General features: G+C 45.2%; 2 protein-coding genes and 1 pseudogene across 2 annotated transcripts; all 3 read left to right on the top strand.

Annotated features, from left to right (window-relative positions):
* Positions 1-30,721: 30,721 nt before the first annotated feature.
* Positions 30,722-50,718, top strand: LOC147857801 (uncharacterized; annotated as a pseudogene).
* A 5,965-nt stretch (positions 50,719-56,683) lies between these two features.
* LOC147857800 (Endoplasmic reticulum vesicle transporter protein) lies at positions 56,684-61,245 on the top strand. The gene is made up of 12 exons (XM_087327801.1): positions 56,684-56,794; positions 58,018-58,117; positions 58,384-58,466; positions 58,552-58,627; positions 58,706-58,773; positions 58,876-58,957; positions 59,279-59,412; positions 59,564-59,647; positions 60,055-60,201; positions 60,409-60,517; positions 60,643-60,762; positions 60,884-61,245. Exons 2-12 carry the CDS (start codon positions 58,027-58,029, stop codon positions 60,952-60,954), a joined length of 1,065 nt encoding a protein of 354 aa, XP_087183927.1. The 5' UTR covers positions 56,684-56,794; positions 58,018-58,026; the 3' UTR covers positions 60,955-61,245.
* Positions 61,246-66,911: 5,666 nt separating this feature from the next.
* Positions 66,912-68,013, top strand: LOC147857799 (uncharacterized). The gene is made up of 3 exons (XM_087327846.1): positions 66,912-67,108; positions 67,276-67,379; positions 67,641-68,013. The coding sequence occupies exons 1-3, from the start codon at positions 66,958-66,960 to the stop codon at positions 67,929-67,931; spliced, it is 546 nt and encodes a 181-aa protein (XP_087183972.1). The 5' UTR covers positions 66,912-66,957; the 3' UTR covers positions 67,932-68,013.
* The last annotated feature ends 4,076 nt before the right edge of the window (positions 68,014-72,089 follow it).

Below are 72,089 nucleotides of genomic sequence, written 5' to 3'. Positions count from 1 at the left end.
AAATGGATGGTAGATCTGGTGACGATGCCGATGGGCGTCGGACAGATGCGGTATCTGGTCCTGGCTCGGGAAGATCTGACGAACCAGGTGGAAGGCTGAGCCCTTCAGAACAAAACGACCGCGGCCGTATGTCGGTTCCTGATCGAAGACGTGATATGCCGGTACGGGTGCGTCGGGAAGATTGTGCGTCGGGAAGATTGTGCGTTGGACGCCGAAGAGGCCGAGGAGCTGTTCGACCGGCTAGGAGTCAAGCTCTCGCTTACCACTACGTACAATCCGGAGGCGAATGGGAAGGTGGAGCGCGGACACGGACCGATCGTAAAGGCGTTAGTTCGGGCATGCGGAGGTCAAGTCGGGAACTGGCCGCGGCTGTTGCCTTACGCGTTGTGGGCGGACCGAACTACGCACAGTTCCGTAACCGGATTCATGCCGGCGGAACTCATGTTTGGGCAGAAGCCGATCATGCCAATGGAACGTACGATCTCCTCGTGGGCAACCGTGGACTGGAGAGACGAGATGAGCCGGGAGGAGCTGCTGGCGGCACGTATACGACAGCTCGAGCGAAGACCGGAGGACGTGGAGCAGGATGCGGAAAAGCTTCGGGAAGCAAGGATGAGGAACAAAGCCCGGTTCGACCGAACGCACCGGCTCCGACCGAAGAAGATCGAGGAAGGCGACTGGGTGCTAGTCTACGACAGCAGCCTTGACAACCAGCACCGAGCGACACGGAAGTTCGCAAGAAGGTGGTTCGGGCCTTACGTGGTACAAAGCGCCAACGACAACGGGACGTACCATTTGGCGGAACTCGACGGTACGAGAATGGCGATACCGGTAGCTGGGAAGCGGATCAAAGCGTTCAAGAAGCGTCACGACGACGAGCCGGATCTGGTTGACCTGGACCGCAATGACGAGCGATCCGAAACCGAGGAAGAACCGACGGACGGAGAATGAAGGCTGGACTGGTTTTCTTCGTCCCAACACAATTTGGCGCATGCCGGTGGATGCGCGGTTAGGTGGGGGCGGATGTCGTGAAGAAAACCGTCCACAAGCGGAATCGGTGCACTAGAGTGTAGAAACCGACTCTTCATGCACGTGCCCCTTAAGTTGTACATAGGAGATCCTAGGTAGATTCGGTAGGTAGGGAGTAAGGGGGAAACGGCTCCTTCCTTGCCTATAAAAGGAGGGGCGAAGGATCGGGGGAGAGGGGAGGACGAAGTGCTGTCGGTTTGCGCGCGAAGGCTCTCTCTCTCTCTCTCTCTCTGGCTCGCAAACTCCATAGCTTCCTTCTGTGCAGGCTTCGGGAGGCTCGCGCTGCTCTGAGGAATGCCCGAGTGCTTCCGGCAGCACCTCCAACCTGCTCCTGTCTTTTTGTACGTTTACGAACAGGCATCGACATCTGTTCGCCGGCCTGTTCGGTTGTAACCGACTTCGAGGTTTTGTTATCTTCGTGTTCTTGTTGTTTGTCCTTGTTAATACATACATACATTCGTGTCTTTCTGTGTCGCTGTCCCACTTGTGTCTTTGCGTCGAAGGGCCGTGTCCCTGTGGATCTACGCACGCACGTAGAGGGTCTCTACTCCTTCCTCTCTTGCTCTTTGGTACAGGACCCCAGAGGTTCCGCCTCACCCCACGCATCCGCGAGGAATACCTCGACAACGTCCCGTTGTCGTTGGAGGTTGTTACCACGTAAGGCCCGAACCACCGCTTTGCAAACTTCCTTGTTACTCGGTGCTGGTTGTCAAGGTTGTTGTCGTAGACTAGCACCCAGTCGCCTTCCTCGATTTTCTTTGGTCGAAGCTGGTGCGTTCGGTCGAACCGGGCTTTGTTCCTCATCCTCGCCGCCCGAAGTCTCTCCGCCGCTCGTTCCACGTCCTCTAGCCTCCGCTCGAGCTGCCGTATACGCGTCGCTAGCAGTTCTTCTCGGCTCATCTCGTCTCTCCAGTCCAAGAGGAGATCGTCCGTTCCATTGGCATGATCGGCTTCTGTCCGAACATGAGCTCTGACAGCATGGACCCGGTTACCGAACTGTGCGTTGTCCGGTCCGCCCACAAGGCATAGGGTAACAGTCGTGGCCAGTTCCCGACCTGGCCTTCGCACGCCCAGACTAGCACTTTGATGATCGGTCTGTGTCTGCGCTCCACCTTCCCGTTCGCCTCCGAATTGTACGCTGTGGTGAGCGAGAGCTTGACCCCTAACCGGTTGAACAGTTCCTCGGCCTCTTTGGCGTCCAACTCCCCGCGGTCAGCCACGATCTTCTCGACGCACCCGTACCGGCATATCACATCCTCGATCAGGAACCGACACACGACCGCGGTCATTTTGTTCTGCAGGGCTCGGCCTTCCACATGGTTCGTCAGGTCCTCCCTGGCCAGCACCAAATATCGCATCTGCCCTACGCCCATTGGCATCGTCACCAAATCTACCATCCATTTGAAGTGGATGGCCGGAGGGTATGTAGGGTGAAGCTCGTCTCGATGTCAGACTATGGAGTGTATCTGATAGCTCTCACAAGTTGTCACGAACCGATGCATGTCCCGGTACAGTCCCGGCCACCAGTACTTCCCCTTCAGTTTCTCGAACGTGGCCCACGTCCCACGATGTCCAGCCCAGGGGTTGTCGTGGTAGGCCTTCAACAACTCCTTATGTTCCTCCTCCATCGCCACCACTCGGAGCGGGATGCCGTTTCTCTTCTTCGGGTGCTTCCATAAGTATCCGTCCCGGAGAAAGAATCGGTATGCTTTCTTCCGGATCCGGTTGGCCTCGTTCTTTGTCCATGACGCATCCGGCGTCATCGTCCTCAAGAATCCCCTAATCTGCAGCCACTCCCCGTTGTACTTGCTCTCATCGAAATCGTTAAGCGCTGGAGTGCTCCCCCCCTCGGTTGTTACGTTAGCCGCCTCGAAGAAGTCTACGCCGACTTCCTCATCTTCCGAAACCATGCTGCCCTCGTCGTCGAATCGTGCCCTCGAAAGCATGTCGGCCATGGCATTGTCTTTCCCGGAAATGTGTCGTATTTCCGGATCCAGGGACTTGATGTACGCTATCCACTTGAGCATTGCCAGGTCCGGGGTTGCGCACCCGGAAACCATGCCGAGAATCGGCAGGCAATCTGTCTCGATAATCACCTCTGTTCCGATCAGATAGTCTTTATCGGCCTTCACCGCCGAAACGATACCCCAGAGTTCGCGTTTAACCTGGGCGTATCCTCGTTGTCGCTCGCTGAGGACCTTCGCGCCGAACCGGATTGGGAACCGAATGCCGTCCTCATCTTCTTGGTTGACGACCCATCCAATCCCGGTCGGACTCATATCTACCGTTATGTAGATGGGAGTGCCTTTCTCGTAGACAGCCTTCCGGAGTGCCGGAGCTGCAGCAAGAGCCTCCTTCATCTTCCGGACTGACTCCGCATACTCGTCTCGCCACTCGAATTTTTGCCCCTTTTTCAGCAACCCGTATAGCGGCTCGGCAACGTGGGCGTAATGCGGGATCCATATGTGGTAGAACACGCATGCTCCCAAGAACCTCCGTACCTCCGTGACCGAGTTACAATCGGGCTTCATTGCGGATATGGCTTCTACCTTAGCCGGAGACGGTTTCCGGCCATACGGTCCGCATAGATGTCCGACGACCATGACCTCTGATTGCCCGAAGGCCGATTTCTCCCCGGAGAAGGTGAGCCTTGCGTCCTGTAGCCTCTGCAGCACCCTCTCGCAGTCGTCAATGTGTGTCGCCACGAATCTCCGGCATCTGTCCGGTCCGATCATTTCGTCCCTTTCCTCCACCGGACATCCCTTGATCGGGTTGTCGTCCAAGAATGGCATGGTGATGTCCGGGATACAATCCCTCAGCACGTTGTTCATCGAATTCACCATGTGGGCCACCGAGTTCGTCCCTCCTTGTGGCAGGGTACACATCCGCACTAGGCCGAGAGGAGTCTGCATCGTCGTAATGTCTCTGCTCTCTACGGCTAGTTGGAACTGATCGTACCCTGAGTACAGATCACCGACCGAGTAGATCGACCTTTCGGCGAAGGCCTCCGCGAACTCGTCTATCGTTGGTCCGATTCCTGCGTTCGGAATGGTCACTCTGTTGACTAGTTGCAGGTCTTGAATGAAGCGCAACGTTCCGTTCTTCTTTGGTACGGTAAACCACCGGTTCGAGTACGGGGCACTCGACGGTTCGAGGATGCCCATATCGACTTTCTGCCTCAACAGCTCCATCAGCTCCGGGATGTGAGCTCTCGGTACCGGAATTGGTTTGAGATTCCACGGTACATGCGGTACCGTGAATATCACCATCAGCTTCACGATTGTCGGGTCTACGCACCCGATCTCTTCCGGTGAGAATGCGAAGGCTTTCCCGTGCCTTCCGAGCATTCTCCGAAACCGGTCTTCTTCCGCCGGCAGTAGGAACCCGCCCCCACCGATTTTGAGCTCCCGTAGCGTTCTGTCGGTGAAGGTGTGTCCTATGCAGGCCGGATCTTGTAAACTGGGGTCCGACGCGACCCTCTTGATTCGCAACTCGCTGCCCTCCGGTAAGGGTGCCGCGACTGGCCTTACCTTCCGGTCCACAATCTTGTACTTCGTGGTAACCCGGGCCGTCCGATCCGACTCGAGCCCTCGACTGAAGTCCGCGATGACTTCGTACATCGCTTCTGAACAAACCGATATCGTCCGGTCCTCTTTAAGGCCCTTTCCGACCACCTCTCGCAGTATTCCCAAGGTGTTGTCAAAGGAGACCGCCTCCACGGCACCGTTGATTTCCTCGTTGGGCCCGAGAACTCCGCACGCCCGAAGTCGCTCTTCCGCCCTTGTCTTTTCTCGGCCAACGATGCCGACTATCGTACACCCTCCGTTGTCGGAGAAACAAAACTTCCTACTTATGGTACAAGGTTTCTTCGGTTTCGCCTCTATTGTACATTTGTGGGGTTTTCCCGGAGTGTCCGGACTGTCGCGGCCCCACGCCTTGGCAGCCCTCTCTAAAAATCCTCTCGGTTCTCGCCACGGAGGGACTCGCGGTTTTGCTCGTGGTTCGGTCGCACCGTTAGGAACTGGACCGAATGACGCCCGTCCTGACTCTTGACCCTCACGTAAGCCGACCCGTTGTCCAGCACCTTGGTTTCCATTTGCGCTGCCGTAATGTACGGTTCTCCCAGTATGACCGGGTGCGATGACGTCTCCTGCACAAGAAGTGTTGGTCTATCTCGACGTCGCCGATCTTGACTTGCACGTTTGGGTAGGCCCCGTGTAGTTCCTCGGTGGCGCGCGTCGCCGCCCGTTGTCGGGGTTTTTTACGCCCTTGCGTGTAGAAAGGAGGAGGGACCACGGGGGTCTCGAACCGAAGAGCAAGAGAGAGAGGAGTAAGAGAGAGAGACCCGATTACACAGGACCGAAGATCCGATTGCGCAGAACCGACGATTGCACAGGGACACGGCCCAACAAACAGAGATCACAAATAAACGCCGACGCAGATGGACGCAACAACGAGAGATATGTACTTATGAATGCAAGAAAATAACAGACTAAAGTATTACAACCCACGGTGGGGCACAAAATAGATACTAACGGAAACGAACAGGGCGGCGAACAGCTGCCGACCCCTGTATGTCGCGACGCACAGAAAGGGAAAACAGGTCGGAGGTGCTGCAGGACGCACTCGGGGCGTTCCACGGAACAGCGCAAGCCTCCTCGAAACCTGCACAGGTACGCGATGGAGCAGAAGACAGAGAGAGCAGGAGTGAGAGAGAAGCTCCGAAATCGGTTCAGCAGCACTTTGTCCTCTCCGCGGGAGATGTCCGACTTCTATTCTTCCTCTTCCTTTTATAGCCCGTCAAGAGGCCGTTTGGCATTAACTGCATACCAACCGAATCTGTCCACCTAGGATCCTCGTATGTACCTACTTCGTCCTTAGGTACTTCTTGGCGCGCGCGTGTGTGTAGAGCCGTTTCCCACGCCTTGTTCCTCCGATTCCTCTTGTGGGCGGTTTTCTTCACGACATCCGCCCCCACCTAACCGCGCATCCGCCGGCATGCGCCAAATTGAGTTGGCACGGAGAAAACCGGCCCGCCTTTACTCTTCGCCTGCCGGCCCTTCCTCGGCCTCGGATCGGTCGTCGCTGCTATCCAGGAGAATCGGGTCAGGTTCGTCGTCGTGCCGCTTCTTGAAAGCTTTGATCCTCTTCCCGGCCACGGGTATCGCTATTCTCGTTCCGTCGAGTTCCGCCAGATGATACGTCCCGTTGTCGTTGGCGCTCTGTACCGTGTACGGCCCGAACCATCTCCGTGCGAACTTCCGCGTTGCTCGGTGCTGGTTGTCGAGGCTGCTGTCGTAGACGAGCACCCAGTCACCTTCGTCGATTTTCTTCGGTCGTAGCCGGTGCGTTCGGTCGAACCGGGCTTTGTTCTTTGTCCTCGCCACCCGGAGCTTCTCCGTAGCCAGTGCCACGTCCTCCGGTCTCCGCTCGAGCTGTCGTATACGTGCGGCCAACAACTCCTCCCGGCTCATCTCGTCCCTCCAGTCGACCGTTGCCCACGAGGAGATCGTCCGTTCAATCGGCATGATCGGCTTCTGGCCGAACATGAGCTCCGTCGGCATGTACCCGGTTACCGAACTGTGCGTGGTCCGGTCTGCCCACAAAGCATAAGGTAGCAACCGCGGCCAGTTACCGACTCGGCCCCCGCATGCCCGAATCAACGCCTTGACGATCGGTCCGTGTCCGCGCTCCACCTTGCCATTCGCCTCCGGATTGTACGCAGTGGTGAGCGAGAGCTTGACTCCAAGCCGGTCGAACAGCTCCGCGGCCTCTTCGGCGTCCAACTCCCCTCGGTCAGCCACGATCTTCCCGACGCACCCGTACCGGCATATCACGTCCTCGACTAGGAACCGACACACGGCCGCGGTCGTCTTGTTCTGAAGGGCTCGGCCTTCCACCTGGTTCGTCAGGTCTTCCCGCGCTAGGACCAGATACCGCATCTGTCCTACCCCCATCGGCATCGTCACCAGATCTACCATCCATTTGAAGTGGATAGTCGGAGGGTACGTAGGGTGAAGCCCGTCCCGGTGTCGGACTATCGAGTGCATCTGACAACTCTCGCAAGTTGACACGAACCGATGCACGTCCCGGTACAATCCCGGCCACCAGTACTTCCCCTTCAGCTTCTCAAACGTCGCCCACGTTCCACGGTGCCCAGCCCAAGGGCTGTCGTGGTAGGCCGCCAGTAGCTCCTCCTGTTCTTCCTTCATCGCCACCACCCGGAGCGGGACGCCGTTCCTCTTCTTCGGGTGCTTCCACAAATGCCCATCTCGGAGAAGGAATCGATATGCTTTCTTCCGGATCCGGTTGGCCTCGTCCTTCGTCCATGACGCATCGGGCGTCATTGTCTTCAAAAACCCGCCGATCTGCAGCCACTCCCCGTCGTACTTGCTCGCGTCGAACTCGTTAAGCGCCGGAGTGCTCATCCCGTCGGTCGTTATGTATGCCGCCTCGAAGAAATCCACGCCGACTTCTTCGTCTTCCGAAACCATGCCGCCCTCGTCGTCGAACCTCGCCCTCGAAAGCATGTCGGCCATGGCGTTGTCTTTCCCGGAAAGGTGTCGTATTTCCGGGTCCAGGGACTTGATGTACGCTATCCACCTGAGCATCGCCAGGTCCGGAGTCGCGCATCCGGAAACCATTCCGAGAATCGGCAGGCAATCCGTCTCGATGATCACTTCTGTCCCTATCAGGTAGTCTTTGTCGGCCTTAACCGCCGAAACAATACCCCAGAGTTCGCGTTTAACCTGGGCGTATCCTCGCTGCCGTTCACTGAGGACCTTCGCGCCGAATCGGATCGGAAACCGATTGCCGTCCTCGTCTTCCTGGTTCACGACCCATCCGATCCCGGTCGGACTGGTATCCACCGTTATGAATACCGGGGTACCCTTCCCGTATACCGCCTTCCGGAGTGCCGGTGCCGCTGCAAGGGCCTCTTTCAGCTTCCGGACCGATTCCGCGTGCTCGTCTAGCCATTCGAACCTTCGCCCCTTTTTCAGCAACCCGTACAGTGGCTCCGCGACGTGTGCGTAATGCGGGATCCATATGTGATAGAACGCGCATGCCCCCAGGAATCTCCGTACTTCCGTGACCGAGCTGCAGTCGGGCTTCATCGCGGAGATGGCTTCTACCTTTGCCGGAGACGGTTTCCGGCCATATGGTCCGCACAGGTGTCCGACCACCATGATTTCTGACTGCCCGAAGGCCGACTTCTCCCCGGAGAAGGTGAGTCTCGCATCCTCTAGCCTTTGCAGTACCTTCTCGCAGTCGTCGATGTGCGTCGCCACGAATCGCCGGCATCCGTCCGGCCCGATCGTCTCGTCCTTTTCTTCCACCGGGCATCCCTTGATCGGGATGTCGTCCAGAAATGGCATGGTGATGTCCGGGATGCAGTCCCTCAGAACCTTGTTCATCGCATTCACCATGTGGGCCACCGAGTTGGTCCCTCCTTGCGGCAGTGTACACATCCGAACTAGGCCGAGGGGAGTTCGCATCGTCGTAATGTCTCTGCTCTCCACGGCAAGCTGGAACTGGTCGTACCCTGAGTATAGATCCCCGACCGAGTAAATTGACCTTCCGGCGAAGGCCTCCGCGAACTCGTCTATGGTCGGCCCGATCCCTGCGTTCCGAATGGTCACTCGATTGACCGGCTGCAGGTCCTGGATGAAGCGCAACGAACCGTTTTTCTTCGGTACGGTAAACCATCGATTCGAATATGGGGCGCTCGACGGCTCGAGAATTCCCATATCAACTTTCTGCCTCAGCAGCTCCATCAACTTCGGGATGTGAGCTCTCGGAACCGGGATTGGCTTGAGATTCCATGGTACATGCGGTACCGTGAATATCACCATCGGCTCCACGATCGTCGGGTCAACGCACCCGATTTCCTCCGGCGAGAATGCGAAGGCTTTCCCGTGCCTTCCGAGCATTCTCCGAAACCGGTCTTCCTCCGCCGGCAGTAGGAACCCGCCCCCACCGATTTTGAGCTCTCGGAGCGTCTCGTCGGTGAAGGTGTGCCCTATGCAGGCCGGATCTCGTAGACTAGGGTCCGATGCAACCCCTTTGATTCTCGACGCGCTGTCCTCCGGTAAGGGTGCCGCGACTGGCCTTACCTTCCGGTCCACAGTCTTGTACTTGGTGCTTACGTGGGCCGTCCGAACTGACCCGAGCCCTCGACCGAAGTTCGCGATGACTTCGTACATCTCCTCGGAACACACCGGTATCGTCCGGTCTTCGTTAAGGCCTTCTTCGACTACCTTTCCCAGCATTCCCAAGGTGTCGTCGAATGAGACCGCCTCCACGGCTCCGTTGATTTCCTCGTCAGGGCCGAGAACTCCGCACGCTCGAAGTCTCCCCTCCGCCTTTGTCTTCTCTCGGCCGCCGATGCCGACTATCGTACACGCTCCGCTGTCGGAGAACAAAAATTCCCTACCTATGGTACAAGGTTTCTTCGGTTTTATCGTACAGGTGTGGGGTTTTCCCGGGGTGTCCGGACTGTCGCGGCCCCACGCCTTGGCAGCCCTCTCTAAAAATCCTCTCGGTTATCGGAACCGAGGGAGTCGCGGTTACGCTCGTGGTTCGGCCTAACCGTCAAAAACTGGACCGAATGGCGCCCGTCCTGGCTCTTGACCCGCGCATAGGCCGAACCGTTGTCCAGCACCTTGGTCTCCATTCGAGCCGCCGTGATGTACGGCTCTCCCAGTATGACGGGGTGCGATGACGACTCCTGCACGAAGAAGTGCTGGTCTATCTCGACATCGCCGATCTTGACCCGTACATTCGGGCAGGCCCCGTGAAGTTCCTCGGTGGCGCGCGTCGCCGCCCTTATCTTCCACCCGTGCTTGGTGTTGATCGGCCATTTGCCCTTCTTATAGAAGTCCATGGACATCAGGTTGATTTCCGATCCGTGGTCCACCAAAGCTACTACCGGTTCCTGGACATCGCCGATCTTTACCGGGGTTTCCGTGGTCGCTCGGGCCCAGTGTGGCCGCGAATAGTGGCTCTCCGCCCACTCGTCTTTCAGCGCCATGTCGTCCAGGTGCGTCGTCCGCACCTCTACCGGTCTTTCCGGTTCTGTCTCCGTTGACAGCCTCTTCCGTTTCACCAAGTCCACGATGGAGTCGTGGAACTCCTTCTTGGCGATTCCCAGCACCTCCCGTAGCGACAACTCCACCTTGCTGTCGAGGATCCGTTCCTCCAGGACCTTTCGTAAGTCCGTGGTTCTTTCTATCTCCGTCCCCAGACGGTACCCGCCCTTCTGGGGTTTATCTTGCGTACCGGCCCCGCCGGCTTCGTCCCGTCGTGGCCCGGACCGGGTCTCGTATCGTTGTGAGGGCCCGGTCGTCCCGGGTTTCCCCACCCGCTTCTCTTCTACCAGAGCCTCGTAGTTCCGGCAAGCGGCTTCCACGAAGCCCGTCTTTTCCTCGACCGGGTCGCTCCACCCGGTCATCTCCCGTACCCGTTTCTCCGCACGGTCCGATTCCTCCCTTTTAAGCCCTGCACCGGCAAGGCCTCCCAGCATCGTCGGCCAGAATCCGGCTTTGCTTTCCTTTCGGGCCTCGCCGCCCCCGACTCGAATACCGGCCGACGCCGAGTAGTGGACGGTTTCCGCATGTCGGGCCGCCGCCTCTTCCATCAACCTCTTCATTCCGCCTCGCCCGTCGTTTCGGTTTAGGGCCCTTCTCGTGTCGTTGGCGTGAACCCGGCCTTCCCATAGGTACACCACCCGGTTCCTCAGCGCCTCTGCGAAATCGCCGCAGTCTTTTCGGATGTGGCCGACCCCGTCGCACCACATGCACCTGTTCCCTGCCGCCGGCCGTCGGTCACGAGCAGGTCCTCCGTCTTCTCTGCGGGCCTGTGCGATTTGGAGGTCTTTTATCGCCCTCGTCAGTTCCTCCAACGCAGCTCCTCCAGTCGAGCCTCTGATCACGCCGGTCGGAGCTGAACCGGATTCCAGCCACTCCCGAGTCTCTTCCCTTCGCACCGGCTGCGCCGGCTCGAGTTTCCTCGCCGCGACTGAGCCCGACCCGGTTGCTCTGTCATCCTCCCATTCTCGCCGTTTGTCGAAACGGCCGCAGGCTCTCTTGACCGCCGCCCAGTCGGCTGTCAGCCCGTCTTCGGTTTCTAGCAGGGCGCCCACGTGACTCCGATCCCTCTCGTCAACCGATTTGACGAACAGCAGGACCCGGCTTGTATCCAGGACCATCCTGTCAAGCGCCGAAAGGCGCGCGAAGTTCTCCTCGAACTCCCGGAGGAGTGCCGACGCATTCCTTCCTTTCCCGGGAGACTCCACCCACTCCATGAAGCTTCGCTTCGAAAGCCGGAGCGCGTCGTCCAGTCCGTATTTCTCCAGGAGCCGACCTTCGAACTCCTCCCAGGTACGGCTCTCCGCCCGCACCTCGAGCACCTCCGCGTGAATGCTCGGCATCGCCACTCGGGGAAAACCGGCAAGACGCCTGTCTTCCGGAATGTCCCGCATTAACATTTCCGCACCGTAGGACGCCAGGTACTTCGTGGCATCTTTTCCGGTGAATCGACCGATCGTTCCGACGACCGCCTCAATAGCTCTATCGAGGGCGCCGGTGCCCTCGCGCGCGCTTACTATCCGATCCACGGCCGAAGCCATGGCCTCTGCAAGATCCGCCCCCTTCATTTCCTACTTTTCTGCCGCCTCTTTCACGTCGGGTTCACCAAGATGTCGGGGTTTTTTACGCCCTTGCGTGTAGAAAGGAGGAGGGACCACGGGGGTCTCGAACCGAAGAGCAAGAGAGAGAGGAGTAAGAGAGAGAGACCCGATTACACAGGACCGAAGATCCGATTGCGCAGAACCGACGATTGCACAGGGACACGGCCCAACAAACAGAGATCACAAATAAACGCCGACGCAGATGGACGCAACAACGAGAGATATGTACTTATGAATGCAAGAAAATAACAGACTAAAGTATTACAACCCACGGTGGGGCACAAAATAGATACTAACGGAAACGAACAGGGCGGCGAACAGCTGCCGACCCCTGTATGTCGCGACGCACAGAAAGGGAAAACAGGTCGGAGGTGCTGCAGGACGCACTCGGGGCGTTCCACGGAACAGCGCAAGCCTCCTCGAAACCTGCACAGGTACGCGATGGAGCAGAAGACAGAGAGAGCAGGAGTGAGAGAGAAGCTCCGAAATCGGTTCGGCAGCACTTTGTCCTCTCCGCGGGAGATGTCCGACTTCTATTCTTCCTCTTCCTTTTATAGCCCGTCAAGAGGCCGTTTGGCATTAACTGCATACCAACCGAATCTGTCCACCTAGGATCCTCGTATGTACCTACTTCGTCCTTAGGTACTTCTTGGCGCGCGTGTGTGTGTAGAGCCGTTTCCCACGCCTTGTTCCTCCGATTCCTCTTGTGGGCGGTTTTCTTCACGACACCGTATCTTCCACCCGTGCTTAGTGTTGATCGGCCATTTCCCCTTCTTGTAGAAGTCCATGGACATCAGGTTTATTTCCGAACCGTGGTCCACCAACGCCACCACCGGTTCCTGAACATTTCCGATCTTCACTGGGGTTTCTGTGGTTGCTCGGGCCCAGTGTGGCCTCGAATAGTTGCTCTCCGCCCACTCGTCTTCCAGTGCCATGTCCTCTATGTGCGCCGTCCGCACCTCCACCGGCCTTTCCGGTTCTGTCTCTGTCAACAACCCCTTCCTCTTCACCAAGTCCATGATGGAGTCGTGGAACTCCTTCTTGGCAATTCCGAGCACCTCCTGCAATGACAGTTCCACTTTGTTGTCGAGGATTCATTCTTCCAGGACCTTTCGTAGGTCCGTGGTCCTTTCGATCTCCGTGCCCAAACGGTATCCGCCCTTCTTGTGGTTATCCCGGGCGCTGGACTCACCGGCCTCGTTCGGTTTCGGCTCGAATCGGGTTTCTATCTCTGTGAGGGTCCGGTCCCTCCGGGTTTACCTACTCGTTTGTCTTCAACCAGAGCCTCGTAGTTCTGGCAAGCTGCTTTGACGAAACCCGTCTTTTCTTCGATCGGGTCACTCCACCCGGTTACCTCCTAGACCCGCTTCTCCGCGCGGTCCGCCTCGTCTCTCTTTAGTTTGGCACCGGCGAGGCCTTCCAGCACCGTCGGCCAGAACCCGGCTTTGCTCTCCTTCCGGGCCTCGCTGCCTCCGACCCGAATACCGGCTGATGCTGAGTAGTGGACGGTCTCCGCGTGCCGGGCTGCCGCCTCTTCCATCAGCCTTTTCATTCCTCCTCGCCCGTCGTTTCGGTTCAGGGTCCTCCGGGTATCTCTGGCGTGCACCCGACCTTCCCATAGGTACACTACCCGGCTTCTCAAAGCCTCCGTAAAGTCCCCTCAGTCTTTCCGGATGTGGCCGACCTCGTCGCACCACATGCACCTATTTCCCGTCGGAGGCTGTCGGTCACGAGCCTGATCGCCGCCTTCCCTCCGAGCCTGGGCGATCTGGAGATCCTTTACCGCTCGTGTCAACTCCTCCAAAGTTGTTCCCCTGGACGAGCCTCTGACCACGCCGGTCGAAGCCGAACCGGTTTCGAGCCACTCCCGGGTCTCTTCCCTTCGCGTCTGCGGTATCGGTTCGAGATTCCTTGCTGTGACAGGGCCTGCCCCGGTCACTCCTGTATCAGCCCACTCCCACCGTTTGTCAAAACGGCCGCATACTCTTTTTACCGCGGCCTAGTCGGCCTTCAGCCCATCTTCGGTTTCCAGTAAGGAGCCCACTTGCTCCCGATCCCGTGCGTCAACCGATTTGACAAACAATAGGACACGACTTGTGTCCAGAACGGTCTGATTGAGCACCGAAAGGCGTGCAAAGCGATCCTCAAACTCCCGGAGGAGTGCCGACGCATTTCTTCCTTTGTTGGGGGACTCCACCCACTCCATGAAGCCCCGCTTCGAAAGTCGAAGCGCGTCATCCAGCCCGTATTTCTCCAAGAGCCATCCTTCGAACTCCTCCCAGGTCCGGCTCTCCGCCCGGACCTCGAGCACCTCCGCATGGATGCCCGACATCGCCATTCGAGGGAATCCGGCAAGATGCCTCTCTTCCGGAATATCCCTCATCAACATCTCCGCCCGTTAGGACGCCAAATAACTCGTGGCATCCTTTCCACTGAACCGGCCGATCATACCAACGATCGCCTCAATAGCCCTGTCAAGGGCACCGGTGCCCTCGCGCGCGCTCACTATCCGGTCCACAGCCGAAGCCATGGCCTCTGCAAGATCCGACCCCCTCATCTTCTGCTCCTCTGCCGCCATGTTCACGTCGGGTACACCACCGGGACCACCGGGGTCTTGAAACGAGGCGGGACCACCGGGGTCTTGAACCGAAGAGCAGGCGGTAGAAGGGGAAAGAGAAAGAGAGAGACGCCCGGTTGCGTATGAGCAAAGGAACACAGGGACACGACCCGTCAACACAGAAGACACGAATGGACACAGACACAGAGAGACACGAAAGTTTGTATATTAACGAATAACAAATAAACAACAAAGCATGCGAGCGGTTACAACCGAACAGGCCGACGAACAGATGCCGATGCCTATTCGTCTGCGCACGAAAGGGGAAAAGGGTGGAGGTGCTGCCGGAAGCACACGGGCGTTCCTCGAAGCAGCGCGAGCCTCCCGAAAACCTGCAGAGAAGAGTGATGGAGAACGAACAAAGCAGAAGCGTTCGGTTTCGGTCCGACAACACTTCGTCCTCCTTAATGCGCTATCCCTTCTCCCTGCGTTTCCCTCTCCTTTATAGCTTCAAGAAGGGAGCCGTCTCCCTCATTTACTTGCTACCTAACGAATCTAACTACCCAAGATATACCTATGTACCTAATTCCCTATTATATACATTAGGGGGCGCGCACGCGTGAAGAGCCGCTTCACGCGCGCTATGCACCGATTGCTCTAGGGGACAGTTTTTCTTCACGACACCGCGCTTACCACAGGACCTGCCCCAGATACAACAAACAATGCTGAATCCAGCAATACCCGGAAAGCCTACTGCTACTACTGCCGACAGGAAGGCCATTATAGTAATCAATGCCCGACGAAGAGCTATGACAAACGACCGTCAGTAAATATGGTAGTACTTGAAGTGGCAGATCTGCAGCAAGTGACCACAAGGTCGAAGGGCATGGCCAAGGAATGGGAGATGCAGGAGACCATCCGGAAGCAAGCGACGGAATGGGCGAAGAAAGCAAACGAGCAAAACGTAACAGACTTAGAGCGGCAAAAGGAGAACACCGTAGGGCTTGTCGGCGGCAGTCACTCCGAGAACGAGACATGGCAGACGTTGCAGGAATGCCAGATTACGCTGCCACTAGGAAGACTCCTACAGCTCGTGCCGAGATTCACGGAAGGACTAAAGACAGCCATGACGTAAGGAGAATCATCACCAGCACCGGTACTCTTCTCGAATCCGAAGGAGGGACCAACGGTGGTGGACACCAATAGTCCGGTAATTACTGCCATTGTAAAAGGGAAAGAATTCCCCGGCACAGTAATAGACGGAGGCTCCGGTGTGAATGTAATAAGCCTCCGGACGTGTGATGCCCTCGGAATCCACGAGTGGGAGTCGTGTCCGTTCTGGTTACGGATGGCCTATACAAGCTCAGTGCGGCCGACAGGATTAATACGAAAATTAGAAGTCACCGTTGGCGGTCATACATTTCACATCTCGGCAGTAGTGCTACAATTACAGGCACAAGGCGCGTACTCGCTATTGCTGGGGCGGCCATGGTTGAAAACGACACATATAAAACAGAATTGGAGGAAAAATATAATTACCTTCCGACGAGGAAAAGCCAAGGTACGTGTACCAACACAGCCAAGGACGAGCACTGGCAAGGAATGTACACCGTTGTATGCAAAGTGCGTCAACATGCTAGAAGGGTTAGCTGACGAAGAAGAAGCTCAGTACTTGCAGGAAAACCCGAAGATCGTACCCCTCTTCGAAATTGACATTGCCGAAGCAGTAGCACCATACTTACCATAGTTGGAAGAGACTGAAGCAGAACCGGATAAGGACGCAATCCGAGAGTTACGGCAAGCGCAGGAAGCGTTGGAACGGGAAATGGCCGTTTCATAGCGCGTAAAAGCGTCGCAACTTGAAGAGGTGAACCTAGGGACCACGGACGAAGCAAAACCGGTGCACATCGCCAAGGAGATGAAGTCCGAAAACAAAACGGCGATGATCACAGTTCTCACGGAATTTCGCGACGTGTTTGCTTGGTCATACGAAGACACGCGAGGGCTCGACCCTTAGTTATACCAGCATCAGATTCACTTGAGCAAGGACGCAAAACCAGTGGCACAAAGACGGTATCAGATGAATCCCAATTATGCCGCCAAAGTCAAGGAGGAAATCGACAAACTGCTAAGAGTTGGCTTTATCCGTCCGGTAAAGAAAACGACATGGCTGAGCCCGATCGTAGTCGTACCGAAGAAGAACGGAAAAATTCGAGTTTGTGTGGACTACCGGAAACTCAATGCAGCTACGGTAACAGATGCCTTTCCACTTCTGTTCACAGATGGAGTGTTGGATGCCGTTGCCGGCCATGAGGTCTATAGCTTTCTAGACGGATTCAACGGGTATAATCAGATCCGGATGCACCTCGACAACCAAGAGAAAACGACTTTCGTCACCGAATGGGGGGTGTTTGTGGTCGTGGTGATGATGTTCGGACTCAAAACGGCACCGACAACATTCCAACGAATCATCATGGAAATCTTTGGTGAATATATCCCGACTTTTATGCAGGTTTTCCTTGACGACTTCGCCGTCTATAGCCGGGAAGAGGACCATTTTAAGCACCTCCGTCTTTGTCTAGAAAAGTGTAGAGCGTACCAGCTAAGCTTGAATCCGGCGAAGTGTGTATTTGGCGTCTCCAGTGGAACCCTACTAGGACATATTGTGAGCCAGGAAGGCATTGCAGTTGACCCGGACAAAGTGAAAGCCATATTAGAAGCACCAGCGCCGGTAACGGCAAAGGCATTGAGCCGGTTCTTAGGCCAGATCCGGTGGCACAGCCGGATGCTCTGATACTTGGCCGACCTGGCTACACCGTTGCATGCCGCGGTACATCGAACACCATTCCAGTGGACCGACACCAAGGATAGGGCGTATAGGGCCCTCAAGGTACTATTGTCGCAAGCACCGGTAGTGCAGCCTCCGGATTGGAGTAAAGAATTTCATGTGTTCGTGGATGCCTCCGACATCGCAATCGGAAGCGTACTGATGCCAGCTTACGGAGCCAAAGTGGTACCGGCCAGTGTACTATGCCAGCCGAAAGCTATCCCAAGTGGAACGGAACTACTCTACCACGGAACGGGAAGCTCTAGGGATGATCTACAGTGTGACAAAGTTTCGGCATTATTTATTGGGAAGGAAGTTTTCCTTCCATGTAGATCATTCGGCACTCCTCTACCTGGTGTCCAAGGCGTCACTCACCGGTAAGTTGGCCCGGTGGACCTTACTGTTACAGGAATTCGAGTTCGAAATATTCCACCGACCTGGTATACAGCATGTCGTAGCGGATTATTTAAGCCGACTAGAGTCCGGAGAGATGGGCGACGGAGTAGCGGACGAATTTCCGGATGCGGAGCTGTTTCGAGTCACTACGGAAATGACAGCAGATGAGACGATGTCACAGGAAGACAAGTGGCTCACCAATATGCACCAGTTTCTGAGCACAGGACTGCCTCCGGAGGAGATGAACCGGGACGAAAGGAAACGCCTGGCGGTGCAAAGCCGACATTTCTGCTCACTACGAGACACACTTTACCACAAGGGCGCGGGCGGCATTTGGAGACGGGTTGTGCACAGCGATGAAAAGGACCTCATACTAAGGGAAGCGCACTGCGGAGTTGCCGGAGGTCACTATGCCGGAGATGTGACGGCCAGGAAAATATGGCAAAGTGGCTTATGGTGGCCAACTACATTAAGAGATGTTGTACGGTACGCAAAAGAATGTGACCTATGCCAGCGAATGGGCTAGCCAACGGAGCAAGCTCGGATGCCACACCAGCCTGTACTACCACTTGAACCATTCCAGAAGTGGGGGCTGGACTTTGTTGGACCGTTCAAACCACCGGCAATGAGAACAGGTAATCGGTACGTCATCGTCGCGACGGATTACTGCACGAAATGGGTGGAGGCCAAAGCCTTAAGAGACAACACCGCTGCGTCAACGGCAAAATTTCTATACGAATACATCTGGTGCCGTTACGGATGCCCAATCGAATTAATAAGGACCAAGGGGGGCACTTTCTCGGCCAAGTAGTTGAAAGCTTGACGACATTCTATGCCGTTGTCCATAAACAGAGCACACCGTACTATCCGCAAACAAACGGGTTAGCTGAGTCGACGAACAAAACGCTCCAGAATATCCTCCGGAAGATCGTCAACGAAAACCGAATGGATTGGGATACCAAGCTACATAGCGCGCTTTGGGCATTATACCGGACAACATACAAAACGAGCATCCGAACAACACTGTTCCGGTTAGCGTTTGGACTAGAGGCGGTCATGCCGGTGGAATTCCAAACTTACCAAGCTTACGGATCCAGCTATGGGAATGGCTGAACGAGAAGGAGTCGGAGGCAATACGGTTAACAGCGCCGTGTGAACTCGAGGAACAACGACTGGCAAGCATCCTGCACTTAGAATTGGAACAATGGCGACAGAAAGCATTTGTCGACCAGCACAGGAAAGGAAATGAAAAAATGTTCGCAATCGGCAAGCCAGTGTTAGTATTTCAGACCCGGATGGGCAAGATGCCGGGTAAACTACGGTTTAGATGGCTGACACGTGAGTATAATGGGTCCTACCAGTTAGGGACACTTGCTGGCGAAGTGCTAGGCAAATGGGTCAACGGATTTAGATTGAAGCCATATAGAGGACCGATGCCCAAGAACCCATTTGAGCAAAGGACCGACACCGGATCGGGAACCGGTGAGGAAACGGCAACCGGTGAGGGAAACGACAACCGTAATGAGGCCGGTAAGGGTCCGATAGGACCAACGGACAAGTAACCTCACACTACATTAAAAAAGAAAAAAGAAAAAAGAAAGCGAAGTAATCATGCAAAAGTGAGGTATGAATGGACGAGAGAGCGAGGAGCGAAAAGGTACGTAGTGGGCATTTAAGGGCCGCCACATCACATAATGCTATTTTAGTACACACGCTCGAAAAAGGCGCCAGAATGCACAGAGAAAAACCACTGCGCATGGAGACCCTCTACTTTCGCGAACCCAGGAGCACAGAAGCACCAAGGCGTTGGAAGATCATCAGACGAGAACCTACGCACAGAGAACCCCCGCTTTCTGAACTCTCTCTCGCTCACTCTCACTCTCATCATCATCCAACCTCGCCACCACAATCTGACCTCGACACAGACATGGACCCGCAAACGGTGTCGGAAGCCGCCAAGAAATGGCTAAAGCAACACGGGCTCGAGGGCTTCTTGACGATTATGGAGGCACCGCCACACAAAGAAGCCGACAAGGTGATCAAAGAAATTGACACAGAGGTCAGAACGGATGAGGCGATCTGTGCGTTAACAGGCCTTCCGGAGGGAGGCATATTCACGATTGACAATCCGACCTCGGAGCAACTCATCAAGTATTTTGGTGAGTACTCCCTAGCCAACAAGGGCTACCAGACACAAGGCGGCAGAGATATGCTATTCCGCGAGATTGCCCGTGTGCTCCACGAATACGGCCATGTGTACCCTACACCCCCTGTCATGCCGCAGAACCGGGCAGGGATGATCATCGCCACCTATGAAGGGATCAAGGTGGATTGGCCGGTATTGATCGCAAACGGTTTGTGTGCGGCAATCGAGATCGTCAGAGGAAAAGACGGTAAAGAAGGCCGAGACAGACGGAGGATATGGCACGCAGTAACGTAGTGGCTCACCTTGCTTGTGTCACCCGTCCAGCTCGAGAAGCGGGGAAGAGTGGCGGACGACACCCCGAAGACTGCTTCCAAAAGACAACAGTTGTTGGCCTCTAAGGCCACTAAGGGGAAGGCGGCGGACGCAGAACAGGCGGGAAAGGAGAGCGCCAGCCAGAAGCGGCCAACAGATGCGTAGGAGGAATCACTGGTACGACCCGTAAAGATCACACTCTGCCGACCGGTGAATAGAGAAGCGGACCCATTGGTGGCGAAACTCAATACCGGGACTCAGGAAGAGGAAATAGAGGAGCCTATGGAGCACCTCCAACGACAGTCGTCGGCAAGGACCGTTGAGGCAGTAGGGAAACGTTCGGACCCTCAGACGTGTCAGAACCAAGGATAAAAGATAGAGTGATGGAAGAAGGATATTAGAGAACACGAGAAGAAAGGAACGAAATACTAAGAGAAGAATGGATGTATAATATAGAGAAAGAAAGAGAATGGATACAAGATATATAATGTGAGCTAAAGACTGGTGTTGATTCGAATTGATTTGAGAATACATATATGCCCTTATTTATAGGTTCAAATAGAATATCTTAGAGATTTCTAGAATGTTCTAGACCTAGAATGCTCTAGGACATTCTAGAACATTCTAGAATAATCTAGAGTTTTTACAATAATCAATGTAATACAAGAAGTAGCTTTTATTGTTTCATATAACAATAAGCTATCTTAATGGTCGAGGTTTTCAAGTATGGATTACAAGGTTCGAGGTTCAAGTCCGGGTGACGCCATAACGGTCATGTGTTCATGACACTATCCCTCCTTCGAGAACGCCGAGTGGAAATCGGCGTTAACATTGTTGGGCCGGGCTTGTTTGGATAGTGACGATGGAAGTCGTTGACCAGAGCTTCAGCATTACAAACGTTATCGATGGGTTCCCAAGTGCGATCACTCGGTGGATAACCAAGCCAATCAACTAGATAATAAAGCTTATTGCGCACAATCTTAGAATCGAGAATAGCAGCTACCTCGTATTCGGGGCCGTCCACAAGTTGTACAAAAGGCGGTGGTGGCACGACACGATTAGGAATTAAAGAGGTGCGGCAAGGTTCCAAAAGAGAGCTATGAAAGACAGGGTGAAGCCGCATATGTGCAGGAAGGTTAAGACGAAATGTTGCATCATTAATCTGCGCCGTGATGACAAAAGGACCTAAACGTTGATAGTCAAGCTTTGCACACGGTCGGGTAGTCTTGATGTGACGACGAGGCAACCATACACGGTCACCAACCTTAAACGGAGGCTTAAGACGATGTTGATCGGCATTGGTCTTATGGTGTGCTTGCGCTTTCTGAAGATGGGACGATAACTCGAACTGGATTTGTTGTAGTCGGTGGAGGTGATGCGCCGCACTAGGGTTTCATGACACTTCGGGAAGATCCAGTATACACCATCGAGGGTGGTTGCCGGTGTAGGCAAAGAAATGTGTAACTTTGGTAGAAGATTGGACCGTGTTGTTGTATGCAAACTCGGCAAGATGTAAAATATTACTCCAATCATCTTGTTGATAACTAATGAAACATCGAAGATATTGCTCGAGCGTTTGATTTGTGCGCTTTGTTTGTCCGTTAGTTTGTGGATGATAAGCCGAAGAGAGTTTGCAAGAGATTTTGAGGCCTGCCCATAGGTGCTTCCAAAAGTGTGACATAAATTGAGGACCTTGATCGCTAATAATATCATTCGGGAGACCATGATGGCGAAACACTTCACACATAATGAGATCTGCAATTTCTTCGCTATTGATGGTCTTTACACATGGTACAAAATGTGCCATCTTGGTGAACCGATCCACTACTGTTAAAATAGTATCAAAGCCTTTGGAAGGTGGCAGATCCATAATGAAATCCATAGAAATAGACTGCCATGGCTTGTTGGGAAGGGGTAATGGTTGTAGTGAGCCATAAGGGTGATGTCGGGGTATTTTGGCGCGATAGTAGGTGTCACAAGTGCGAACATAATCTTCGACAAATTTTTGCAAGTGAGGCCACCAAAACGAACGTTTCACCAGCTCAATGGTCTTGGAAATACCAAAATGTCCAGCCATGGGGGCATCATGACAATGTTCCAACACTTGTAGTGAGCCATAAGGGTGATGTCGGGGTATTTTGGCGCGATAGTAGGTGTCACAAGTGCGAACATAATCTTCGACAAATTTTTGCAAGTGAGGCCACCAAAACGAACGTTTCACCAGCTCAATGGTCTTGGAAATACCAAAATGTCCAGCCATGGGGGCATCATGACAATGTTCCAACACTTGAAGTTGGGGTGATCCGTTGGGGACGTAAAGGAGATTCTTGTAGAAGAGTAAACCATCTTGCCACTTGAACTCCTGATAATGTTGAGATGACCCTGGCAATGTGGAGCAAGATGGATGACTTGAACCACAGTGGGCTAAGACATCCTTAGCAAAATCATCCGAATGAAGTTGTTGCCGAATAGTGTCAAGAAGGGTAGAATCAAGTGGTGTGGCATAAATTGTTGTTACCTGTAGCTTTGATGGCCCGAGGAGAGTTTGCTTTTGATTGTCAAAGGCTGGATCTCCAGGTCGAAGTGCTAGATACGAATGCCGAGACAGAGCATCTGCTTTCCCTTGTTGTTTTCCGGGGTGAAAAATGATCTTCAAATCGAAACGCGTTAGAAATTGGGCCCACCGAGCTTGTCGTCTATTTAATACTAGAGTTGTTTGAAAATATGTGAGATTTTTGTGATCACTATAAATGATAATCTGATGAGGTGATCCTTCTAGAAAATGACGCCATTGCTCGAATGAGTCGACCACAACTAGTAACTCCTTGTCATGCACCTCATAGTTTATCTCTGAAACAGTAAATTTTCTCGAGTGAAACGTGACTGGATGTATCTGCTCATCCTCGCCTGGTTGCGATAGGATACTCCCCAATGCAAAGTCTGATGCATCCGCCTCAATAGTAAATGGCTTTTCAGGATCAATATGTGCTAGGATGGGTGCTGATGTGAATGCCTCTTTCAGCTATGTAAAAGCCTTGTCCGCTTCGATACTCCAAAAAAATGCTTGATTTTTCTTGGTGAGTTGAGTAAGGGGCAACACAATGCTTGAATAATTATGTATGAATTTGCGATAGAAGTTCGCAAATCCGAGGAAACACTGGACATCCCGAACTAAGCATGGGGGTTTCCATTCCAATATTGTTTGGACTTTTGCCGGGTCCATGAAAACACCATGGGATGAAATAGTTTATCCCAAAAATTCGACTTGTTTGCAATCAAAACTGCATTTCTCAAGTTTGGTGTAAAGACCATACTTCCTTAGGCGTTCAAGTACTTGCCGCACATGTATATCATGCTCCCCCTATGTTTTAGAGTAAATCAATAGATCATCTAGGTAGATGATTAGAAAAATATCCAAGAAATCCCGGAAGATGTCATTTGCCATATGTTGGAATATGGCAGGTGCATTTGTGAGCTCAAAAGGCATGATTGTATACTCGAAATGACCATACCGAGGACGAAATGTTGTTTTCCACTCATCTCCCGGCCGAATTCGAACAAGATTATATGCACCCCTTAGATCAATTTTGGTAAAATGCTTTGCCCCACCAATGCGTTCTAAGAGATTGGAGATTAAAGGTAAAGCATACCTATTCCTTATGGTGACTTTATTTAAGCCTCGATAGTCCACGACCAAACGAAGGGAGCCGTCCTTTTTCTTCACAAAAAAGATAGGAGCACCAGCTGGAGACTTTGAATGTCGAATAAACCCATGTGCAAGATTTTCCTCGATGTATTCTCGAAGAACCTCAAGCTCAGTGGGTGATAAATTGTAAATCGGACCCCGCGGTGGCTCTTTTCCTGGTTGGAGATCAATAGGACAGTCGTACAGCCGATGCTTTGGAAGAACACTAGCTTTGACTTTCTCGAAAACATCAGCATAGTCTTGATATTTTTTGGGAATTTGGATGTCTGAATTCCCTTGAGTGACACTAGAAGGTGTCACTGATACTGCAAATAAGAAAACGTCCTCCTTGCCTCCCACTTGGCGCAATTGTTGCAATGTGATGGCTGAAATTTGAGGAGAAGGATATGGTGCATCGGTAGAACTATATACTTTGGGAGGATAATCCTGAGTTCGATCCTTGACAATGATATTTTCTGCTAAAGGGCACCTAAGTTCTCGCTTCCTCCAATCGATTCTAGGGTTATGTAGCTCGAACCATGGCAAACCGAGGACAATTGGATGCTCAGGACTACCGATTATGTTAAAGGAAACTACACATCCTAAATCACCCAAGAGTATGTGTATTGGCTCAGACTCTTCAAATATCTTCCCGGAAGCTATGGGGCGTCCATCAATCACTACTACGGAAATTGGACAAGGAAGTGTATGCAAGGATATTTGGTGTTTTTGGGCAAAATCTCTATCCATGAAACAAGAATTGGCTCCAGTATCTAAGAGGGCTTGGACTTGAAGTTGACAACTGGGTGTCCTAACTTGTACTAGGGCTGAGAAGACTCTACTAACATGCTTGGAAGTAATGGAACCCACACTAGGTTGTACATATCTAGGGTTGTCCAACCAAATGGCTCCTATTTTGGCCGGACTTATTCGTTTGAGTCCTCTTCTAATTGGCTTAGGACTTCAAATTTATTGGACAAGGGTGGATTATTCATAATATTAGATTCACTAACTACTTCTAAAATGTTGGACTCATTTTTATTGTCATAGTGAATTTGATTTACCTGACGTCTCGGCCTACGGGAGCAATGAATGGCTATATGTCCTGGACCTCCACAATATAAGCACAGATGGTTTGCTCGACGACGTTGCTTCTCTTCGTCTGACAACGGTCCTCGTTGTTGAGTCATATCGATCTCCATGGGTGTAGGACTATCCATTGGGACTGGACTACGTGTTTGCCTTGGAGTTGGAGCAGGGTTATACATTTGCCTTGGAGATGATTGCGCCGTTACTGATGCATAAGTTGGTGTGAATCTTGATCTTGTTATTTGTTGTTGTCGCTCACATCGACGCTCAAAAAGGCGATTATCACACCGTATTGCTCGACTAATAGCTTCTGTAAGTGACCTTGGATCCTCGGGGAAGGTAAGAAGTAAGTCTTTGACATCACTACGAAGGCCTGAACAGAATTGCTCCATTAGGGCTTGTTCATCCCAAGGAATATCGCTTGCGATGAGACGGAAATTGGCAGCATATGTTGAAGTTGGTTGATCACCTTGACGAAGTGTATGAATCTTGTTGATAGTTGTTCTCGCCCCATCAGTATCTCCGAAACAAGCCTTAAATTCCTTGATAAATTCCTCGAAATTATTCAGTAGAGGAGAATTGGTCTCTAGCAATGGAGCAAACCACGACAACGCTATGCCAGTCAATAAAGTGCCCACTAGCCCAACTCGTGATGCATCTGTTGGATAACGTGTGGGATGCATTTGAATCACCAACCGTACTTGATTCAAAAAACCTCGGAAATGCGCCCTCGACCCATCAAATTTAGCTGGAAGGCTAATTTTGGGCTCCTTGATAAGTCCCTGACCTTCAACCCTTTGTTGTTGTAACACGACGATTGTCGACTCTAACTGTTGCACTCGTCGCGTGAACTCCTCTTGTTGTTGCTTCTCTATAGTAACCTTTTGGTGATCCCCAAGTAGACGTTGATTCTCCACTTCAAGAGATGCGAACTTTGATTTAAGGTTCTCCATTTCTGCAACAAGGGTGAGATATTCTTCTGAGTTAATGGCAACCATGGTTTCAGGATGGTTACAAAGGAGGATAAGAGAGAGAGAGAGAGAGAGAGAGAGAGAGAGAGAGAGAGAGAGGCCGAATTCGAATCAAACTGTCAGAACCAAGGATAAAAGATAGAGTGATGGATAGAGTGATGGAAGAAGGATATTAGAGAACACGAGAAGAAAGGAACGAAATACTAAGAGAAGAATGGATGTATAAGATAGAGAAAGAAAGAGAATGGATACAAGATATATAATGAGAGCTAAAGACTGGTGTTGATTCGAATTGATTTGAGAATACATGTATGCCCTTATTTAGAGGTTCATATAGAATAGCTTAGAGATTTCTAGAATGTTCTAGAATGTCCTAGACCTAGAATGCTCTAGGACATTCTAGAACATTCTAGAATAATCTAGAGTTTTTACAATAATCAATGTAATACAAGAAGTAGCTTTTATTGTTTCATATAACAATAAGCTATCTTAATGGTTGAGGTTTTCAAGTATGGATTACAAGGTTCGAGGTTCAAGTCTGGGTGACACCATAATGGTCATGTGTTCATGACAAGACGGAGGGAACACCGGTTCCCCATACTGAGACTCCCACGCCAAGGGAGGAACCGGAACCGGTGTGCATGGCACCGGAATCAGAAGCCCCTGCACCACCGGGAAGTCCCATTCCCCTAGAGCCGGAAAGGTCAATGCAGCCTCCCTCGGCCAACCAAGAAGAAGCGCAAGGGGAACCAGGACAGCAGGATGGTCCACGGGCAGAAACAGAATTGCAACTCGATGCAATCAGGCGGGACCCACAAGCGAGCCCATCCGTCAAACCGCCGTGCAAGCGCAACAACAATGCACCGGTAGCCTGTGGCTCCGGTGGATAGGCGAACAGATTGCCGGAGCAGTGGGTATATTGAGGCGGAAGAAAGAGCGCATAGCGAACGGTTGCTCATCACAACCGAACAACTAGAGACAGCCCGGTCCAGAATCCGGTGCCTTGAAAAACACAGATCCAATCACCGGTGACTCCGGTAAGTGTACAGAATAAAGAACCAGACCAACCTGTACATACTAATAAGACCCCAACAACGGAAACCGTCCCAGAGAGAGATGCGGCGCAAGCCCAGGAACTTGCGGAATTGAGAGATGAACTTGCCGCACAAGAAGCGCTAAGGAGCCGTGAATGGGAATTGAAGACAGCGGTCGAAGCAGAATTAAAGAAGACTGCTGAGAACCTCCGCCGGGCAGAGGAGAGCCTCCGGAAAGGCCCTCAAGCGTACGACCGACTAAGGGAGGAAAAAGACAAAGTGCTGCAGGAAAAGGACAAGCTGCGGAAGACGGCGGAAACGGAAATTGAACGGCTAAAGGAGGAGCTCCGCCAGGAGAAGGACCGCGAGGACCGGGCCCGTCGACAGATCAACGTACGGCTCAAGCAAAAAGACAGATGATTTTGAACACCTGCACCGAGACTACAAACGGCTAGAAACGGAGCATAAGGAATGGATGGCCGAGCTCCAGCAAGAAGTTGATCGGGCCGCGACGACGCTCACTGACGAATGTGCGGAAAATACAAGACGGTTGGCCGAGGCGGAGAAGGTCCGGATGGAGCTCCAGGGGCAGCAGCAGGAAGAAAGGGAGAGAGCGTCAACGGTATTGCAAAAATTACAAAGCACATATCAAAGGCAATTGACACATTACAAGGAGCAGGCGGAAGATAACGTCAAAATCATCAAGCAATTGAAGGAGGAACGACAAGCTGCAGAGATCAAATCGCAGATGGGAACGAGCCGGATTCAGTGAACAGGAAGAAAGGGAGAGAGCGTCAACGGTATTGCAAAAATTACAACGCACATATCAAAGGCAATTGACGCATTACAAGGAGCAGGCGGAAGATAATGTCAAAATCATCAAGCAATTGAAGGAGGAACGACAAGCTGCGGAGATCAAATCGCAGATGGGAACGGGCCGGATTCAGTGCATCCTCCGGGCATGGCTGAATCAAACAAAACGCTTGATTGACGAAAGCTCCGTAAGATGGTGGACAAAGTGGGCACAAAATACGGCGGAACTCCAATTGCTACGAGCAGACGTGGCAAACTGGCGGAAGGAAGCAGATTATTGTTACACGTTGACTTCCGAGGACTTCACCACCATACGGGACGAGCTGGCCGAAGACTTCCAAGTCCTGGCGGATGAACAGTTGGTGCAGGTCCGACAACTCGTAGCTCAGCTAGACGATGATAGGCTGGACACTCAAATCCAGTTTGAAAGCTACGAGCGGTCCCGGGTTCGAGAAGAAAAAGCACGGGAAGCAGCAACGATTAACCTTAGTGATGAGGAACCGTCGCCGGCCGAGGGCTAGGCCGGAACCAGTCAACCGGAGACCACTACAACGGAGGGAGCAACGACAGAAACGCCAGTGTCAAAGCAACAAATGGAGGAGCAGCCACAACCGCCACCAAAGGACCAATCGCAGTAGCCATCAACGGAGCAGCAACAACAACAGTAGCAACCACAACAACAACAACAACCAATTCCAGAGGAACCATTGGAGACTCTTGAACAAAGCATTCGGGATATTTTGGACGAAGAATAGCAAGGGTCGGATGGTGGATTCGACGTACAAGGTATTGTCCCACGAGCGTGCCATGTGTTATTGGCTGGCAAAGGAGTCCAGAGTGTGAAATGAAGGAGTTATTTAATTATTAGGAATGGTTGTAAGTAAGCTATTAGTGTGGACGGACGGACCGGAATCAGTATGCTGTTCCGGATCCGGACCGATCCCGAACAGGTGCGGATGGCACCGTTTTGTACTACAAACCGGAAACCTATTTAAAGGCCCGGATACAATGTAATGAGCAACGGATAATTAATGAAGCTGAGTGTTTTTATCTCTCTGTGTTAATTGTCGTTCTGCATTCATTGTTATATCTTACGCGTGTGATTATTAAGGACGATCTTGCTAAGTAACCTAATTAAGTCGGATTAATCGTTGAGCCTAATCCTCTTGCCGTAACACCCCTTTGGTGAAGTGTCTTCCGTAGACACCCTGTGTTAGGCCATTGTCCAGCCCTAAGAGTTAACATGATTCTTGTAGCCTAAGGGGAATTCTACATAGAAGTATGTATGGCCATGTTTTTGCTTTAAGTGTGGTATCCTAAACTTGGAGCTTCAACATAAGAAGGGAGGACAAAAGTGTAATATATATGCGTGATTCTAGAACAACTAGCAGTAAGCTCTTGAAATGGTATAATCATTAAGTTCCTAAAGCATATCTTATGGCAAGGCTTTATAGAGTACGTAATTTCCAGGTGAACTTAAATATTATTGTATGGATATCAGAATATATACCCCTTGTTTAGTGTGAGTAAATGTAACAGTGAAAAGCAATATAAGATATGAAATATAATGTTTTAAACATACATATTTGTGTTTTGTTGATACCTTTTTAAGTGAAGCTATTTGTGAAATCAATGCAGCCTTCTCCCTCTGCATACTCTCAATAAGGCTTGAGCGTTGAGCAAGTTATCTACTTGATTTTCCATTTCCTGTAAAATGACATTCATAGAAAATGGCATGAAAACAAATAAACAGAAAAGGACTCGTATGCCCATTTTCTGGATTGGAAAAGGGCCTGATATAAGGAAACCACCATTTCTATTCAACTGAACTGTTACAGAAATGTTTCTGATACATTCAACTCTGAAGATGAAAAGCATCATGTATTACCTTCAAATGAGTCTTCAGTTTTCCGCTGTCATGAAGATTTTCGGCAATAGTGTGAAAATCCCATAAAACGTACGAAATCGAGCATGAATCACGTAGTACAATAATTGTAAAGATAACATTTTAAATAGATTTAATATCTAAGTACAAAATGATGGAGGTTTCCAATGCACTTTATTACACGAGAAACGGACAACTAAATGTCAAGATATGAGGGTATAAAGTTTGTAAAAGGAAAGGAGAAAATTGTGAGATATCCCACATAGGCACGACAAATACAGCTCTCATCATATATAAGGTGGAGCAAAAGATATTATCTTTGTGTCTATGTGTGGAGCATAGAGAGTTCAAGGTAACTTGAACTAAGAGTGGAGGTGGGCTAGCTACTCGTAAAGGGTTTTGGCCAACCAAAACCGGATCGGCGATGGAGCCAGTGATCCGACGGCATCCGGCACCGGTATCCGGCGACGGCATCCGGCGAGGCACCGGTAACCGACGGCATCCGGCGATGGTATCCGGCGAACCGGCGTCCGGCAACTAGATAAATAAATATATAAATATATATACATATTTACATATACAAGGAGGGCAAGTAAGGATTCAAACCTTGCACCTCCAAGTTAGAAGTCAATTGGCTTACCATTAAACCATGCTATTTAGTTGAAATTATATTTCTATCATTGTACTTTTACATGTAAATTCTCATACATGAGAACTAAAATAAGTGACATGGTTATCATGCACCACATGTAATACATAAGCGCCAAATGGCAAACATGCAATTTATGCATGTCTTGTACCCTCACATGCATCATATGCATGAGAGCATCTATAAAAGAGGGAAGGGGGAGGAGAAAAAACACGATTTTTTTTTTATAAAAATTAAGAGGAAGAAATTCGTTATCAAATTGATCGTGTAACTTGTTTCTTAAATCTAAAGTTAAAAGTTCAATCAATCTCTCTCAATCGTGTAATCTCAACTTCTCTCTTTCCCAATCTATCTTAAGTACTTTCTCGCCAAAGCTTGTATCGATTCTAAATCCTTCTAGTCCAGAACCCTGGCGGTTCCGCTTCACGATCCGCGCGTAGTGACGAATCTTCACAACACCGCATTCTTCATCTAAAAAGTTTGAATGTTCTTGTGAAGTTCGATGCAAATCTTCAATATTTTTGAGCTGATAGGCTTGTTGTTGTGCCTGGAATTATTAATGAAGAAGAAAAGAGGATAAGGATGTACATTACAATAATCAATGCCCAGTTAAAAGTTACAAGAAACGGCTAGTAGTAAACATGGTGGTAGCAGAAGTCGTCGACACACAAGAAGTCACCACCAGGGCAAAAGGCAAAACAATGGAGTGGGAAACACAGGAGGCAATCCGAAAGCAAGCTACCGAGTGGGTGAAAAAGGTTAATGAGTGGAATGTGGCTGAGCTTGAACAACAAAAGGAGAAACCAGAAGAGGCCACCGACACGATTCAACCGGAAAACCCAACATGGCAAGCGTTACAAGAATGTCAAATTACATTGCCATTGGGTCGGTTATTACAGCTAGTGCCCCGGTTTACGGAAGGGCTGAAATCAGGAATGACCACATCAAATCCGTTGCCGGCTCCTGGGTTCTTCTCAAATCCAGAAGAAGGGCTAGCAGTGGTGGACACGAACAGTCCGACAATCACCGCCATTGTCAAAGGACGAGAACTACCAGGGACGATTGCGGACAGAGGATCAGGCGTGAACGTGATTTGTCTACGGACTTGTAATACCCTAGGAATCCAGGAATGGGAGCCTTACCCGTTTTGGCTCCGGATGGCAGATACATGTTCGGTAAGACCTACCGGTTTGATATGGGATTTAGACGTAACTATCGGAGGACACGCATTCCACATTTCGGCAATGGCTCTCCAGCTCAATGCACAAGGGGCTTACCCATTGTTGTTGGGCCGCCCATGGCTAAAAACGGCGCATATCAAACAAAACCGGTGGACAAACACGATTACCTTCCGGCAAGGAAAGGCTAAAGTAAGGATACCTACCCACCCTCGATCGAGTACCGACAAGGAGCTGACACCGCTATATGCGGAAGGTATAAACATGCTCGAGGGGCTTGCTAACAAAGAGTTCGACCAATACTTAGAAGAAAACCCAAAAATTATACCCCTATTTGAAATCAATGTGGCAGAAGCAGTGTCACCATATATAACGCAATCCGATGATGCCGACGAGGAACCGGATAGGGAAGCTATTAGAGAATTACGGCAATCACAGGAAGCTCTCGAGAGGGAGATGGCGGTATCCCAACGCGTCAAAGCATCCCAGTTAGAGGAAGTGAACTTAGGAACCGGGGACGACGGAAGACCGGTTCATATTGCTAAGGAAATGTCACTGGACAACAAGATGGCGATGATCACTTTATTAAAGGAATTCCGGGACGTATTCACTTGGTCCTATGAAGACATGCGGGGGTTGGATCCTCAATTGTACCAACACCATATACATCTCAGTAAGGAAGCCAAACCGGTAGCACAACGATGTTACCGGATGAACCCTAACTATGCGGCAAAGGTCAAAGAGGAAATTGACAAGTTGTTATGGGTCGGTTTTATCCGACCAGTGAAAAAAGTGACATGGTTAAGTCCCATAGTCATCGTGCCAAAAAATAACTGTAAGATCCGAGTGTGCGTCGACTACCGGAAACTCAATGCGGCAACAATGACCGACACCTTTCCACTTCCATTTACGAATGGAGTGTTGAACGCGGTAGCCGGTTATGAAGTGTATAGCTTCCTAGATGGTTTCAACGGCTACAATCAAATAAGGATGCACCCCGAAGACCAAGACAAGATGGTGTCGTGGAGAAAACCGTCCCTAGGGGTAAAAAGAATGCAATATAGTGAGGGAGAGAAAGAGAGAGACTTGAAGGCTCTGCATGATTTAGGAGCGAGGGTAGTGAATCAAGAGGTGTAAAACCAACTATTACTCCCTCCTAGAGAAAACACCTTCGACTACCCCTCCTGAGTAATCACTTCAAGGTATTGTGGTGCGAAGGAGAATTGAGGTCTCATCGCCCTAACGAGACCGTTGCTATGAGGTATATGAACTTCCCGGTGCTTGTGGTAGTTATTCAGACTATTTCAGTTGGATGGGATTATGACTGTCAAAATAAGAAGGCTATGTTGTGGGATCGGCTACAACCGATCCTTAGACACGTTGTCACGAAGATATGCGCGTGTGTGCGTGCTTTGCTTGAACGGGACCACCGGGTCTTGGACCAGGGAGTTATTGAGAAGAGGAGGATGTGAATGTAAGATTTGGGGAAACAACGAGCACTACACTTGAGAAGATCGGAAATTTTTACACTCGAGAAGAAGATCAACAAGAATAATAAGAAGAAGATTATTATTTTGATGGTGATAGTGATAATGATAATATCACATATTGAGCCCCCCCTTTACACAAGCCTTACGAGGGTTTTTATAGGTCTATCCATGCTTCCAACATGCACAAAACCATGGGCTTGGACCCATGGTTTTTGGGCACACGGTTTTTCTTGTGGCATGCACAAAACCATAGCTTGGAACATGGTTTTGTGCACACGGTTTTGTATGGTTGTTTTCCTATGCCTTTTGAATATAAAAAGAAATAGATAACATTTAAATTACTTGGAAGTAGCCCTAATGGTAAGATAAATGTTTTATATCTTGGAGGTGCAAGGTTCAAATCTTACTTGCACCCCTTTATATGCACTCGAATGCACTAGGCCCTAGGATAATTTTCATATTTATAATCATTTGTGTAATGTGTGGAACTATACTATTTCACAATTTCTCCCATTGGACACGGCCTTAGGATAATTTTCATATTTATAATCATTTGTGTAATGTGTGGAACTATACTATTTCACAATTTCTCCCATTGGACACACAACATCACGACATCCACCCGTACCAAACCGCACATCCTCCGCCATGTGCCAAGAAGAAAAGAGTGATGTGGTGGACTCAAAGGTGGTTGGCCTTTGATTTCTTTCTTCTTACGCCTCGCCTGCGTCGGCATTTGTCATCCATTTTCAGCACATGCATTCCTTCCACCCAAACCATCGTCGCCAACCGATCAATCATATCATTCGCTCGCCCTTCGCATTGCCATGACCACTTGGCATAACCCCTTTTGCTCCACCTGAGCGTAACCCTTCATGCATCGTACATGTGCCGCCTTCATCCTGACCATTTCCTTGGTCATCAAACTTCCTCTGATTGGTCTTTCTTGTTTCATGCTTGACTTTCGTCATGCTCACTAGCCTCGACCGGGTGTCACGGCTCGTTTGCTTCAACCTACGGCTAGGTCGGCTCAACTTCTTTCTAGATTTGCCTCGACCAATCAACTTCTCGCTTGGTCGGCCTTCGTCCGAATTTGCATTCAACCGAATCGGACTCAAACGAACGACTTCCGTCCAGGTTTCGGTTGGGTCGGGCCCGGTTGATTAGTTCCCATTCAGGTCGGTCATTGGTTGCTCGGCTTGCATTTCCTCAGACGTGTTTTGCGGGGTTGGTTCATTGAGTGCATCCTCCCGGTCGGGTGTTGGTCGACCGATCTCCTTGCTCCTATTCCTTGCGTATTTGCTCCTTGTTTCCCAGTGTTGCCGCCTGCTCGGACATGCTTCCTCGGGGGGGTTCTTCTTCCCCTTTTGTTGGGGCATCGGTTGCGGTCTCCGCCTTGAGTTGCTCCTGTTCGTAACGTTCTAAGTCAAGGGCGAGTTGCACCTGCTCGTCCTCGAAGTCCTGGAGGAGTTTCTATACTTCCTCGCTGTGAATCTAGGCAAGGGAGGAGAATTCCTCGGTGAGGTCTTCTCAGAGTAGTTGGATGTTCTCATCCATCTTGTAAAATCCTTGGCCCTCCTTTTTGCGGTTCTCGTGATCAGCGAGGAATATTTATAATTCGACCACTTGTACCGACCATATGTTCCATCCGTGCGACAAAGCTTCCTCGATCCATGAGTACAATTGTTGCCGATGCTTGGTTAGCAAATCCTTAATCCGAGTTTTGCACATCTCGCTTTGTGCTCGAAACTCCTACAGGTCCTTGGTGAAGTCGGTGTGCCTTCCTCACACTCAGACATTACACATTGTACCTTCCACATTACACCTTATACATTACACCCTTAACCCTCCCGTACACCTATATAGGTAATACCTTGCACGCCAAACCCACATGCCCATGACAAAAACTCGTCGACTGAAACTCCATTGGTCTTCTCTTTGGTCATAAATCCCTCGACTGGATCACTGCTCTACGATCGATAACTTCGATCGGAGCTTGCTTGACATGAACCTTCTCGTTCGGTCAACACATCTCACAATTGGATCACATACCAATCGGCTTGTCCACTTTGGTAAAGTCTTTTAGGTTTAAAAATGATTTTGGATATATGTGTATTTTTTCTCTTTTTTTCTCTCTTTTTTTTTCTTCACTGGTGTGAGTGGTGATGAGTTTTTGTACCCTTGGGTTTCCGAAATTATATTTCTTACCCCTCAATTGTTTTGAAATTTTATAATGTGGCCTCAAGTTTTTGAAAATATTTCTTCGATTGCCCTCTAGTTTTTGAAATTTTTCGCTATGCCCTCGAGCTTTTGAAATTCTTGACAATGCGCTTCTCTATTCTTCTTTTTCTTTTCTTCTCTGATCTCTCTTTCTTCTCCTCTGCTTTTGGTTCTCTTTCCATGTCCTTTGTTTCGCGCACTTTTGCTACTCTCTCTATTCTGTCCCTCTAATCTTTCTTATATTAGATTAGGCTACAATATCATCGATAGACTAATTAAAAATATTAGGCATACATTGACTACATTAGTTTTTGAAAATAATAATTTATCCATATATCAAAATTTTCAGCATATTTTAGTTTCTCTGTAATGTCCCTCTCTCTGTAATGGCTCTTTCTATCGTTGCTGTCATTGTTTGCTGTCGTCGCCGTCGCCACTACCGTTGTCACCGTTGTCGTTGCCGCCGCCGTTGTTGTGTGTAGTCATTGCCTTGTAATCGTTGTCGACTGCCGCTATCACGTACGCTTCTGACGACGTCATCGACGGAGTAAACGAGAGAGCATACATGTGCTTCTACACTCAAACCTAGCGCACAAGGCATCAATGCTCGTCTAAGTTTTTCTGTCCTCTTTGTCTTTTCTTTCTTTTATCTTTTGGTTTACAACATGACTTCTAGATGAAACCATAAGGAAACACACAAAGAAATTATAAGTAAGGAAGAATTTTTAGATGTCCTTAACTGTTTAGTTAAAATAGAAAAATGGGCGAAAGAGATTGATGCTGAAAAACTAAAAGATAAGGAAGAAAAAGAAGTGTTTATTGCTGAAATAACAAAACTTAAAGTAGACAACAGGAACCTTCAAAAACAAGTTAAGGACCTTGAGACATCTAGGGAAGATGGTGAAATATCTTCCCTAGAGGATATTAAGGACGAGATCAAAAAGGTTAAGGAAGAGGTTAAAAGTGATATGGAATTAACAAAAACTAGGTGGGGTGATGTAGTAAAACGCCATATTAAAAAGGAACTAAAGGATGAAAATATTGTAAACACTACCCTTGAGGAGGAAAAAATGCGTCAAGCTCGACACCTAAATGTACGAGTTACTGGGCTCTAGGAAGGGGCATCTCCTGACAAAGATGCACAAACATTAGGGAAAATGTTGGGGTACGAAGCCCTACCAATCACTAAAATTTGGAGGGTAGGACGTGACACCACTAGGAAAAGAGCTTTGGTCCTTCAGTTTAAGGACTCGGAATCTAGAATCACATTTTTTAAAATGAGACCAATTCTTCGAGGATTGGGTGGGGATCCTATCTACCTCGATGAAGACCTGACCAAGATGCAAATTGAGCATCGTAAAACTTGTATGTTGTGAGTCATACAAGCTTGTAAAGAGGGGCATCGTGCTTTTTACCGAGACAAACGTGTGATAATAAATGATCGTGTTGCCAATTGACGGCGTGTGGCCCATGTGATAGACAATAAACTTAGGATGACTTTATGGAACTGTAACAGTGCACTTTGGACACACCCTAGCCGTCTAGAGGAGATTTTGAAGGTATCTGACATACTTTTTTTAGTAGAAACACATCAGAGCCCAAATCGAGGACTACCACGAGTTGACGGTTTTCGTTGGGAATGTCTTTAGATAAACCACACGTCAACATACTACTAGAGGGTTTGTCGAGAATCATGACCGACTACAACCGGCTTCTGGTTCGGATGTTCGGGTGCAGGGAACGTAAAATAGAATGCACAGTCTCAGATAGAGTACGAAAAACAAAAATAGCACAAGAGACAGAAACACACGATTTTAACGTGGAAACCCAAAATGGGAAAAACCACAGGGGTCCACAAACCCCGAGAAACAGAATCACTATGCTAAAAGAAGGAGTACAACTAGAAACTCCGAGGCAAGACCTCGAGATTCAACTTCGTCAACAGACGGCTACAGAGTTACACACGCTCTCACTCTCACTCACTTACCGTTACACAGTTACAGAGGCAACGAGCTTCTCAGTCACCTTTTAACAACAAATCTTCATAATCATATTATGATTGCCCTAAGTACTTATACTAGTACACCTTTTGAGTTATTTACAAGTGTAGCCCATAAGGGCATATTTAGACTATTTACAAGTATAGTCTTCCAAGTTGGCTATCTACATGATTTCGGTTTCGGCCTTGGCCTATCGGCCTCGACCGAGCTTCTCATCAATTCGGTTCTTCTCTTCCCATCCAGAGAGACCCGTTTCCTAACAGGTTTGGAGGGGTTGCAATACTATTTCGGAGAGAGATACATAATAGGATAGAAATACTAAAGGAAGACCCAAAAGCCCGTTTTATGTGGGTGAAAGTCCTCACTAGCAAGGATCAGGCGATATTTATCGCCGTGTGTTACTTCCCCCCGAAAGGAACCCAATATAATATGGCTGGAGAGGCGAGTATAGTTGATGAAGGAACGCCACATGGGCCTTCTGCATATGAACCTTTATCGAATGACATAATCCGAATTTCTTCTCAAGGGGAAGTCTTCCTTGTAGGAGATTTCAATGCGAGAACCCAATCTTGACAATGCACAATATTTCAAATGGATAGAAACCTAGAAATGGTGAATGTCGACCCTTTAGACTTAGACATTACGCATACATCAAAGGATCAAGGTGCGGACGCCACAAGTCTTGGCCATCATCTGCTTGAACTTGGAAGCCGACACCAGATGATCATATATAATGGCTTAGCCAAGTGGCCGGGCTCGGAAGCTCTCACATGTTTCCCACATGGAGGAGGGGAAAACACAATTGATTACTTAATAGGACGTCCTAAAGCTACCCACATGGTTAACTCCTTCTGGGTTGGCCCCATGCCCCATTGGTGCAGACCATAACTTCCTATACTTTGAGCTAAAATGGAACACCTCCCACGCCACCAACTCTAGTGAACCAAACCATCACACCATAATATATTTCATGCATGAGCTCGCTGACATCTACTCCCGACATGTTCAAGCCCATCTCTCCTCTTTTGATTCTTCATTGCCTTTAGAGAACCTCACTATAGAACTCGCACACATCCTTCACTCAACAACAATTAGTAGCTTCCCATACATGAAACACTCCAATTATAGTAGAATGGGGTCTATGCCACAAAACAAGTGGTATGATGAGGATTGTAGAGAGTTGTATAGACAACTTAAAGTGTTGCGACTTAGTGGTACTATTTCCTCAGTACATGCTCGAAAAGAGTAAGATGACACGTCGTAAAATACGAGCTTGGAAAGCATCCCAATATTGGGAACTCTACCATATGCTCATGAGTAGGGATTGTGCAATTGCATGGAAGAGACTACAGGAATCGCGACCACAAACACCCATCGAGGATCCCAATATTTGGCACACATATATCGAGAGACTCTACCATGTCCCGAACCAACCACCCATTCCAATGCCTTCCACACCCCGACCTACCGTGGGGACACTTTTCACGACCTCTAGGGTCACGAAGTTCATAAAAAAATTACAACATAGGAAATTCATGGACCGCACAGGATTGCGAGCCGAGCACATCATATATGCTCGAGAGTGCCTAGCCCCCTTTCTCACTCTAACCTTCAACCGCGCCCTCGCCGAGGGTTTTCCACCACAATGGACCATGAACACAGTGGACCCTATACATAAAGGAGGGGACCCAATGGACCCAAATACATATAGGACCATTATGATAGCTCATACACTCGCTAAACTATATGGTGCGGTAATGGAAGCGGAGCTCAGAGATTATATGGAAACATTAAGTCTTCAAGCACCTGAGCAGGCTGGCTTTAGACGAGCCTTCTCCACTATTGACCATATCTTCACACTTAGGTGCTTAATTGACCAGACGAAGGATCGTAAGAAGAAACTATATTGTTGCTTTGTGGACATCTGCAAAGCCTTTGACACAGTTCCTAGGGAGAAGTTGTTTGATAGACTTGAGAGCTTGGAGATACCAAATGACATGATCTGGGCCATTTATGCCCTATATGAGCAAGTCTTTAGGTGCGTAAGATGCCCAGATGGCCTATCCGATTGTTTCACTAGAACCATTGGTGTAAAACAGGGTTGCCCCCTATCACCGACTCTTTTTGGGATCTAGATTGATGAGATCACTAATTTTATTGCTCGTAAGGGAGGCAAGGGAGTAGCTATTGGGGATACGCAAGTTAGTCTCTTACTCTACGTAGATGACATTGCCTTGATCTCGAAGTCGGAACACGACCTACAAAAGGATCTCGGAGACAACAATCGGACGAGGAAGAAGAGAAGCCGCAAAAAGCAAAAACGAATGCCATAACGATGGCAAGAGACGAAATCGATGAAGATATGGTGGACAGCCACTACACTCGACCTCATTGGGCACGAGCGACAACGGAGACGCCGGTGAAGATCGGGGAGAAGAAAGAGACTGTGGTAGCCTTGATCGACCACGGCTCGGAGATCAACCTCATGTCAACCGACTTCTACAAAAAAGGAAGATGGCCAATCAATACAAACCACGGATGGAAGATTCGCACGGCAACAAAGTCTATGGAGGATTTGTACGGATCTTGTCCCAATGTCAGAGTCACGATCGGGGATGTGGAGATGGAACAACACTTCTTCGTACAAGAATTGGTGTCGCATCCTGTCATCCTAGGGCAACCTTATATCACATCATCTCGGATGGAGACCAAAGTGTTCGATAATGGAGCAGCCTTCGCACGAATAAAGAGTCTTGACAACCAAAGATCGGTCCAATTCCTAACGGTGTGAGCCAATCATGAAAGGAATCGAGATAGTCTCGGAGGCGAATCCTCGGATTTTTAGAGCGGACTATTGAAGCATGGGGCACAAATAGTTCGAGCAATCACAAGACCCCACAAGAAAGAAGAGTGCGTGGATTGCAAGGAGAAGCAACATGTGTCACACCTAGTGGCGCATGTAAACTAGTACTACCCGACAAGAAGCACAAGCGGTAGATACAAGAATTCGAGAAGATGCTGAAAGAAGAGAATATAATAGAAGAAGGAGAGTTCGTGACTCATATTATGGAAGAAGCCTCATTTAACGACACCATCGGCGAAATCGAGGACTTAAGAGTTTGGAGATACCAAATGACATGATCTGGGCCATTTATGCCCTATATGAGCAAGTCTTTAGGTGCGTAAGATGCCCAGATGGCCTATCCGATTGTTTCACTAGAACCATTGGTGTAAAACAGGGTTGCCCCCTATCACCGACTCTTTTTGGGATCTACATTGATGAGATCACTAATTTTATTGCTCATAAGGGAGGCAAGGGAGTAGCTATTGGGGATACGCAAGTTAGTCTCTTACTCTACGTAGACGATATTGCCTTGATCTCAGAGTCGGAACACGACCTACAAAAGGATCTTAATGCCCTAGATGACTTTTGTACACAATGAGGATTGGTAGTGAATCTAGCGAAAACTAAAGTCCTTATCTTTTATACATCATCCTGAGTTAGGAGTAAATGTCACCTAATCCTCTCTAATAAAGTAGTTGAGGTAGTTGGATCATATGTGTTGAGCGGCAAGCTCAACCGGAGCCGGATCGGCTGAATAAGCGAGATGAATCGGTATGTCGGTGAGCAGTAAGGACCGGTGAGCTGGGGAGCCGGTATACCGGATCCAATCCATAACTAGAAGCCTAGTATAGGTTAGACTACTAGGTAGTTATAGTCTCGTCGTTAGTGTCAGATGCTCGTGTGAGCATTGAAGTACACCGTACTTCTAACAGTCCCGTGTGGACTTGTATATAAATAGCGCTGATGAGTGCATTGTAGATATAGACAGAGAACACAGAGTATTCATATAATTTTCGAAATATAGTGTGTCTTGCTCTGTGTGTGTGTGTGTGTGTGTGTGTGTGTGTGTGTGTGTGTCTCCCGCGTACTCTCTCTCTCTCTTTGTGTATTGTTCTTTCTGACGCTTCCACAAGCAATCTTTAACATGGTATCAGAGCGAGTGGGTTGAGAACCTCTACTGCAAACATCTACACTTGTGAAGGAAACCCTAACAGATCGGAAAACAGACACAAAAAGGAGAAATGGACAGAGGTATGGCTATGTCGCTCCCGGTAGAGAAGCTCGACAAAACCAACTACGCATCTTGGTCATACAAGATGCACCAGTACCTGCTTGGGCATGGCTACTGAAGTTATGTCGACGGAGTGAACGACTCAGCACTGGAGACGGCACACAAGGACTTCCCAATGTGGGAACAGGCGGCAAGCAGGGTGATGTACTGGTTCGCGTCCAATGTCGATGACCAGCTGCTCAGCCATATCCGTGACACCAAGACACCGAAGGATGCTTGGGGAAACTTGAAAAAGGTCTTCGCCGCAAGCACCACTGCCCGGAAGCTACAACACAGACAAGAGTTGAGCAATGTTCGATAGAAGAAAATGTCGGTGGCAGATTACACAAACCGGATCAAAGGGATTTGTGACTCGCTTGCCTCTATTAATGTCACCGTAGAGGAAGACGAGATGGTGCAGGTCTGTCTTGGAGGCTTGGCGTCCAAGTTCGGAGCTTTCCGGACTACGGTTTGTACAAGGGAGAATACGCCCTCATTTTTCAACTTACAGTCGATGCTCCTTGTAGAGGAGAACCACGTTAGTGCATCCCCAGACAGCCGGATGTTGTACACGGGAGCGGATCGGTCCCGCGGGCGTGGTGGACGAGGTAGGTCGGCACGCAATGGAGGCGGCCGGCAAGACCAGGAACAAAGGCAAAGTGAGCGTGCCGACAGCAGTTCCGGGACTTCCACAAGCAAGGGGAGTCAAGGTGGTGCCGGAGGCTGGCAAGACAAATCCGCTACGGAATGTTGGTACTGTGGCAAAAAGGGCCACAGGGAAAGCGAGTGTTGGAGAAAGCATGCCAATTCGGACAAACCAGATCCGGCAAGACCGGTAAGGAAGGCCGGCAAAGCTCGCACTACGCAAACGGATCGGGAGGATCCAAGAACGGTAAGGGGCCAGCCTTGGTGATGAAGCACAAGGCAAACTCAATGAAGAAGATCACTTCCAAATCGGAGGAAGTGTGGTATGTTGACTCCGGCACATCGAACCACATGACGAGCCACGGGGAGTGGTTCTCCTTTTTGGAGAAGCCGGATCAACCAGGAGTTGTCGAAACCAGAGACGACACTCCCCACCCGATCGTGTATGTCGGAGAGGTCCCTTTGAGTCACATCGGACAAAGGGGGAAGCTGATGAATGTATTACATGTTCTGACAATCACGAAGAACCTGGTGTTGGTCGGACAGATCGTCGACCAGGGGATGCAAGTGCGGTTTACGCACCTCAGGTGCTTCATTGAGGATGAGGGCGAAGTTATTACGCAAGGGCGCAGAGATGGGAGGATGTTTATCCTCAACACCAATGACGTCGGCACCGCATTGTTCGCCAAAGGACCGAAGGTCGAGTCGGATATCGACCTGTGGCACAAGCGGATCGGCCACGTCAACTACCGGAGGCTTCAAGACCTACAAACGGAACAAGTCGTTTTCGGTTTGCCGAAGTTTAGCGGCCGGAGAGCCCAGATTTGTGAAGCCTGCCAACTCGGGAAGCTACACCGGCTTCCATTCCCCACCGAAAGAAATCGAAGCCGTAACAAGCTCGATCTTATCCATTCGGATGTGTGGGGACCGACACAAAATGTTAGCATTGGCGGGAGTCGATATTTCGTCTCCTTCATCGACGACTACACGCGACATACATGGATCTACCTCATTGAGCGGAAGAGCGAAGTCTTTGAGTGTTTCCGGAGCCTCCAGAAGATGGTGGAACGGAAATCGGAGAGGAAGATCAAATGCCTACGGTCGGATGGCGGAAAAGAGTACTTTTCCAGCCAATTCAACAGCTATATGCAACAAAAAGGAATTCAGCGAGAATTCAGCTGCAGATACACACCGCAACATAATGGTGTGGCCGAAAGGAAGAATCAGTCGCTGATTGACGCGGCTAGGGCAATGTTGGAGTAAAAGAGCATGCCCAAGTTCTACTGGGCAAAGGCGGTCCAAATGGTCGTTTACATCCAGAACCGGATCGGGGACAAGGTGTCAGCTCACGAGCTGTATTTCGAGCGCAAGCCGAATTTGAGACACCTCCAGATATTCGGCAGCATAGCCTATGTACATGTGTCGGATGAGAAGCGGAGAAAGCTGGATGCAAAATCGGAAAAATGCATCCTAGTCGGCTATGCTCAAGAGCAAAAGGGGTATAAGTGTTATAACCCCCAGACGAAGCAGGTCTGAGTCAGCCGAGATGTCAAGTTTGATGAATCAGCATCGTGGTATTCCTTACCGACTCCGACTTCCGATCCCGACCCGATGTCGGAGGATGGGGCTAGTGAGCCCGAACCGGCCCAGGTAGAGAAAGATGAAGCTGGGACTCAAGATGAGAGTCCGGAATCGTTCCGGTTAAGTGGACCGAATAAGAGACTGGATCAGTCCAACCAGTCGGATGATGAGACGGCGAGTAGTGGAGACTCTGTCGTGCTCTCCCCGTGCAAGGAACCGAGGAGACGGTTCACACGCAAAGAAAAAGGGAAGCAGAAGATGCCAGAATTTGAGACCGGTAATGATGAGTTAGATCAGTGCGTATCTGACTTCGGCAAGGAAATAGGCAGATCTTCGGGAACGAAGACCGAACCGGCCAAGAAGGGTCTCATACCGGGTAACGGTGAGTTACGCCGGTCCACCCGCTAGAAGGATCCCGTTAAACGGTATGGGTATAACGAGTACATGGCGCATCATTATGCGTACATGACCAAGGTCGCGGAAGTGCGTGAGCCGGAGAGCTACGCAAAAGCGGCAAAGGACGCAAATTGACGTGCCGCTATGGAGGAAGAAATGCGGGCACTGGATGCCAACGGAACTTGGGACCTGGTTGACCCTCCCCGTCACTGTAAACCGATCAGATGCAAGTGTGTGTACAAGATAAAGTACAATACCGACGGTACAGTTAACCGGTACAAGGCTCGGTTAGTGGCGAAGGAATATGCGCAGACCCACGGAATCGACTACGACGAGACCTTCGCACCTGTAGCGAAGATGACGATGGTTCATGTGGTACTGGCGGTTGCTGCGGCAAGGGGGTGGCATCTTCATCAGATGGATGTGAAGAATGCCTTCCTTCAAGGAGATCTTGAAGAAGAAGTCTTTATGACTCAGCCCCCCGGATTTCAGTCGGAGGTGAACAAGTCGGCGGTATGTCGACTGAGGAAGTTGTTGTACGGCTTGAAGCAAGCCCCCCGTGCTTGGAATGCTAAGATCACGCACCAATTGCGAAAGATGGGGTTTGTTGCCTCTAAGTCGGACTCTTCCCTGTTCATCCGTCAAGGCTCAAACGGTCTGTATGTATCTTACTCTATGTTGATGATTTAGTCATCACCGGCCCAGGTCTTCCGGAAATCAACCGCGTCAAGTCCCAGTTGTCGGACGCATTCGATATGAAGGACTTGGGGGACCTTCATTATTTTTTGGGGATCGAGGTGATCCGCACCCCCGACGGTATATTGCTTTCTCAACGCCATTATGTGTTGAATATACTGTACAAGTTCGGCATGACGGAATGCCGACCTGTCTCCACACCCCTGGACCGGAATCAGAAGATCCATCCCCACTCCGGACCAGCCTGCGATGAGAAACAATTCCGACAAATAGTCGGAAGCCTAATACACCCGACCCGACATTAGCTATCCGGTCGGAGTGGTAAGCCAATTCATGCAAAAGCAGACCATGGAGCACCTTCAATGCGCGCAACGAATACTGAGGTATGTAAGCAGCACTAAGGACCGGGGGCTCTTATACCGGCAAGGTATAACCAAAGATCTTGTCGGCTACACGGATGCCGACTAGGCTGGCGATGCAACGGATCGTCGCTCAACTTCCGGCTTTATGTTTTCTCTTGGGAGCACGGCTGTTGCGTGGAGCAGCAAAAAGCAGCCAACAATGGCTGAATACCGGGGCGCGACCATTGCCACCTGCGAAGCCATTTGGCTTCGGCGACTACTGCAAGACCTGCGGATCGAGGTACCGACCCCGATCCTGATCTATTGCGATAACATCAGCAGCATGCAGCTCGCCAAGAACCCTGTGTTCCATGCTCACACAAAGCACATAGAAGTGCATTATCACTTCGTGCGTGAGCGGGTCCTGAGCGGTGAAGTTGAACCACGGTATGTTCACACAGATCAACAAGTTGCCGACATCTTCACCAAGCTGCTCAGGTCGGACAAGTTGCAGCACTTTACCGAAATGCTTGGTGTTCAGCATCTCGACGTGCCGCACTTGAGGGGGAGACGCAAGGGCAAAGACACTACCGAAACGGGCAAAGGCAAAAAAATTGTTGAACCCGTAGGTAAGAGAAGAACCGGTAGAGGTGGAGACAAGAAGAAAAATGAAGCCAAGTCGACGAAGGAAGTCGGCACATCCGAACAGGTCGGAGTGAGCGGCTGTAAAGAAGAAGTGTACACTCAGGAAGAGAAGTGCATGTTATGCGAAGGTCATCACGATCGTAATGGCCATGATGCGGAGTCGAATGAAGAATTCGACTTCGGTGAACCGGCTGAAGAAGCCAAGGGAAGCAAGGAGAAGGCCAAGACACAGAAGTGGTCCGATGTGGTGAGAGGCCTGAAGCCGAAAATCGAATCGGAGGATACCGATTCGGACAACAGCTGGAACGAGTCGGAGACAGCCGATTCTGATCAACAAACGGACCCGGATGAGTCGGATCAACGAGAGGCCAAGGAGACACGGGCGCAGCGGAAGTCGATGCCATCGCGGTGGAACCGACGGATCGGCAAGCGCCGGAGTCATAGCAGCGAAGGAGCTGAGATGGGCCTATTGAGCAGACATGCGGGAGGTCGAGGTGCACAGAACCAAAGGGGTCGCGGCAAACGGGACCGGACCGGACAAGGAGCGCGAGCAAGGCGAAGCGACGCCAGGAGAAGTTGGTTGGAAGAACCGGTTGCCACAGAGGTTGACACTACGACCCTACCTCAGGTTGAGCTTGAGGGGGAGTGTTGAGCAGCAAGCTCAACCGGAGCCGAATCAGCTGAATAAGCGAGATCATTGTTGTTAAAAAACGCGTATTTTATAGATAGAGTACGTTTTAGAATACCCACACGTATTCTAAACGTATTCAACCTTTTGGACTTGTCATTTTTTCTAAGGCTAAATTTGTAAATAATTTAAAAATTATTTTTGTAGGGTATTTTTTACTAGAGAAAAAGAAAATAATTGGGGGTTTTTGTAACAATTTCCTACGTTTTGCAGACACTAGGTTTTTCAGCAGGATATGGAAGCTATCTAAAGGAAATCCGAACTCTGAAGCTTCCAACAACCTAGGTTTTTACGCAGGTATTATGGTATATGAACTAATATTGCTTCTTGAATCTTGATTATATTATATTATTATACAGAATATAGTAAACTCTAGCTTTCAATTTTAGTGTTAATTAATCTTACACAGTGCACACATAGAGAGCATAAAACAAAGTTTTATTTTTGGCCTAATTTGACCAAAATTTCATAAAATTTGAAAGCAATTTCGATTATAAATAAACTATATACAGTAGATACATTTTTAATCTTTGATGACTATTCATATTGACATGGAATAAACATCAAATTGAGCTTAATCTAGCCCTTTTAATGGCTGGTTATGATTGAATAACCAACCATTACAAGGCCTCCCAATTTGGAGAAGAAAGAAGAGGGAGATGAGGAATGCCTCATCATTGGAGAATGTCTTTTGTGTGAGATGGAGAGGGGTAGAGTAGAGGGATGGGGTCCGGGGAAGAGCTAAAGCTCGGCTCTCGACAACAGGCGGCCATTATCTCATTCTTTATCTTGTGCTAATTTGACCGGAATTTCATAAAATTTCAAAGCAATTTTAATCATAAATAGACTATATACAATAGATACATTTTCAATCCTTGATGACATTCACATTGACATGGAATAGACATCAAATTGAGCTTAATCTTGGCCTTTTAATGGCTGGTTAATTCAATCATAACCAGCCATTAAAAGGCCTCCTAATTTGGAGAAGAAAGAAGAGGGAGATGTCTTGAGAAAAACCTCATCATTGGAGAATGTGTTCAATGTGAGATGGAGAGGCATAGAGCGGAGGGATGGGGAAGAGCTAAATCTCAGCTCTCGACAACAGGCGGCAATTATCTCATTCTTTATCTTGTGCCTTCCTTTGGCCACGCAAGAAAGAAAGGAAGAGAAGAAGTGAGCATTTACAATACAATACACACACACACACACACACATATGTATATGTATTGTATTGTATGTATGTGTGTATGTACATGTGTGTGTGCGTGTTTGTATTGTATTGTATACATGTATGATTCATGATGCATACAATTGTGACACTCTTTACATCTATTTCCTAGTCATGATATCTCACTAAATTTTCACTATCACTCTTGAGATTTTGGAACAAGTATTTTGGAATTTATAATAGACTATAGTATAATACAACATGTTACATGTATGCTTTGGTTTTATGTGTGTCTATCCCTTCTTTAATACAACAATGTTGGTGGCAGATAGAGACATTGATAGTTTGTGGTGAATTATCAAAGAATAGTGTCTTCATACAAGAGCATACCAACATCACAGGTAAATGTTCCGTGATTATGTGCTCTTTTATAATTCATTTATAATGAATAATAATTTTTTCCTCTTGATGGGGATGGAATGCCATTTTCTTAGGCAAGTATCTTCCATTCAAATTTGCCATTTGCTTATGCCTATCATTTAAATTTTAAACAATTTCTTCTTGCATTATTACATCACATTATTTCCTTATTCACACATTTAACATTGTGGATTCATGAATTTAGGACAATATAAAAGACAACTTCGAGTCTGTAGAACTTGTCGTCCTCAATCAACCATGCCACGCAAGGAATCTCCCTTATGGGATAAATATTGTTTGAACAAACAAGCTAGGAAGTCATCTGGGAACTATTATTGGGATTGCAAATTATGTGGTTTTCATGGGTCTGGGACACTAACACGTTTAGTTGCTCACCTTGCTGGAATTAAAGGTGAAGGTATAGACAAGTGTGAGCAAGTAACTCTAGAGGCATATCAAGATGCTATAGCAGTAGCACAAGAAAGTGAATTGACTCGCAAGAAGCTAAAACGCATTAAAGAAGTAGAAGCCATGGAAAAACAAATTGAGCAAGAAGGCATGGTGGATTCAATGGTTGATTCAATGTTCCAATCACAACCTTCAATGGATAGCATATGTGCCTCATCTAAGAAGGATTCAATAGACCAAATTCCTATTGATATTGAAGATACAGAAGGTTCAAGAAGAAAAAGTCTCACTCAAAGCACAATAAGGAGAGGATCAAGTGCCGCTATGTTGATCAAGAAAGACCATGCAAACACAATGTTGGTTAGATGCATTGTGGAAGGTAATCTATCTTTTAATCTTTTGAAAATGTCATGTTGGAGGAACATGTTGTTAGCTTTCTCTGATATTGGGGAAAAGTATAGTGGTATTACCTACAATGATTTAAGAGTTAAATATTTAAAGAAAGAGCATTTGAATGTGCAACACAGTGGAAAATGTGAAAGCCCTTTGGCCAAAATATGGAGTTACCATACTTTCAGATGGATGGATTGACACTAGCAAGCGAGCACTTGTGAATATTTTGGTCTCATGTTGTTATGGCACAATGTACCTTAAAACTATTGATTGTAGTGGTGTTTCTACAAGGGTTGATGGTCCATGGTTGGCTGAAATGCTATCAACTACGATAAAGGAAGTAAAAGTAGAAAATGTGGTGCAAATTGTCACAGATAATGCATCTAATTGTGTTAGCATGGGTCACATTCTAGAGACTGAATTCCCAAGCCTTGTATGGACTCCTTGTGCATCACATTGTTTAGATTTATTGCTAGAGGATATTGGGAAGTTGAGTTGGGTTCATCAAGTGCACAAGAGAACAAATTGTGTGGTTAGACTATTCTCCAAGAAAAGGAATGCACGAAACATTTTCAGCAACTATTCATCTCTTGTGCTCCTTAGGCCAAGTGCCACTCGATTTGGCTACATTCTTATTGTCCTTGAGAGGCTGGCAAGAGTTTGGAGAGCCCTTGAACAAACTGTGGTTAGTAACTATTGGGAGGATTGGAATGACTCCAAAAAGCCAGATGCGGTCAAGGTGAAGTCCATTGTGCAAGATAACTCTACTTTGCCATCAATTATGATTGTAATTTCGATTATGCGTCCACTGTTTTCTATTTTGCGGCTAACTGATCGTGAAGGATCTACAATGGGCTTACTTTATGAGTTCATGAGGAGGGCTAGAGACAAATTGCAACAAGGCGCGAGAGAGAATACATTAAACAAGGACAGGTAATATGTTTCTATGTACTATGTAGTATGTACATTTGTTGTTTATTGCATCTTTTTCATTTCTTTAAATCATTGATATCAACTACGTTATGCATATTTTGGTAACTTTTTACGAGTTTTGATTCAAATTCAAATGTTAGTGCAGATATAAAGAGGTTTTGGAATGTTTTGATTGTTGTTGGTCGTGGTTCAAAAAACCAATTCATATTGTTGCACATATTTTGCATCCTTTATGGAAGCCCAAAGATCAACCAATAGTTATGAATGAAGAGATGACAGATGGATGGCTTGCATATATTCAAAAGGTATATTCTATAGATGAATGCGAAATCTTGCAAGATCAATTTGACATGTATAGGAATGGTGTGGGCCGATTCAGCAATGTACTATCAAAATCACACATTGCAAAATGTAAACCTGTCTCATGGTGGGAAAGATATGGGGACAATGTGCCCTTACTACAATCGTTAGCTTGTAGAGTATTGTCTCAGGTATTATATTTCATTTTTTATTAATGTTTCAATTTTATTAATCTTCTATATAGTACAATGACATATATTGTTTTCTTAAAACTTTGTGTCATAGGATTGCTCTTCTGGAGCTGCTGAAAGAAATTGGAATGCACATGCATTAGCACATACAAAAAGGAGGAACCATTTGAAGGTGAAACAAGTGGAGAGATTAGTATATGTTAGAGAAAACTTAAGGCTTATTCGAAGCTTTCAAACTCATGCAGGTCTACATCTTTCTTATTCATGTTTGATATTTGATGTTTAGAAAACCATTTGAATTTTGTAGGTTAATTAACAAGCCTTGTTAATTGGTTGTGGTTTAAATATTGTAAATCATTATTATGATACCAAAATATTATTTGATTTAGGTAAATCCAGATGAGATAGACATTGACAAGACTCCTGAAATGCCTCCATCAACAACCAATATTGATACTCAATTCGCACAAGCATATTTTGAGGAAGCTGAGGCTATGCATATTGGTCGGGTTACTCGAAGTAGATCTAAGTTTACCGATATGATAGTGGATGAAGGATTGGTGGAATCAAGTTCTAACACTATTCGAAAGGGTCGTGGATATGTTCGTAGTCATGCTTGTGCAAGAGTTGCAAGTACAAGAAGGATAATTACTCGACAAACTACAACCGAGGCTTGCAATGCTGAATTTGGTAATGATGATGGAGATAAAGAGGATGAAGACATTGACAATGCCATAGTTAATTCATCTTCTGATAGTGATTATGTGGACAACTATGATGATACAACAACGGAATCTTCTAATGATGATTTAGAAGAAGAAATATAATCGAAAATTGCATGGAGATATGTATTGTTGGTTTTAACTTTTACATATCTATTCTAATTTTGATTCAAACTTCAAAGTTTAAACTTCAAAGTTTAAACTTCAAAGTTTAAACTTCAAAGTTTAAACTTCAAAGTTCAATTTTGGTTCAATTTTGATATGTGTTTTGGTTCAAACTTCAAACTTCAATTGTGTTCTCGAATCTCAAATCTCTAGTGTCCACTTTCATTTAAAAATATGTAAATCACTTGTATAATGTATTAATGTATTGAAACATAGATAACCGTTTATCCAAATTACAAGTATATAGTATTCAAATTACAAGTACCTTTGCAAATTGGTTTTTAAGTATTTGATGTTTTTAATGTATTCAAAACGTACTCAACGTATTCAAAACGTACTCAACGAACTCAACGTATTCAATGTATTTTACCTTTAAATACATATTCTAAGAACTTATAAATTATTTTTAGAATACTTATAAAATACGTAGCATACGTATTGTATGCGTACGGTATGCTACGTATGTTACAACTATGAGCGAGATGAATCGGTATGCTAGTGAGCAACCGAGCTGGTAAGCAGTAAGGACCGGTGAGTTGGGGAGCCGGTATGCCGGATCCAATCCGTAATTAGAAGCCTAGTATAGGTTAGACTACTAGGCAGTTATAGTCTCGTCGTTAGTGTTAGATGCTCGTGTGAGCATTGAAGTACATCGTACTTCTAACAGTCCTGTGTGGACTTGTATAAATAGCGTTGATGAGCGCGTTGTAGATATAGACAAAGAACACAGAGTATTCATATAATTTTCAAAATATAGTGTGTCTTGCTCTCTCTCTCTCTCTCTCTCTCTCTCTCTCTCTCTCTCTCTTTGTGTATTGTTCTTTCTAACGCTTCCGCAAGAAATCTTTGACAATATGTATACTTGGGAGACACTTTTAGTGCTCGCTTAGGTAAATTCTCGATGACCTAGGCAACCAAAGATAGGCTAACGAGAGGGTAGGCATCCCTCTCACTCTTAGAGAGACAATGCCACCAGGCATACTTTCAAGAGCCACGGACTAAGGGATGGCTCTTCGACTCATTAGTGACCCCTTCCCTCATGTATGCATCAGTAGTATAGGCTCCAGGTCTACCATCTTTCATGTGGACGCAATTAGAGAGACCTTTTGTGACGATGTTATCACGTCAACTCCGAAGCAAATCGACAATACCACATGACATTATCAGAGCAGAGTTTAGTCTTTCCTTGATGTTAGTAGAAGCACTATTTCAAGTGGTAGTTTTTATTCGTCGAATACATAGCCAACCACAAGATAGGATATCTCGTCGAGCCTTTGAGGCATCCCAATCCCTACATGCATCTGGAGACACTCTGTTACGGGCATGACCATATAATATCCTGTGGTGAGAATTTACCGTAGTATTCTATACACGTGGATAAGTGTGAGGGTTAAACGAGAGTGTAAAGAAGGGGAGGATTACTTTTAATCCTCAGGATTGAGACAACCCATTAGGCCAAGTGTGAACTTGGCTGGGGACCTTGGGTGTCTCTATAAATAAGAGGCATAGCTACCCTCATTTCATCATCTTGTGGTGGGTCAACTCTTGTAGCGAGCGCGCCAACACGAGGTATGACTCGATGCCACGGCAGTGGTATGGGATGCCGATCGAGGCTCGAGTCCGTCTCGATCCCTTCGCTCGGGGGTGGTCGGGTGGATCGGCACCCTTCTTTCTCTCTCTCCTTTCTTTCTATCTACCTAGATCTATCCTTATCTAATGCTTACTTTAGTACATGTCTCTAATACACTCGCTCTTAGTATAGCACTGTGGTGAGTTGGTTACTTGCAAATGGCAGAGACATTAATAACCTACCCCCCCTTAAGTACAACCATGGGATTGATCAAACTCTAATATCTCATGAAGACCGTAATAAAGTGATACACCAAGAAATATGGCAAATTTACACTCAATATAAATGGATCACCCCACGAGAGCCACTCCCATCTAAAATGTTGTACTATAAGGAACACTTCTTGCACTTCTCTCAGTTAGGTTTTATTACACGACCAAGATATCTAGATACATTCTTATCAAATGCACTAAGGGTTGCCATTGGACAACTTAGGATATCATCTCACCAACTTGAGATTGAGAATGGTTGGGCTAATAGAGTCCCTAGAGAGTAAAGGCTATGTAGGTTGTGCCACATAGAGATAGCGGATGAGTATCACTTCACATGCAAGTGCCCAACTTATGCCGAGATACGAGTGGAATACCAAGACATATTAGGACCCTCTCCCACCCTCTCCAAACTATTAGATACCTCGGATGTAAAGAGACTAGGTAGGTATATCTTAGAGCTAAAACAACATAGGGAGAATAAATTACAAAGTGTTAACTATAACCCTTTTACTATTCCTCAACTTGTAACTAGTGTAATTTTTCAGGAACAAGGGGAGACGATGAATGTGGATACTATCTTACGCCACTCGGCCTCTCTCTTGAGGAAGCCGAAATGCAAAGAACAACCAAACGCCCTCGGATGTTGGGCTTCAAAACAAGTCGACACGGAGTAGAAAGGATTAAGAAGATAAGGGAACGTGAGCTACGTCGACTAGAAGTTATGGTTGGGGTACCTTTTACATTGGGGCCACAGGCAACATCCACATCGAAACCCTTTGACCTCCCGCTTCTCTTCGAGAGACTTGGATGAAAATGAAATTAGGCCTAGTATAACATCATTTTCATTGTAGAACATGTTTGTTATTTTACTAGAACTATTTAGCTTTAAAAAACTCTATTTTTATTTTTATTTTTTACTTTTGATGAATGGGTAAATATCCCATTTTTTATTGTAAACCATTTGTCTCATGGGCCAATTTTGGCCTTGAAAGACGTTAATATATCTTTCTTTCTTTCTTTCTGCTCCTATAGTTGTGTTGGCATCAGACTCATTTTCTTTGTCTCTTTCTTCCTGCTTTCCTTCTCCTTCTTCTTCTAGTATTTCTGTTTGTGTGCGTCCCCTTCTTCTCTTTCTTTTATGTTCTCTTTTTCTCGTGTGTTTTTCTTTTACTTCATTTTTTTTTCTTTTACTTCCTCATTTTCTAGCTCTTATTTTTTTCTAGTTCTTTCTTGTGCTATTTCTCGGACTTGTCGGCCTCTCTCCGCCGGTAATCGATCCATCTCCGTCCGTCGGCCGGCATTGTCTGGCCGCCGGCTGTTTGGCGTCTCTCCAATTACTCTTCCTATTTCCACAGCCTCATCATCCATAGTAATGGTAACTAACATCTATGTTGGATACTTGGTCGGGGTTCTTATTGCATGTAGTCATACATGCTTAGTAGAAGAAGCACAGACCTACTTTGATGAGATGCGGAAAGAACATGGCTGGCATTATGGCCACACACTAGAGCATTATGATTGCATGGTGGATGTGCTTGGAAGAGCTGAAATGTTAAGAGGAAGTGCCTAATTTTGGTGACCGATCTTGAAAACTCGACATGAAATACTTCCATAGCATCTTGTAAGCTCCTAGAAGTAGCATATACATACACCAAGGTGCTCCCAACATACAGATATCTTTCATACCCACTTTTGACACAAAAGATATTAACAAGCTTACAATGTCCTGGGTCTAATTTATTGTTGCAAGCTTTGAGTATATGTTTAAAAAGGTAACTTCATCCATCTTGCACCATTTAAGAAGCTTGAAAGCTTCCTTGATATTTTCTGAATTTCCTGATATCATTGTATTCCATACAACAACGTTCCTTGTTGTATTTATATCCAAGACCTTCCTTGCATCCTTTAGAGTTCTACATTTGATATACATGTCAATCAGTGTGCTTTATCAACAAAATGTTGCCATTTTCTTCAGTCTCAGATATAATGGAACCATGAGAAGCTAACAACTTAGCTGAAAGCTCCTCCACTCTTTTGGTTGTCAATTGAGTTGCATTCATGACCTTAGATTTTCTCATTTATGGGTGGCTAGGGTTTTAGGCAGAGAGACTGAGAAAAGGGGAAGGGGGTTGAATGACCATGTCCAGCAAGCCTTGAATACATTAGAAATAGACACAGGAGAAATCGCTATTGCCATCGCAAATTGGCTCTCAGATTGACAAACACATACATGGAGAGAGGGAGAGAGAGATTAGTGATGGAGAGGGAGAGTGACAGAGCGAGAGAGAGAGACTTCTTCTCAAGGGAGGGAGAGTGCCTTCAGATGCATGACTTCCCAAGTAGATGCATCAATCTTGTCAGGCTTAGTCTTGCCATATTGCACCGGCAACCATAAATCTTTACATACGAGCATATCTTGCATCTTCGACTTCCACACTAAGTAATTGGAGCCGGTTAACTTGAACATTCCACCAAAATGTTCATCCATCTTGCTCTGATACCAGTTTGTGAGGATACTACTGGCCACAACCGGTTGATACTCGTGCGTACGAGCGGATGCAAAGATAAAAAATGACAGAAAACAAAAGACACTGAGAGACAAGTATTTTATGTGGAAATCCCCTGTAGGGAAAAAACCACGAGAGTCCTCAGTCTCCACACTATATCACTATATGAGTTATCACTATATGAGTAAGATATACAATAAGAAACTTCAAGGCAACTACCTTGAGTTCTTCTTCTTTAGCTCGCCGATTACAAAGTCCCTCTCATTCTCACTCACTCTCTTTCTCTCTCTCTCTTACTCTCAAGTTACACAAGCAACAACCAACAGTAACTAATCCTCTAAAAATCATCATCCAATGATTTGCCCTAGTTGTATTTATACTAATACAACTTTAGGATTATTTACAATTTTGGCCCAAATAGGCGCATCAAAACCTATTTTCAAATATGACCTTTCTCGGATGCCTATCCGGATCCGGTCTTTCTTCTTCCTCAAATCCAACCGATTTGGCTCGTGCTTTACTTCCCATCTAGAGGGACTTGTTTCCTAACACCAACATCGTTTGTCTCGAGAATGAACATCCCCCAATCTCTATGCCCACGAGCGATAAACCAACCCTCATCCTCGATGAAGCAGTCGTGGTGATTGAACCGTACTTGCATTCCTTGATCGACCATTTGTCCGACAGAGACTAAGTTCTTTGCAATTGTTGGGACATGTAGTACATTCCGCATCGGTCCTTTTTGTCCGACATGGCTGAGCAATATATCACCCACCTGCTCAATGGGATGCGCGATGTTGTTGCCAATTTCGACAACTCCTAGCTATTCCGGCTTCTTAAGAGATGAGAACCATTCTATATGGCTCATCAGGAGGTTCGATGTTGTGGAATCCACATACCAGAACTCCTCCGACTTAGAGGTGTAGACTCCCATCTGATTGGCTTTATGCTTCATTACAAGGCCTGGGCTCGTTCCGGCTGGCCCTGAGCATTCAACGTAGTGCGATCTATAATGCCTGCATCACCATGGCTTGATCCGTTCTTTTCTTAATCAACCCATTTCGACAGTCTTAGCATATGCCCTTCTTTCGACAAGTGAGTGAGTTTCTTCGACATATGCGTTTCTTGAACAAGAGTAAGCCTTCGACAAGTGTGAGCCTTCGATTAGTTCGACCTTTAGACTAGCACGATCTTTCGATTAGCTCGAGTCTTCTATTAGCACGACCTTCGACTTACCCCCATTTGACTCCTCTGCCTTTTCGACTCCCTAGTCCAAGACCCCCTGTGGTCCCACTCAAATATAGCACATGCACATGCACGCATGTTTTACATGACAATGGTAGTATCTGGTGATTTCTCATCATAGTGCTCTCCCCACTTCTGGTGGGTTTTTCTCACAAATTAATGGCGTCTAGAGTAAATAAGGAAAACTCAAGGGTTATAGAGTAAATAAGGAAAAATTGAGGGGCATTTTAGGGAGAAATTTATAAAGGAGCAAAAAGAGTGAGGGAAGGGGGTATTTCCTTGAGATTATTATTATATGTTTTCATGCTCCCCTGTTTTTTTTATCTGCCTCTATTACTCTACATTGAAGGGGTCTTCCTCCTCCCCTTTCTTCTTCATCGATCTGATAAATCTCTGCGTCTTCTTCTCGCTTCACCCAATCGGTCAGTTCTTCCTTTGATTCCTATTCCCTTTTTTTGCCCTTCCTTTCTCTCGCGATATTTTCAAATTCATTTTGTTTGGTACTATTCAATGAACAGAAAAAGTAAAAGCATCTGTTACTTAATCCAACGTTTACAATCTTTTTGATTATTTGATTGAGATGGGGGTTTTATGGGGGGATTATTTCTGCTAATCGGACGAGTTTTTTTATTTTTTATGCTTATTTGGTGAATAATTTTGTTTTTACTGGTGATTATTTTTCCTTTTCAGAAAGATTAATCTTTACTACTCGGCTGGGTTTTTTTTCCTTTTCTACTGTGAGAAAATACCGCAAATTTATGGACTTTTTGCAGATAATTGTGCCGAATTTTTATTTTCTTGCTTGTAATAGTAGGAAAATTTGATGGAAATACCGCAGGTTTCTGAGAATTTAGCTAATTTATACCTAAAAATAACAGCAAACTGTCTAAAAAGGAACAAGGTTTTAGTCAAAAATCCAATATTGTTTTCCTTTGCTTGCATGAAATAATAGGAAAATTGTAAGAAAAAAATATCACAAGTTTATGAGATTTTATTTGGCCTTGGTCTTCCTTTAATGCTTGAAATGATCATAAATGTTGGGAAAAGACACCACAAAGCTCGTTGTGGAACTTTGCATAAATTCTATGTATTTCTTTGGAAATATTTCCTGCCTGCAAGCTCAAAAATTCGTCAAAAGTTTTCATGAATTCGACAATGCTGTTAACAGGAATTGCTTAAAATGCCTGAAACCGACAGGATTTTAGGTCAAAATCTATGGTTGGTTTATGTGAATCTTGTATAGCATTATTTGGACAAAAAGCAGTGTTAACTTTCTGTCTACATTTAGCTCACAAATGTTTGCTCAGATCATGTCATATCATCTCATGTCATATGTGAAGGTGCCCATCCAGATGTTTAGGGAGGCGAGTCTGATATGTCTGCTCTCTAATTCCGCGTTAATTTGGATTCGTTATGTTTATGCCATGCATGGAAGTTGAGATTCCCACAAATATTTAACTATGAGTCATTGATGTCCTGCTTTAATTGCCAGCTAATGTGAAATAGACGTTTAAGTTGAATATGTCATGTTGTGTACATGTTAAGATTCCAAAGAAGTTTTTATGACTAGTATGCCATATATATTCTTTTCTTTCGGTGAGGTGCTCACTAATGTTTTCATCCAAATGCCTGTTTTAACGCACAGATTAAAGCAATGGGATCAAGATTTCAGGTATTGAAGAATTTTGATGCATTTCCCCATGCGGAGGAGCATTTGACATCAAAGACCTCGTCTGGTGCTATAGGTGTGTGTGCTAAAATTTTGAGTATTCCTTGAGTAATAGTACCTTTTCTCTTCTATATAGAAGAGTAAAACATTATCAGTTCCCCTTGAGCTAAATGAATTAAATATATATTTGTTGTATTTGAGTTCCAGTAAACATGTTTTTCTTGATCACAGTCATATTTGACACTGAAACAAGTGACAAAGACTATTTGGAAAAAAAAGAAATAAACATATTATAACAAGTTTACAAGTAAAAATAGTAGCTTGTTTTGTATTCCTACGCAGTATCACTTATTGGGCTTGCCGTCATGTCAACGTTGTTCCTACACGAGTTGAAGTACTATCTAACAACTGAAGTAGTTCATCAGGTAGTTCTGAAATGAGCTCATTTTTTCATTTCTTTTTTAGTTTACCTTTTTACCGACTACAGCGTAATTCCTCTTTCATTCATAGATGGCAGTTGATCACACACAAGGAGAGACTCTTCCGATTCATATCAACATGACATTTCCTGCACTTCCTTGCCAAAGTATGTATTAGTTTTTCTCTATATATAGCAATACCATGTGCGAGAATTCATAAAAATATGCTCGGATTATATTCACAGTTATAAGCATTGATGCGATTGATTTATCTGGAAAGCATGAAGTTGATCTTGATACCAATATATGGAAGGTACCTTCGCTTTTTTTCCCCCACTAAGTCACATCTATTGGGAATTAAACAATGCCCTTTATTATCATTACATACAAATAATAACATCATATGATTCTCCAGTTGAGGTTGCATAAAGATGGTTATATTCTCGGGTCCGAATATTTGTCTGACCTGGTAGAGCGAGGCCATCATGAAGGACATGGTATGTATTTATAGATACTATATATATTTTTGATATAGAAATTTTATATATATATATATATATGCTATATATTATACTGATGTAAAAAAATTGAGATATGCTTTGCAAACTTGAAAGTAAGGATTCTAGAACATTGCCAAATTTGAAGATAGATAGATTAGATTAAGTTCTTTAAATTAGATTAGACGAAAGACTTTACTAGTTAATGATGATAGTGGTGGTGGTTGTAGAGGTGATGATGATATTTTAACATACTTGGAAACATTGTTGAGCTAATTATAACTGCTCTATTCCTCATTTTGTGTCTTTGCTTATGGATAGCAAGTGATGAACATCATAAGCAGGGTGCAGGTGATCACCATAATGTTCCGTCGCATTCTCATAGTTTTGATAAAGATCCTGAGAAGACCATCAAGGAGGTGAAACAAGCAATGCAGGACAAAGAAGGTTGCCGGGTATGTCTGTAATATGCTTAAGACTCATATCTATCTCTATCTATGTATATTTATATATCTATATTCAGAACATTTGTTCTTTGTAAAAGGAATATGTTCATTAAGATATATATATATATATATTTACATATGTTTCTATTTTTAAAATAAGGTATTTGGAGCTCTCGATGTGCAACGTGTTGCTGGGAACTTCCATATATCCATCCATGGTCTCAGCATTATAGTAGCTCAGCAGGTTAAGTTGCTTTCAAACAAAATAGTGGAAAAACATATTCCAGAAATGAACTTAACTTGCTGTGGGTTTGTATTTTTACCGAAAGACTTTCTCCAGAAATGCCCCTAACTTGCTCTTTGTGTGTTTTTCACCCAAATACTCTTTAAGTTTCTAAGAATTTTACCCAAATACTGCAAGCTTTCCAAAATTTACCCAAATAACACCATCAATGTTTAGGCATTCTGGTAAATTTTCGGAAGATTTAGTGGGATTGAGGCAAATATATGATAGTTAGTTTGGGGTGAATGGAATACATTTCTCACACTGAAACAAAGAATTAAAATGGGATTAGTTTTTAAATGTTGGATATATACAATATATATTTATTCATTTATTCAAATTTTCTTTTTGTGACAATTGTATTCCAGATTTTTGATAATGTGAAACAAGTGAATGTGAGTCATATTATTCATGACCTTTCGTTTGGACCAATGTATCCGGGTATCCATAATCCTCTGGACGGGAATGTTCGTATTCTCCACGATGAAAGTGGCAGTTTCAAATATTTTCTCAAGGTTCGTGGCTTTGTTTAGCTGTTTGGAAACCTTGACATTGTTACTTAGATACACATATGTGATATGTGTTTTAGGGGAAGTGGTATGTGATTTGATTGTATAAGAAATTGAACTCACAACATTGCATTGATAGCGTACTTTACTGCTAGGGCAAGCATATTGAGGGAGAAAGTTTGTGTCAGTGTATTTGATTTTTTGTGCATCCAGATTGTTCCTACCGAATATAGATACCTTAAAGGTGAAACGATGAACACCAATCAGTTTTCGGTAACGGAATATTTTACACCACTGAAGAATTATGATCGGAGTTGGCCAGGTTGGTTGGTTAAAAAAAAAACCAAGTTTATCATAGAACCATATATCTGAGTATAAGTATATATGATTTATGGAACGAATTCAATGACAATTCGCTAACTAGTGCCAATAATTTTTTCTTGTCAGCTGTTTATTTCATCTATGACCTTTCTCCAATTATCGTGACAATCAAAGAAGAGAGAAGGAACTTTATGCATTTCATCACACGCCTCTGCGCGGTGTTGGGTGGCACTTTCGCTCTCATAGGTAAAATAAAATGTCAAATCTAAATCGTCAAATAGACAAAGTAAACTGTGGGGTAAATCTGAAGAATGATAAACACGCAAATAACAATAACTTGACTGGTGACATATATTTTCATTGCTAGGGCTGTTGGATCGATGGATGTATCAGTTGATTGAGTCGGTAACAAAATCCTCAAAAGTTCTTGTGATGTGATGACAAATACAAAACAAGGAGCAAAGTCTCCTAATCATGTTTCCTCGATAATAGAACCTTTCCTTTTCCTTGAAGGAAGCTTTCATTATATTTGATAACCTTGGTGTTAAATCGTTTTTGAGTTATCGGGTCATCTTGTAACACATTTGAGGGTGGTGATGAAGTCTTGATGCCTAGGTCCATTTATGTATCAAAAGACATGGATATAGCAATTCGTTTTAAGCTGTTAACATTCTCTCAGAGCTATTATGTCTAATTCTTTTATGACTAAATGCATATATTCAGGACTAACGAAGCTGCCCTCCGTATTATCCTTAACGATTATGAAAATCTCATGCCTTTTGGTTTTGTATACAGAAGTGTCTTGTTTATTGCCCTTAAGTCATCCTCATGTTTTGCAACATTTCATTAGTTGCAATATTTAACCCGTTATTCTCTTATGTACATATATATCATGTATATTCATGAATAATGTTTGGCACTTTCATCTTTTGGATAGTAACTCGAACCAATTTAATGAAATATTCATCGTGCTTGATTTCGAATGAAATATTCAAATTCATTCTGATTTGGCTAGCATATATCTTTTTTTCCATCTGGCCATGATTATCCACAATTATTGATGTGGCAAATGCAATCAAACACATGTTTGATGATTCATTTTAGTACCCTATAGATTAACCACCAAGGGCATATGCAAAATCATATATCAACATATGGGTGGGTCTAGTAGTTGATGTCTTGGAAATATACCACAATAAAATAGTGAGATTGAATTGTGCATCATTTTGTACATCCTATTGTAGTATTATGGATAGGTCAATTAGAGGTTATTAAACATATCTTTCATTGTTTATGGCCAATCTAAGCTCCTCTAAAAAGGAATCCTCCAAGCTAACCTTGGAGAAGATTGTGTCATTATTGATAAAGATATCCATTAGTAACTCTTATGCGAGATTGATTTGAGTTTGATGTGGTTTTGAAACTAGATGTATCATTCCTTGTCTCATTTATTGTGTGCTGCTTTGTCAACATCATTGTGTCTTGACATCTAATAGATGCTATTTGTTCTCAAAAGTCTCTCATGTAATTTGTCATTACAAGTAATTTTCATGTCCTTTGTGTGATCCATGAAAGGGAATTCTATGGCTCTATTTCATTTAGGTTTAGACTTATTCAATGTTTGATGATCCATAACAATGTAGTTACATATTTTGTTTCAAACATCCAATAAAGGATCCTTAATGCCTTGTTGACATGTTGTTTTGTATTGTCTTACTCTTTTTCTAGCCTTTATTGTTTTGCATATCACACCTTATAAGTCCTTTTCGGAAACTTTTCATGTGGGCTTTCATCAATGCATTGTGAATTCCCAAGAAAACCTGTTATTAGCACCAAGATTATGAAACCCCCTCCCATTATGTCCTCAAATCTATTTGGAACGGCACACAAACATAGCTATGTAGAGGTTTGTGCAATGTTTGAATTATCGTAGAAGTCTAAAGAGGGGGAAAAACAATTAAGATAAATGTGGAAGAAACTTTATTTGATTCAGACTTTAGAAGAGCTTGGTGATCCTTATGCAATTCGCTTATGCTTCCCCATGGACATTGTGTATCATTTTTCAATGAAATGTCTCCCTTCATGGATGGTCTATTATGTTGCATGGGTATGAATGTTTGATCTATTATGTTGCATAGAATGTGTGCTAACATGCTTGAGTTCAAGTCTTCTAATATTGAAGTTACAAAATCCATTCGTTGGACCAATGTTTTTGGTCTAGCTTTGTTGACGTAAAGTTCTCCTTACACCTCTTTAAATTTAACAAGATAACGTGCACATTTTTATTTCTTTTAATTTGTAGTTTGTATTCAACAAAACTTCCACCTCAAAATAACATTCATTCAAAATCAAGAAAGGTGACGAAAATTATTTCAAAGGTTGAAAACGATTACAACTCAATTCACACTTGTGAAATTGCTTATATCATTTTTCGAAGTGAGTATGAGATGTCTACCTCTTGTCACAAGTTGATTCAAGAGCCACGCTTCCAATTACCATTCAGACCATCATAGTGCATTTCCTTCCCCAAAGATTATTTGCTCATCAACATTTGAGACGTTCTTATTTGTTAGGAATCGTATGTGTGTAAAGTGTAGGTTTTGTCTTCCATATTGATTGTTCCCAATTGTGAACACTAAATCAAAAGAATCTACGAGCCGATCATTCCACTAAAACCTTCTCCACTATGACCAACCTAAGAAACTTTGCATACAAGCATGTTCAATTCCATGCAAAATGGCTCATAAAAAATAGAGATTAAAACTCGACCTCATGAATGACCAAAGTTCACATATAATTGTTCTCCAAAGTTTTGTGCCTCTCCAAGGTAATATTTGATTGGTCTATCTTGAGAAAATAAAATTACATGAGAAGTTCTTTTCACATACATACTAGAAAGAAGTACATGTCATGTGCCACAAGTAGGCATCACATACGATGACTCTTTGTGGTGCTTACATTATTATGGTAACTATATTTTGTTAAATGTGGCAATAAATGCATGAGAGCTCCTTTTAGAATAAAAAACATCTTACATATCTCATGAAAAATCATGTTTGGCTAACCACCTCTATGCTAAGCACAAGTAAAAATGGTGTAATATCTCAATGTGAGGATATCCAATGCGTCAATACACTCCTTCGAGTCTTTGATTTCTAGTGCAATCACCCATGAATAAAAATAAATAGATTTAAGTCATGATCCTGATGGAATGGTAATTTGTATACATGTTTTCATTTTGTAAAGCTTAATATACTACAAGTTGGAAACCCTTCATGCCATTATACGGGTAATCAAACAATTATACATGCAATATCATCTGAAAAAATATGCAAAAAAGAGTGTAACTAGTCAAATGTGTACACAATCTTTTAGTACTGTATATGTATAGTCCAAGACAATGTACTATTGGTCAAAGCCAAATGCACAAGTCATTCAATGCAAAAGCATACATGTGTAAAATACAATTGTGTGTTGTTATAACATTTTTACCAATTGAACTCAATATATGTTTCTAAAACATTTTTGTGAGTAAAATGTAATACTTTTAGATGATAAAGAGTTCAAGATATATGTTATACTATGAAATGTGCATCCCAATTATAAGACTGTTTGCATTTACATTAAGTATGAGTACATTCCGTATTGGAGTTATTTGGAAGTACATTAATTTTTGTCACATGGAGGTGTCAAAGGATGGTATTTGGCATGAGCGTCTATCTTGGTCGACCAAATGTAACTAATTATGTGAAGGTAATTGGAAGGTGCCCAAACAAAAGAACCATTAGGATACATTAATAATATGTGGTTTGGAGGGCTAAGTAACTCAAAGGGGAATTTATTGAGTAGAAGTGCTTCTTAGTTAGCATCCCACCATGGTGAAAGCAAATTTAAAAGTTCAACTAGCCTTTGAAACCTTATTGCTCATTTAATTTTAATCGTGCTTGGGGTTCTCATTGTTGTTGATATCTTTTACCTTATTAAGTAATATGCATGCATTTTATGAAAGATGATTTCGGGCGCAATCATGAACAATTTTTTATACAGATAATATGCGTTAATGCCAGATAATATGCGTTAATGCCAGATAATATGCGTTAATGCCAGGATTGAAGATATTTTTGGCATTGCCTAAGAAAATATCCACATTCTACATCCGCTACTAGATCAAAGTTAAAAGTGATGTGAGAAGTTTGGAATAAGGAAAAAGGTTAAATATAACTTTTGAATGTATCCATCCTTTAGATGGATGCTCATCTTCCTTCATTTATGTATTTTGAAGCATCTAAAGATTATTACATTGGTAACAAGGAAGGAGAAAAAAGTTTAATATACTTATATTATATCAAAGTGTGTATGCCGTAAACATTGAGAATGTAAAAAAGAATCATGTTTGAATTCGTCTAGGTGAAGTTAAATATGGTTGCCAAAAGAATTGAGCTACTACTATAGCTCACACCTTTGGCACAAGATCAATGACAAAGTATAGTTTTGAGCTATATATTACTACAATTAGAGAGGCCTTGTTAGTAATTTCAAGCTTCTGGCAAAGCTTACAATTAAATGAAATGTTAGAAGTCGAAAACTTTGGAATAATATATGGTATCCTCTAACATGCCTTTTCTAAATATGAGGTCTATCTCACCTCGGAGTAGCTTATGGTATCCTTAAACATTTCTTCCCTAAACTTGGGCTCTATATGGTCACCTTTGACTAACACAAACTATCAAATATGGTAGTTATTCTCTGAGGATGTCCACAAGGAACCACATGGAGCACCATTGAATGAATAAGAAATGACATGAAACACCACCATGTCCTTTAACCTTTGGTAAGTCACTATGAATAACATATTTGAATGACTCAAAAGTGGGATATATGTAGGAACAACATTGAATGCTTTGTTTTTTTGAAGGTGCCTTAAGTTTGGGACCACTCTCTAGGGTCCCCAAGTGATTTGCATCTTAATAATTAACACGCATGATGCCCCTGCAATGTCTTTGCAACTTGGCTCGTGGCATGGATTGCAATTTGGGAGACACAAGCCATGTTGGGTATGGCATTGAAGTAAATGCACTAGAAAGCAAGACTTAACACATGTGCCATGAAATAGATTTAAAGAAGCTCATTGGTGTATAAGCTCAAAGAGTACATAATTTGAGAGAAGGAGAAAGAGAGAGACACTCCTTAGACTCATAAAGGTTATAGATTCTAAATCCATATGATGTACATTGAGACGAAGCATGTGGGGATGGGCACGGTGATAACGATGACAATGGTGATATAAATCTTGCTTGGCCGTCATCAATATATCTCATGCCTATTACAACCATCTCATCCTCCTAACTTGCAAGTCTCAAGTAGCTATTAGAATTTATGAGCTTAAGAAGCTAACCCAAACAAGAAGAAACAAATTGGGCTAAAGCTATAGAAGCTAAAACCATATAGAGATATATATATGTGTGTGTGCATGCGCGTGCTTGTGAGTGTACATATGTGTGTAATAACTTCATGCATGTGTTACTATGAGAGTTTGAACCAAATCGGGTGCCCGTAACATTTCAAGTTTTGATAGGATAAGGCCTAAACAAAGTAGTCCATCAATGATTGTGATGATTATGGTACCACCTCTAACCAACATTCAATCCACTATTTTATCAATCATTCCTGGCTTGGCATTGAAAATGAGACCATTCCAAAACATTATATTCACATGTTTGTACCCTTTTTTTACTTGTATTGAGCTTGTCATGTATCATCATGTCATGACAGCACACATCACACATAGCATCACATCACATCACATCACATGGCATACATACATACATACATATTCTTGCTTTCTTGCCCTCTAGTCTCCCCAAATTCAGAGATGACTTCTTTCTATCCATATGTATATGTGTATATTGCATTGCATGCATGCACATTGCAATAGACATGAATGCCTCTTCCACATTTAGTGAGCTTCTTTAATTACTATATATTCATGCATGCATGCTATATTACCTCCTTCAAATGTAGGCTTTCTTTAATCCATCCACACATAGTATGACCAATTTAAGAGCCCTTATTTCTGCAATACATACATACATTTACATACATACATACATACATTCACATACATACATACATTTACATACATACATATATGTTGTATGTATGCATTGTGTATATACGCATATTTATATGTATGTATGTGAATGCATTGCTTTTCACATGTCTTTAATATGCTAAGGATTGATTGCCCAGAAACAATACAAATTTGGTTTCTTTTACATGAGTACAATCCTTTGAAATAATGCTCACACTATTAATGATACTCAAACTTACCAAGTTCTGTTACTAATTGAGGACATTATCCTGTGCTGTAAAAACTGTTTTGATGATTACACAGTTCTCTTTTTGCAGAATATGAGCATATAATAATACATCGGGCTCATTATGCAGAGAATATATGTTAATAACAAGTATATTATAACCGATGTTGTTGTAGTTTCCATTTTCATCATCACAACGTTCATGTTGTCCTGCTTATTAATCCTTCTAATTATACTACTCACAACTGCAACCGATCCTTTGCTATTTACATCAGGTAATTTAACATATAAATCAATTCCATTTCATCAAAATCATAATTTATATTAAGGAAACTTTTTCCATTTATGTACATGCATGTATGTATATTTAGAAAGACTGAATTGTGGGCAAACTATATTTGTATGAATCAATTTAAGTGTGGAGTGTGTGTATGTGGATCAGATTACATCAATTCGCTCCCGGATCCTTATAATTACATGCAAGGACGCCCATTCTTACATCATATGATGTTAATGTCCAATTTACCCACTAATTCAATCTCAAAGGTATCCTCATCTAATTCAAAGGTATAAATAACATCAGTATGCATATAATGTAATGATATGTCTTAGCTTATCATTCCCTTTAATTTAATGCCTTTTCAAGTATTAAATCATCGAAATCATCTCATCATTGAAAGAAGAAGAAAGAGCATCTCATTGGAAGGAATTAGTGGATGATGAGACGTTGGAATTCATTAATTATATTAACCCAGATTGGTGAATATTATTAACCCATGAATTAATTTTTCATGTGACCATCACTAGACACATGAGGAATCAGGTGGCCGACAGGATACTATGTGGAGACAAGAGGAAGAAGCATCATCAACTGCTAGAATGTGGTTAACAAATCTAAGGAAATTATATAGCTATGCCATGACAAGCACCAGTAAGTATAATGATCATAATCATGAGTATGTATCCAAACTTATAATATGTAATAATTCTCATGTAAATAGCATTCAGTATGAGGAGGATGTTAGGAGGATGAAGAGGAGAGTAGGCCATGAAGTTCCTTCTGGTCCCAATCCAATTAGCAATGGAATGCCAAGCTAAATTCCTACTCTAAATTTAACTGTAAATCATATTGAATTATTTCAATGCAAGTGTTGATGGAGCCCTTCGGGATTATAATGATGATGATGATGATGATGATTATGAATTAAGATGATGTTCATGATTATAATTTATGATTATGATTAAGATGATGTTTAATGATTATTATTATTATGATGTTTAAGATGATATTCCTTTGTCATGAAGAGTGACTATTATTGTTGACCCTCATACCATCAAGGGACATATTCATCATTTAATCATAATATGTGTTAAGTCAGTGGTTTCCTTGGAACACACTCATGTGTATGGTGATCATATGGCCTCTCATGGGTTTGGTTTTCCGTGGTAAGGCCGTTGTCCACGATTCATTGGGCATGTCTCCCGAGTCCTCGTTCAATGTTAGCACAACACAATCCGCACCTCAGTAAGCCAACCCCCATTGGTAATGTGGTTAAAAAACTTACACATATTGGATGGCCCAATGCTCCATCTTATGGAGATTTTATTAACAAGCAATTACAATGTCGTATTCCTTTAAAAGCCTCTTAAAGTCATACTTGATTATAGTAGTATACCGAGCACTATTTAAAGTAGAGAATATAATGGCCTAGGGAGCACGAATTTAATGTTATTGTGGTGGTCCAACATTACCTCTTCGTGGTGCACGTGGCACTCAAGGTTATGTACATATGGTGATTGTGGTAGATTAATATGTTGAATTGGTGGGAAATGGGTGTATGGGTAAGAGCTTGTGGACCTAGAGTTTTTTCAATTGCATGACCGTAGTAGACTCGTTTTCAAGTTGGTGATGTCTAAGAAAAGTAGGATGTGAGATGAGATAAATTTAAGTGTTGTCAATGGGGTGGAGGAAAAGAAAAGTTGATTTGAAGTGCATGTAGGATGTGCACAAACACACATATGCTAACTACAACAAAGGGCTAGAGGATGCTCCTTGCTCGCAAGTGATGATCCTCAAATATGGGGATCAACAACTTAGGGGCCAATGGACGAGTGAAGGCCCACAACCTCCACAATTTTATTCAACCACAATCCTCTTGTTAGGATTGACGAATCCGATAGCACTATACAACTTAATTAGGAGACAAAGATTATATTGTGCAATTTGTTCAAGGTAGATAACAAAACACAACAAAAGGAATACACAATACACCAAGTTTTAACTTAGAAAATGCTTCTTAGGGTAAAAAACCATAGGACCAAGTCCAAAAACTATTCATGCTAATAGTGAATAAAAAGTGTAATGACATCTTACTCTAGATGGGCTAGAGTGTTACAGAAAGTATAAGACTTCCTCTAATTCTTAAACCCAACAAAGTTTGAGAGAGACATGTCATAAACCTCTTTCTTGGTAAATTTACGAAAACAATTTGGGAGCAATTGAAGGATGTTATTCTCAAGGTAGAGTATCATAAGTATTGCAATGCAAGTGTAGATGGACATCAAATGCTTGGTTCAATGAAGAATGCAAGGCTTATCAAAATGTTCAAGCTTGCAAAATATAAAAATGAAAACATCCAAACATTGTATCAATATCAAAGAATGGTGGGAGAAAACAAGGCAATATTAACAAATGTACGAAAAGAAGAAAATGCAAATGTTTAAACTCCAACTGAAGTTTGCAAGTAGACAACTCAAGGGAATAGGAAGCCATACTCGATGAATTTACTTATGAAGTGATGGAACAATATGTACACAAACTTCAAATCCATGATTAAATAATGTGTATGTCATTGGGTATGGAAACATCACATAAAGCATGTGTTCTATTGAAGATGTTAATGAAGGAGAAAAAAATATTTCTAATGCCAATGCGATAGTTACAACTTTGATGGCAAACGCGAGCTCTTGAAACGGAGAAAGCCACATTCTCACTAAATTTGGATAAATACTATGATGGATCTCAAGCGATTAAGCAAGACTTTCTAGAAGATTGCCTAATGAATTGGATTAAACTAATTTATCGAGGAGATAAAATTATGCATTCAACCATCAAATTATCATGGTTAACTATGGTTGCCAAGTTTTAGAACATTATGATGGAGCACTAGATGAACTCATGGGTTGAACATCATTACAAACTAGCACTTTGTCAAGCAAACTTTAGACTAAAACATTTTATTATCAATCATTTGGTTATATACTAAGAGGAATTATGGATTTAGTAAAGTTGACTTCAAAACAAAATGTTGTATTGTTATTTTATGAACTTCAAGAATTTGAAGTGGAGTATTCCATTAAGTAATTGTCACCACAATGTCTTAATACTTGTTCTCGCATATGTTACACCTTCCTTCTCAATGAAATCTTGGACAATAGACATCATTGTGAGTGAAAACATCTCTTTTCTTTTCTTTTCTTTTTTTCGTAAATCAATGTTTGTTATTAAAACAAAATGATAGCACAACCCTTGCTATCTTCACTACTTCATGAATAGTGATAATGCAAGGGAAACCCTCTCAAGTGTTGCAAAACTAGATGACATAACTCTATCTCCTCTTGGGACAACGTCCCCAAACAACATAGTTGCGAAAACTGCCAAATCAACTTCCCTTTCATCCTACGGAATTGTTGTGTTACCCCATGAAGTCCATCAAACAAGAACCCATTTCTCATGGTCCAATTAAACCACATCCCCCAACACCTAAGGTAGTCAAACACGGCCTTATATGATGGTGCATGCATGCCTTTATCGTCATTAATAAAAATCCAATTAAAAGGTGACAGAATATTGTCTGTTATCGATGCCCAAATTTGTGATATAACAACCCAAATGGCTTTAGCAACCGGACATGTAATGAACCTATGTATGGCATCTTCCTCAACCACTGTGCAAAAAAATATGTCCCATTTGAAATATTTCTACGTTTTAAAGCTATCGCCAAAGGCAACCCACCAACAGTCACACGCCAAAGAAACACCTTAGCACGGAACGGAAGATGAAAATGCCATCCTACACCTAAAACTCTACGCCACCACTTTACATCTCGAGTAATGTACCATGTGACCAAAACCTTAGTTGGTAACTAAGCTCTATCTTCAACCAACTTATGGTATACATTATTAGTGTGCACCACAAAAATTGATTGTCCAATACCAAACGACCAATCTTTCCATGGGTCCTCAACCACCAACTCTGGAAGTGGGAAAACTAATCTAGGCAATGCCAATAATGATTCCCAAATATACCCATATCCACATGGCATATGAAACAATTGTCCGAAAGGCTATCATTTTCATACATGACTCTAATATACCAGGATGCATAGTTGCTCCGATCGAGCTTCTCCGTAGGAAGTGAGTTGCCCATGCCTCTATCATATTCTTGTCTTTTCTTTTCCGGAAGACGAAAAACTTGTCTCTGTGTTGATCGCTTTGTCGGCAGCATAAGATTCTCAACCATCGCGGTCTAATACCATGTAAAAGATTACGTGTGGAAGCATTGTCGTGGAAATCCGCGGCTTGTAGGTTGGCTCGGGCGGGACCACCGGGGTCTCGAACCAGGGAGCTTAGCGATATGAGTCACTTAAGAGTTCAGTGCTACCTAACCCCTCCCGTATCCGGCTTCCGGGCAATGAGCACACAGACTCGTAGACATACGTCGGGCAACACAAGATGAAAGGAAGAAGGAAACGATCAAGGAGGAGCACACAATACACGACTCACACCAAGATACCGAAAACAATGAATAGATTAATAATAGAGAGAGAATACAAAGAGATGGCCTTAGTCTGGCTAGCAGAGCTTTGAGCTCGACAAACACACAAACTAGTGAGCCTCTAGTCGGGAGCACACGGGCTTCCTACATGAGCAGAGGCCTCACACCACCGATTCTCTTGTGTAGAATAGAAAACCTATAGCCTGTGACAACGCTCCACGGTGCTATCTGACAACACTTTCCCCTCCAAAATGATTGATCCCTAAAACAATTTTCCTCTCCTGCTTTTATAGCTCAAGGTTGATCGGTTACATCAGTAGTTATGACAGCCATTTCCACCAAAGATTCCCCCCCATGATTCTCTCCTCCACATCCTATTATTATTATTCCCCTCCTTTCTTGTAAGTTTATTAATACTACGTTATTTACAATTGTTTTCACATAAGAAGCAATTCATGTGCATATGTGCACACCTTGTT

Source organism: Azolla caroliniana, unplaced genomic scaffold (assembly GCF_043228905.1).
Source record: "Azolla caroliniana isolate FFs.n. ecotype wild unplaced genomic scaffold, voAzoCaro1.0.p SCAF_11, whole genome shotgun sequence".
Classification (NCBI taxonomy): domain Eukaryota; kingdom Viridiplantae; phylum Streptophyta; class Polypodiopsida; order Salviniales; family Salviniaceae; genus Azolla; species Azolla caroliniana.
This window is presented reverse-complemented; position numbering and strand designations above follow the sequence as displayed.

Bases quoted from the DNA above. Each gene is read 5' to 3' on its own strand.
- LOC147857800 (XM_087327801.1), top strand. From the start codon at position 58,027: ATGGGATCAAGATTTCAGGTATTGAAGAATTTTGATGCATTTCCCCAT. The intron at 58,467-58,551 runs GTAGTTCTGAAA...TTTCATTCATAG, and splicing joins CAACTGAAGTAGTTCATCAG to ATGGCAGTTGATCACACACA. The intron at 59,413-59,563 runs GTATGTCTGTAA...TTTTAAAATAAG, and splicing joins AGGACAAAGAAGGTTGCCGG to GTATTTGGAGCTCTCGATGT.
- LOC147857799 (XM_087327846.1), top strand. From the start codon at position 66,958: ATGCAGAGAATATATGTTAATAACAAGTATATTATAACCGATGTTGTT. The intron at 67,109-67,275 runs GTAATTTAACAT...TATGTGGATCAG, and splicing joins TCCTTTGCTATTTACATCAG to ATTACATCAATTCGCTCCCG. The intron at 67,380-67,640 runs GTATCCTCATCT...GACCATCACTAG, and splicing joins CCACTAATTCAATCTCAAAG to ACACATGAGGAATCAGGTGG.